The following is a 72,089-nucleotide window of genomic DNA, read 5'->3' as shown; positions in this document are numbered from 1 at the left end:
CTATATTTTGCTTTTGGAACCAAATTGATGTGTCGTGTTTGCGTATTGCAATCATGTGATGACATTTTGGAGTCGAAATTAGATCAGCTCATTAACCAATTGAGAGATTGGTGGTTTAATGGATGATTGGTTTACTTATCATGTAACTAGTCGGTTATCATCTTTATCATCGCCTGATGATCTGTTCAATTTCTTTAATGAGTTGCGAGGTTAGCTTTTTATTTATTTGTTTGTTGTTTTATTCACTTTATCATCTTCCTTTCCGTTGTCATTATTGTTTTTTTTTGGTAGAAACACTTGGAGGGGTTGATTCAGGAGTTATGGACGATGGCCATGTTATTTTGGACCCAAACAGTAACCTGGGGATGTTTCTTCGCCGTTGCATACTTGCTTTCAACCTCTTGACTTTCGAGGTATTTCTTTATTGCCTCGTAAACTATAAATATCATGTATTGAATTGTAATTATATGTTTTTGTTGGAATAATCGTTTGTTTGCTATGCTTAAGATGTACATTAAATTGTGGGCAAGAATCATTATAGAGATAGAGCATTATTGTTGGTATCATCACCATATGGGATTCATGTTGGACATTGAATTGAAGTATAAATCTGCCGTTCTTTACCCTGATATTGATGTTTGGATGCATATGTTTATAGAAGAATTTGGTAATTTAATTAACATTATACTCATTACTGGTCAAATGAAATGAAGTACATACCTGTCATTTCATATCCTGATATTGATAGTTGGATGCATATTCTTAGTAAAGAATTGAACGGTTGGGAATTTAATCAACATTCTATTGCTTCTGTTCAAGTGGAATTTAATCAACATTTTATGGGTTTTTTGGATGGCAGATCCGAGACTTTCATATTGCAAAAAGAGAGGAAGACATTGGCTTCTATGCAGGATTTGTGGGTAATAAATATCTAATCCCAACGTTCAGTAGCTTTTACAAGCTGTAACTTGGACTAATGGCTCAACTTTTGAACTATTTTTTACCACCTTGACTGACTTCTATACTTTACCTTTTTGGTTGTTCCTTTTAGGCCATGCTTATGAAGTGTGTAGAGATGAGTATTGGGATTTGGCGCTTTCAGTTGTAAGATGACCAGTCTTGTAGTTTAAGTACATCATCTGGATTCTGCAGTATCATATTTATATCAGACTTCAAATTTTAGGTTAGTACATCTCGAGGCATAGAACTGATTATTGGGTCTGCCATTGGTGGATTCATTGCACAGGTAGAGACGTTCCATTATCCCACTCTTTACACATATTAAAGAATATTTTCTTGCCTGCTAACCATATTTATTAATTCATGTATGGCCTCATAGCCTATAGAGAAATACCAGAATCTATTATCGAAAAGCTCTATCTTCGGGAGGTAGTCTGGATTACATTTTTATTTGTATTTATTATCTTTTCTCTTTATGTGGTGGTGTTTTGATGTGGACACAATTGCAGATTTCCTACTTCTTACCATGCCTCTTAATATCAGTTTATTCTGTTGGAGTTCTTATTGCCTGCAAATGGCTTCCTGTAAGTTTCAAACTCATTTTGTCATCTTTGCATTTTCTTGTTACTTTCAAGAAATGGTATCAGCCTATCAGGTACTACTTGTCTACTCTGATTCATGATCAATTAAGACTTACAGTTTTGAACTTTGGGTATTTGAATTACTGAAACATGTATTCGCCACTCACCCCTAAAACTGAGCAGCATAGCTGAGCAATAAGATTAAGTTAAATTTATATTTCTTTCAGTCTTCAATATGTTTTTTTTCCTTTCATTTAATGGTTGTTTACTGGTTTATATGCTCCCATTTACCTGCAGTTTTCATATTATGATTGATTCTCTAAAAAAAGATTGCATTTTGCATCGAGACAAGTTTAATCCTTTTGTGGGACATGCTTCTTATATTAGTGGTTTATCATAAAAAATAACATCTCTATATTTTATTTCTCCCTCCTTTTTTGTGATGAAATTTTATGTAGGAAACATTACACAAGCATGTTGGAAAGGGAAATGAGACAGTTGATCCATATGATATTCCATAACTTTCTTCAAATTGATTTGGTCGGAAAGGCAATGTGGTAGAACTTGAAGACGTACAGATTCACAAACCAAATCTCTTTAAAAACTGGCCACTAATGTCTACTATCGTAGTATACTGCATTTTCTCACTTCAAGAGATGGCTTACTCAGAAGTAGGTTATATCCCTTAAACACTATTTACTATCATCCAACAGAAGCCACGTTGTTTAGGATTCATCATGATTCATTTCCACATATTCTCTATATGTATAGTCAAGTTCCTATATTTTATTTGCATAAAGTAAATTAACGCAATGGACTAATGGCATATCAACAATTAGAAAATCTTACTGAATTTGGGTCACTTTGCCCTCTTCTTTACCAAGTTATGTTTGCTCTCAAGATTCTAATTTTTCATTATTTAATATCAGGTGGCATTTCAATCTTTGAAATTTGCTCCACCAATCCTTGAACTTGGTAAGATCTAGTTCCAAGTTAAGCAATGCTATGTGCTCCACTTGATACCCTATCATGTACTTAACATTATTCTCTTGTATACTTCAGGCTGCTTAAAGCTTTAGGGGCTCTAAGGAGTGCAAAGATATTCTTTAAAGTTATGAAAGTTTAGTTTGTTAGCTTTGAACTTAATATTCTTTAAAGATATGGGTTTAACTAAGAGCAACCCAATCAAACTTGCCTATGCCAACCTTTTGCAAATAGCGCCATTTGTCGTAAAAATGTCACTACAAATCATAATATATAGCGGCGTTTTGTACTACAAACGCCACTAAAAAGAAAACAATTAGCGTCGTTTGTGGAAAAAACGCCACTAAAGATAAGAAAATTAGCAGCATTTATGGCTATAAACGCCACTAAAGAGAAGAGAATTAGCGGTGTTTATGGCCAAAACGCCACTAAAAACAAGAGAATTAGCGGCATTGGTGGCAAAAACGCCACTAAAACAAGAGAATTAGCGACGTTTGTGGCTAAAAACTCCACTAAAAACAAGAGAATTAGCGGCTTTTGTTCTTTTAAGCGGCGCTATATAACTCAACCTTTTGCGGCGTTTTAGGTTCAAAAATGCCGCTAACTTTAACGGCGCTTGTTTTAGCGGCGCTTCTTGTGGTGCTCTTACTAGCGTCGGTAGTGTTTTTAGCGGCGCTTAAAAACGCCGCTATAGGATTAAAAAAATGCCACTATAAACCTGTTTTGCTGTAGTGTTCATCTCATAGACCAATTGGTTTATCCCAAGGTTCTTGTTACATGCTCTCTTCTCCTTCACAAATTGCCACTATAATATACGATTTTAACCAACTTTTTCCGGATTTGCCAAAATGACCAACAAAATCGCAATGCGATCGCTAATTCGCAACGCGATCTCCATTATCGCAAATTCGCGTTGCATTTCGCGTTGCGATAGTTGGAAATCGCGTTGCGATGGTCTATAGTGTCGTTGCGATTTTCCCAATTTGCAATGCGAATAAGTAAATCACAACGCGAATTGGAAAAATCGCAATGCGATACTGACTATCGCAATGCGATACTTACTATCGCACTGCGATAATACAAAATCACAACGAGATACTGACTTTCGCAACGCGATTCTGACTTTTGCAACGCGATTTACATAGCGCCATTCGTATTAACGCGTATTTTTTTTTCAAATTCCAAACACGAATTTTTTCTTAATAAATCGGAAACTGAACCGTCCACAGTAATCGCAACTCATAACCTCAAACCCAAAATCACAACACTCAGTCCCATCTCTCACTCTCTACGGCGAAATCCGTCCCCATCTCCGAAGATTTCCGTCCCCATCTCCGGCGAAATCCCTCACAACCATTCACAGTCAAAAATCCCTCACAATCATTCAGAAATGGAAAATCAACCTCCGAGGGTTAGTTTTTTTTATTTTTATTTTGAAAATTTTGCATTATTTTAGGTTTTTCATATTGAGATTGATGATAAGTTTACTGGTAATTTCAATAATAGATTAACCATTTCACTTAGATTTCTTATTAAATTCATTCGATTGCTGCCAATACTGCTAAACTGTTTAGCCTGTGAAGTTAGTATTTGTCTTTGTTTTGTCTTTTGGTTGAAGTAATGCAGAAGAAGAATAGTTTCGAGAATGAAAATCGCAACGCGGAAATAACTATCGCAACGCGAAATAAAAAACGCAACGCGAAACCAAAATCGCATTGCGATTTTCATTTCGCGTTGCGATTCTCTTGTTGCGATAGTCATTTCGCGTTGCGATTCTCATTATCTCGTTGCGATTTTCATTTCAACCAAAAGACAAAACAGTGTTGCAAATTTTAGTTTCAAGAATAAACTACTATTTATGTTTATTGTTTTTGGTATATCTTGATAGTGTAGTTTTTGGTATATCTAACTTGGTATGTTTATTGTTTTTTTAGAAATTTTTTTCGGCTTCATTGACATTAAGGAATAAAGTTAGCCTAGCCACTACAATTGCTTCGAAGCTTTCACCTGCACAAAGAAAATTGTTTGAGGAAACCTGCTTCGGGCCATGGCTGAGAGTACAGCATCCGGGTGGAGATGCTAATTTGACCCATTTGTGGCTTCAGACCATGACTAGAGATCTACCCGACAGTATACAACGTGGTGAGGAAGAGATATGGTTTCATTTTCCACCGGCGTATACTTGTTTTAGGCGGAAGGAGTTCTGCTTAATCATTGGTCTACGATTCGGACACGATGATGTAGGCCGGTACACTCGTCATATCACCCGCCCATCATGGTTATCCAGGGTTTTTCCTGATGAGTCAATAGAGAAGCTGAACTTACACGTCGACGACATGAAGAAATTGTTTAATAAGAAAGATGGTTTTACTCGAATGAATGACGTCGATGTTGTCCGAGTATGCCTTCTACTACTTTTGTATGCCGGCTTTTTAGGCAGAGAGGCCAGACAACTTATTCCTCAGGAGCTAATATTATTGGTAGAGGACCTAAATGCATGGAATCTGTTTCCGTGGGGTTCGTATATATGGAAAGCTACCTGGACTAAGTTGTCGTCTGCCTTTGATGACCGCAAAAGTTTACGGGGCGATGGGTCGAAATACACTTTGTCAGGCTTTGTTTGGGCCTTTAAGGTAAGAATTTCTATATAATGTTTTCAAAATTATAATTAATTATTTAACAATTACTAATGTTTGTTATTATATTGTTTGTAGATTTGGATATTCGAGGCCTTTCCCGCCATGAAGACATATGCAATAAAAACTTCAAATGATATTCCCAGGGCTATTTCCTGGAAGAGGAAACGTCTGTTGGATTGGGAAGACTTAATACCATATGCGACAATAAATAATGTAAGTTAACACAAATACTATCATATATAAACAAGTTATTAATAGTAGACGTTTAACTTTGTTTGAGTTTTTATATTTTTAGGAGGCCAACATTCCATTAATGAGACTGACACCCACGGAGGCTGAGCTTGCCACTGATTGGTGGCAAGCTAGTCAGTGTTTTCTTGATGGCACGAATGATGAGTAGCCTCCACTTCCTCTACTTCGAGAGCTATCACCTCACCCAGAGCCATCACCTGATCGACCCGACTATACACCTCTACAACGAGAGCCATCACCTATCCCGTCACATCATCGAGCCTCTTCTCCACCATCACCTCATGATAGGCGACCGGCAAAGATGCCACGACTTCTATCTCCCTATTCTCCACCTCCACGGGATGAGTCAAGGGAGTTACGTGATGAGGTCAATGCCTTGCGTGAGGAGATCGGTACTCTACGCGATAACGATGGTGCATGGCGTGTGGAGGTCAATGCCTTGCGTGAGGAGATCGGTACTCTACGCGATAACGATGGTGCATGGCGTGTGGAGGTCAATGCCTTGCGTGAGGAGATCAGTACTCTACGCGATAACGATGGTGCATGGCGTGTGGAGGTGTCTACTTTACGTGGTGAGGTTGCCGCTCTAAGTGAGATGGTAGTATCGTTATAGAATGAGGTTCATACTCTACGCAACGAGGTAAGTTTAAGATTTTCCATATTTAACTTGATGATAAATTTACTCGTAATTTCACTTAAATTAACCATTTCACTTAGATTGCTTAGTAAATTTATTCGGTTGCTTCCAATACTGCTAAACTGTTTATTAACACTGTGAAGTTAGTATTTGTCTTTTTATTTTGTCTTTTGGTTGAAGTAAATTTATTCGGTTGCTGCCAATTCTGCTAAATTGTGTATTCTTTAACACTGTGAAGTTAGTATTTATCTTTTTTTTGTCTTTTGGTTGAAGTTTTGAAATATATTTGTCTTTGTTTTCACTGTTTAAATATCATGTCCGTTTATTTACTGATATTTGTATTTAATTATTTAGCGGACCGATAAGGTGGATGCTTTACGTCAGGTTTTTCTTGCACGACAGAGTTCACGCATCAGACGGCGTGCACGTGCTATTAAGTCTCCGTATACCCCAATTGTGCGAAGACACCGCAAGAAGAAGCCCGACTCGCCTGTCATCCCTCAAGAGTCCACTCCTATCGTTGAAGAGGCCCCTATCATTCCTCGAGAGTCCCCTCCCACCGTTCAAGAGGCCACTGTCATCGTTGAAGAGGTCCCTCCCACCATTCAAGAGCCCGATTCACATGGCGTCATATGTAGGATTCTTGAGAAACCCTCTGACGTGCCGGACATGATGGATTCAAGTTGGCTCTCGTATGAGTTACCGGCCAGTACCATACCAGTATCTGAAGAGGAGAGGAAACAACTACCGGACACAATTCTGGATAACACCCTTTGGGCTAAGACTGCAGTTGATTTTTATCTACATGAGCGAAGCCAGGGGTGTTTCACTGACATATGCAAGCTCAATGATGATATCTATTTGTTGCTTGATTGGTCTTGGTGGGGCGTATTATTAGGGGTCGAAGACAATGGCTATTTCGATGGAGGGGTAAGTCTTATATTTTTCTTATATTTTAATTTGATTATTTTTTTGTAAATTTATGTAAGTTACTAATATATGTCTTTTTTTGTAAAACAGCATATCGATGCGTGGGTGTCACGTCTTCTAATAATTAGGAAACCTAAGGAAAATAAAAGAAATACACGATATACAATTATGCCGACGTCTTTTAACGCCGTTCACTTGAAGAATCAACGAGATGAATCATTTGCGTTGGGCAATGGACAAGCTAAACTTTATCCTGCATGGTGGGAGGTCGATAAGGTTAGTGTTTATTTTAGATTGAGTTTAAAGGTATTCATAAATAAGTGCGCAAATGAATGAATTATTACTTATGATTGCAGGTGTTTATCCCTGTTTTGGAACGTAACCATTGGCTTCTCGTCGAGCTTCAGATCCCATCCCTTAAGGCAATAGTATATGACAACATGATAAATTACATATCATTGGCTGATTTAAGAGATATTATTAAGGGATTGGATGCGATAAATTATTGGACTCGTTCTGGAAACAAGAAGCCAAAGAAGCTCAATATTACAGTTAGCAGAGACGAGATCGCACCACAACAAACGAAAGGACCCAGAGGGGATTGTGGTCCTCTCGTATGCTTGGCGTTGGACCGTTTGATCACAGGAAGTATAAAGTATCTACCTCCCACCGATATAGATAGAGCTGCAGTAGGCTTGTGGTTTCGACATTATATGGCTAGATCGATATATACGAGACGTTGCCTACCTGCATCCGCGTTATAAAAATGTCCATAAACAATTGGTATGTTTATAGGCTTGTGGTTTGAAAATGTTTGGTTAAGTACCTAGAATTCAATAATTTGCTGTTTGTAGGTTTTAGATGTGTAGAAAGTGTTGTTTGAGCAAATTTTTGGTTTATGCAGGTTAATCTCAGAAGTGAGCTGCGTGAAAATGATGTATGGCTGCAAAAGTTGATTCAATAGTAGAAGTGTTATTTTCTCTAATAATTATTGCTTATTTTTTGATTGTTTAATTGATTTGTAAAAGGTGATTTGTAAAAGTTGATTTGTTTAATTGATGTTAACATAATTCTTATTTGTGCTTGTTTAATTGATTGAAATGTAATGGTTGATTTTGTTGATTTCAATCTGCATTATGTTGAAGGCAAAAAGTACTATCGCAATACGAAATGAAAATTGCAACGCGAAATGAAAATCGCAACGAGAGAAACGCAACGCGAAATTAAATTCGCATTGCGATTCCCTCGTTGCGATTTTCATTTCGCATTGCGATTCTCTCGTTGCGATTTCATTTCGCATTACGATAGTAATTTCCGCGTTGCGATAGACATTAAGATGATTGCCTATTAAAGTGATAACAACTGAACAGATCATAGCAATTTTCAAACTCAAGTTACTAATACATGCCTAACTGAAAATGTTAAAAGTTCACACATAAAATCTACATAATACAACGTTTGCATTTAAAAATCACCTAAGTTAACAGTCCCAAAAGGTGAAGCCAGTTGTGATTGGGATTTTAAAAATGATTGCGATTTTGATTGCCTTTTTCTTGACACCATATGAGCTTTGGATTTTGATGATGATCCATATTTTGGTAGAGGAAAAGATGATTGTGATGGCACTGGTGATCCACATGTCAACCTTGTATGACCACTTTCCTTGCACCGACTACATGTCGATCTCTTCTTCTCTTCACCCTTAGACGGTATACGATCGTGACTTTTTGGTCGGCCAGGTAGCCTTCTGTCCATGGCTGGTGGCAAAACTGTTTGTAAGTCATCTGGTATGTCCCACTCAGAAGGATGTGAAATAGGGTAGACAATCTCGGCATAAGTCTGTCGATATACTTCTGTAGTGTAGCAATCCATAGCGTATGATTTTAGATTTCTATACAAATGAACACCACAAAGTCCATGAAAAGCATCTGGGAAACACCTTCTAACAGCGTTGTCAATTGAGTTTGCCCTATCGGATATGATTGTCAGATTGCTAATAGGACCTATGCAATCCCTAAGATGCCCCATAAACCATGTCCATGAATCAGAGGTTTCAGATTTGCCAACCCCGTAAGCTATTGGCAATATCCCATTGTTAGCATCCATGGCTACTGCTAATAAGTTTACTCCAAGGTATCGACCTTTCAAATGTGCTCCGTCAACTATAATAACTGGGCGCATGCAAGTAATAAACGAACGAATCTACAAAATAATATACACAAGAAATATAATCATTTAAATGTGAAATGCATGTAACTAACAGAAATGAGTCAACAAAATTATATTGATTCACTAACCGCAGCACCAATGGCGATAAACAGCAACTCAAAGCGTCCATCTCTATCTGTTTTGATATGAGTTACCGACCCAGGATTTTTCAGCTTTAAATTGTGACAATAAGCCGGCAGTTGGGCAAACGATGCTTCTGGCGACCCCCTCAACAATTCTAAGGCATAACATTTGGCTCTCTAAGCTTGAGAATATGATATACTAATCTTGAACCGAGCATTCATGTTAGTCATAATTTCATGTCCCCGATATACCCTGCCATTCAAAAACATTAACTCAGCCAGAAAACCACCCAACCCCTTTTTGTTTGCCTGTCTATGGTGAGGAAAAACTTGGGTCTTGAACATGTATGTTTATCAATAAAAGTCCTAACTTGAAACATTGCGCAATCTTTTATCCTCTTTGCAATCATACGCCACGTACAGTTTTTGTCAATCGTACACCTTGTTTCGAAACGATTTTTGCTTGATTTGTTAACTTTTAGTTGATAGCCATCTTCCACACATTTCGTATACAAAGCTATCTTCAAGTCTTCCTTTGTATCAAAACAATTATCTTTCTTGATACGAATAACTTTTGTGTAACAATCAACTGCTTTCTTTGCCAACTCTTCTTCCGGTAGCTGAAGTAATTCTGGCATATTCCAGTTATACTCCCGTGGCATTTTCTTTTCTTCGGGGACTTTTTCTTCTTCTTTTTCTTCTTCAGGATTATATGAATTACAGAATGGATGTTCAACATGTTCATTCACAGTCGTAACTTCCTCCTCATTATCATCAACAACATCTTCCTCGGCAACGAGTGTTTCATCATCAAAATTCGGGTATTGACCAATATCAAAATCATTACACGCAGGGTCTGTTTCTTCTTCTGAAACATCATCAAAATCCGTGTATTGACCAATATCAAAGTCCGGGTATTGACCAAGATCAAATTTCGAATACTGACTAGTACTCACAATTTTTTTCTCTTGGCTCATCATCGTCTAATTGGTCAATACGAAAACCGGAATTTGGTGCTGAAAGTTGATTTGGATTTGGATTAGAGAAAGGCTATGGGTTTTGAGACCCACTTAGTTGATTACTACCCGCTACTGACCCAACAATACTACTTCTAGGTTCAACAACATACAATGTAACATCATCACTTGAAACATTAATGTAAGCAATGAATCATTCAACATCTTCATTGTAGGTTAACAAATAAACTTTACCATTTCTCTGATAAGATAGCCTAAATCCACTTAGGGGCTCTAAATTCAATTTCTTTGAAACACGTAATATTAGGGTTTCATAAGTTAACTTCTTTAATGACAGTTTTAGTTGAAGATTCATGGGTAAAGGCATATATTGTAAAACACCATGAACATTCTCCCATGACCCTCCAAAACACAAATCTATCCAAACATGATCAATATTAGATGATTTCATGGTTGTAACTAAACAAACGAGATGCGAAACTAAGACATGTTGCCGGATGGGGAAGGATGTCGTTGGATATAGGAACGGATGTCGCCGGAGAGAGTGATAGATGGAGATGGAATGAGTTGCGATTTAGGGATTTAGGTTATGAGTTGTTGCTGCTGCGTATATATATACACAAAAAATTTGGCTTGCGAAACTAAAACCTGTTGCGAACTTTGAAACTCGCATTGCGATTCTGTATTATCTCGTTGCGAAAGTCAGAATCGCGTTGCGAAAGGCAATCATTTGACCATCGCAATGCGAAATACAAATCGCAACGATAGAATCGCAATGCGAAATGAAAAAGGCAACGAGGATTAACATGCATAAACTTTTAACAATTATTGAATTATAGGTACTTAACCAAACATTTTCAAACCAAAAGGAGTATAGATGTTAACAAAACTTGCATTATGTGTATTTTATGTGTGCACTTTTAACATTTTCAGTTAGGCATGTATTAGTAACTTGAGTTTGAACATTGCTATGATCTGTTCAGTTGTTATCACTTATTAGACATTCATTTGACTATCGCAACGCGAAAATGGCTATCGCAACGCGAAAATGGCTATCGCAACGAGAAAATCGCAATGCGAAATGAAAATCGCATTGCGATTTTGTCGTTGCGATTTTCATTTCGCATTGCGATTTTCTCGTTGCGATAGCCATTTCGCGTTGCGATAGTCTGTTTTGCCTTCAACATAAAGCAGATTGAAAATCAACAAATCAACTATTACATTTCAACACAAATTATGTACACATCAATTAAACAAATCAACATTTACAAATCATCTTTTACAAATCAATTAAACAATCAAAAAATAATAATAATTCTTATTTCTTCATCAATTATTGAATCAATGAATCAACAACTTTGTGACCCCGTACATCCATTTCACGCAGCTCACTTAAGGATTAACCTGCAGAAACCAAACATTTGCTCAAACAAGACTTCCTACACATCTAAAACCTACAAACAACAAATTATTGAATTCTAGGTACTTAACCAAACATTTTCAAACCAAAAGGAGTATATATGTTAACAAAACTTGCATTTGACTTACCAATTAACAATGGACACTTTCATAACGCGGATGCAGGTAGGCAGCGTCTCGAATATATTGCTCTAGCCATATAATGCCGAAACCACAAGCTTATTGCAGCTCTATCTCTATCGGTGGGAGGTAAAAACTCTGTGCTTCCCATCGTCAAACGCGCCAAGCAAAGGCATACGAGAGGACCACAATCCCCTCTGGCTCCTGGTAATTGCTGTGGCGCGGTCTCGTCTCTGACAACTGTGACATTGAACTTCTTTGGCTTCTTGTGTCCAGAATGACTCCAATACTTAATCCCATCCAAGAATTTAGCCAAATGAGAGCTCCATCCCTTGAAAATATCTCTCAAATCAGACAGTGATATGTAATTGATCATGCTGTCATACACTATTATCTTCAGGGATGGGAGTTGAAGTTGGACGAGAAGCCAGTGACGACGTTCCAAAACAGGGATAAACACCTGCGATCATAAGTAATAATTCATTTATTTGCGCACTTATTTATGAACACCTTTAAAAAATTTAAAAAATAAACACTAACCTTATCGACTTCCCACCATGCAGGATAAAGTTTAGTTTGTCCATTGCCCAACAAAAATGATTCATCTCGTTGATTCAAGTGAACTGCGTGAAAAGCCGTCGGCATTATTGTATATAGCGAATTTTTTTATTTTTCCTAAGCTTCCTTATTATTAGTAGACGTGACACCCACGCATCTATATGTTGTTTTACAAAAAAATACATATATTAGTGAATTACATTAATTTTTAAACAAATTAATCAAAATCATATATAAGACAAATATAAGACTTACCTCCCCATCCAAATAGCCACTGTCTTCAACCCCTAATAGCACACCCCACCAAGACCGATCAAGCAACAAAAACATTTCATCGTTGAGTTTGCTGATGTCAGTGTAACACCCTTGGCTCCGCTCATGTAGATAAAAATCAACTGCGGTCTTAGCCCAAAGGGTATTATCCACAATTGTTTCCGGTAGTTGTCTCCTCTCCACTTCAGATACCGGAAGGGTACTAGCCGGTAACTCATACGAGAGCCAACTCTCATCCATCATGTCCGGAACCGGTGGGGGTTTCTCAATACTTCGATATATTACCCCATGTGAATCGGGCTCTGGAATGGTGGGAGGGACCTCTTCAACGATGACAGTGGCCTCTTGAACGGTGGGGGGGGGAATCTTGAGGGAGAATAGGGGCCTCTTGAACGATTGGAGGGGACTCTTGAGGGATGACCGGTGAGTCGGGCTTCTTCTTGCGGAGTCTTCGCACCATTGGGGTGAACGGAGACGTAATAGCACGTCCACGTCGTCTGATGCGTGAACTCCGTCGTGCAAGGAAAACCCGACGTAAAGCATCCACCTTATCGGGCCGCTAAAAAAAATTAATACATAAATCAGTAAATAAACAGACATGATATTAAACAAAGACAAATATGTTTCAAACTAGCATTGTATTCACCCAAGTCATTATTCTATCATAGTTCACAAAATGCTCAGATAACATTCCAGAAGTAAGCACTTATATAAACATTTAAAGGGACAACATATATAAACATTCCAGAAGAAGAATAGTTTACTTTCGCAACACGAAACTTAAAATCGCAACGCAAAATGACTATCGCAACGCGGAAATGGCTATCGCAATGCGAAATGAAAATCGCAACGAAAAAATCGCAACGCGAAATGAAATCGCAACGACAAAATCGCAACGCGAAACACAAATCGCATTGCGATTTTCATTTCGCGTTGCGATTTTGTCGTTGCGATTTTCATTTCGCATTGCGATAGCCATTTCCGCGTTGCGATAGTCATTTTCGTGTTGCGAAAGTAAACTATTATTCTTCTGCAAATTGAAACTTGAATGGATTGCATTACTTCAACCAAAAGACAAAAACAAAACCAAAAACAAATACTAACAAAAATAGTTTAGCAGTATTGGCAGCAACCGAATGAATTACGAGTATGAAAAATCTTAAACTTACCTCATTGCGTAGAGTATGAACCTCATTCTGCAACGATGCTACCATCTCACGTAGAGCGGCTACCTCACCGCGTAATGTAGACACCTCAACACGCCATGCACCATCGTCTTTGCGTAAAGTACCGACCTCCTCACGCAAGGCATTGACCTCATCACGTAACTCCCTAACTCATCCCGTTGAGGTGGAGGTGGAGAACAGGGAGATAAACGTCGTGGCATCTTTACCGGTCGCCTATCTTGCGGTGATGGTGGAGAAGAGGCTCGATGATGTGACAGAATAGGTGATGGCTGTCGTTGTGGAGGTGTATAGCCGGGTCGATCAGATGATGGCTCTGGGTGAGGTGATAGCTCTGGGTGAGGTGATGGCTCCCGAAGTGGAGGCTGCTCATCAACCGTTCCATCAAAAAAACGCTTACTAGCTTGCCACCAATCAGTGGCAAGCTCAGCTTCCGTGGGTGTCAGCCTCTGTAGAGGAGTGTTGGCCTCCTAACAATATAAAAGCTCAAACAAAGTTAAACGTGTACTAGTAATAACTTGTTTATAAACATATGGTAGTATTTATGTTAACTTACATTATTTATTGTCGTATACCGTAGTAAATCTTCCCATTACAAGGTTCGTTTCCTCTTTCAAGAAATAGCCCTGGGAATATCATTTGAAGTTTTTATTGCATATGTCTTCATGGCGGGAAAGGCCTCAAATATCCAAATCTACAAACAATATAATAACAAACATTAGTAATTGTTAAATAATTACTTATAATTTTGGAAACATCATATAAAAATTCTTACCTTAAAGGCCCAAATAAAGCCTGTCAAAGTGTATTTAGAACCATCGCCATGCAAACTTTTTCGATCATCCAAGGCATACGATAACTTATTCTATGTAGCTTTCCATAAATACGAGCCCCACGGAAACAGGTTCCACGCATTTAGGTCTTCTACCAATTTGATTAGATCATTTGGAATAGGTTGTCTGGCCTCTCTGCCTAAAAAGCCGGCATGCAAAAGAATTAGAAGGCATACTCGGACAACGTCGACGTCATCCATCCGAGTAAAACCGTCTTTATTATTCAACAATCTTGTCAGGTCTTCTACGTGTAGACTCGGCCTCTCCAGCTCAGGAAAAACCCGGGATAGCCATGATGGGCGGGTAATGTGTCTAGTGTACCGACCTACATCATTGTGTCCGAAGCGTAGACCGGTGATTAAGCAAAACTCCTCCCGCCCAAAACACGTATACGCCGGTGGAAAATCAAACCATATCTCTTCATCACGACGTTGTATAGTCTCTGGTAGATCGCTAGTCATGGTTTGAAGAAACAGGTGTGTCAACATCGCATCTCCACCGGGATGTTGTACTTTCAGCCATGGCCCGAAGCATGTATCCTCAAACATTTTTCTTTGTGCAGGTGAAAGCTTCGACGCAATTGTTTTGGCCAGGCTGACTTTATTTCTCAAGGTCAATTGAGCCGAATAAAAGTTCTACAAAAACAATAAACATACTAAATTAGATATACCAAAAACTACACTGTGAAGATATACCAAAAACAATAATAAACATAAAGAGTAGTAGTTTATTCTTCAAACTTAAATTTGCAACACTGTGAATTTCGTATTTGTCTTTGTTTTTTGGTTGAAGTAATGCAATTCATTCAAGTTTCAATTTGCAGAAGAAGAATAGTTTCTGAAAATGAAAATTGCAACACGAAAATGACTATCGCAACGCGAATTTGACTATCGCATCGAGAGAATCGCAATGCGAAACTAAAATCGCGTTGCGATTTGCATTTCGCGTTGCGATTCTCGGTTGATTTAATAAGCAATCTAAGTGAAATGGTTAATCTATTATTGAAATTACCAGTAAACTTATCATCAATTTCAATATGAAAAACCTAATAATAATGCAAAAATTTCAAAAAGAAAATAATTAAAAAAACTAACCCTCGTTGGTTGATTTGATTGATTTTCCATTTCTGATTGTGAGGGTGGCTCTGAGAGATGGAGATAGACGGATTTCGCTGGAGATGGGGACGGATTTCGTCGGAGATGGGTGAGAGAGTGAGAGATGGAGATGGGACTGAGTTGTGATTTTAGGTTTTAGGTTATGAGTTGCGATTACGGGATATACTGTGGATGGTTCAGTGTTCTAATATATTAATATTCGTGTTTGGAATTTAAAAATAAAATACTTGGCCAGGATACTAATGGCGCTTTGAAAATCGCATTGCGATTATGTATTATCGCGTTGCGAAAGTCAGAATCGCGTTGCGAAAGTCAGTATCGCGTTGCGAAAGTAAGTATCTCGTTGCGATTTTGTATTATCGCATTGCGATAGTCAGTATCGCATTGCGATTTTCCCAATTCGTGTTGCGATTTACTTATTCGCATTGCGATTTTCCCAATTCGCGTTGCGATTTACTTATTCGCATTGCGAATTGGGAAAATCGCAACGACACTGTAGACAATCGCAACGCGATTTTCAACTATCGCATTGCGAAAATGCAACGCGAATTTGCGATAATGGAGATCGCGTTGCGAATTAGCGATCGCATTGCGATTTTGTTGGTCATTTTGGCAAATCCGGAAAAAGTTGGTTAAAAACGTATATTATATGGGATTTTTGGTCACTGAGGTTATTTTCTCTTATATAAAACCTCGAATCAACTTATAATTATAAATAAAGAATTAAATGTCACAATTCCATATTGAAATTGATAAATAAACGACTCTTAAAATAAAAATATATTTTATTTTCTCTATATCTAGTACAAAAAAAATTAGTGTGTCAAATTTAAAGAATATTTATTTTTATGTGTCAAATTTAGAAATTATATTAAGATTTTTTTAAAGTAAATGGAAACGAATAACGGATGTAAAATTTTTGTTTAAGGGTCTTAAAATTATTTAAGAATATATTAGTTTTTATTTTTCTTTAAATTATATTAAATTTATAAAGAATTGTTTTCCAAAATTTTTGGGGTGTTATATTGACACCCTTCATTATATGCTGACTCTTGTGTGAATTCGATTCCTGACATTTATCTTAAAAAATATGATATATTTTTAATAAAAAAATAACTTTATCTAGGGGTGTTTAATGAGTTGAGTTGCTCGTGAGTAGCTCGAACTCGATTCAATCAAAACTCAGTCAAAGTTCGACTCGGATTGACTTGACTCGAGATCTTAATGAGTCGAGTTGAGCAAAATTCAATTGGACTCGGTAAGTTTACGAATAACTCGTTAATTTTTTTAATAATTTTTTTAGTAACTATCTTAAAAAATTATTTCATTTAAAAAATTACTAATTTACTAATATACAATAAAAAGATGATAAATTGTTAATATATTAATTTTCTAATGAACAATAAAAAATATTAAATTATTAATTAATTATTATTATTTTACTACATTCAAAGTCAAATCCTAATTATTATTTTAATGTATTTGTAGATTATTACTTTGAAGTTTAGACTTTAAAATTATTTTTTTCACCTTTTTGATAACTTTTGATTAAATTTATTAATTTATGCTTATATTAATTTCTATATATTATAAGTAGATTTTAGCTATAGTTAAAAAAAATAAAAAAATCGATGAGTTTAACTAGCAACAATTTTTTTAATGAGCACGAGTCGAGCAAAATTTTAATGAGCTTAACGAGAAAATATTCGAGTCAAGCAATAAATTTTTTAACAAGAACTAGTCCAATACTACTCGACTCGTGATCGACTCGCTCGATAATCACTCCTACTCACGACTTATTTCCCTACAATGAAAGTTCTACAATGTGGCACCTCAATATATATAACTAAAAAAAAGCATTACCGGTTTTGTTACTATTTAAATAACAAAACCGGTAAAAATTTACCTAAAAAATTATTATTTATACCTAAAACATCAATTTTTTTTAACATTTCCAGTAAAGTGCCCAACAATAACAAAACCGGTAGAAAAAAATAATAAAGCAGGTAGCGCTTTACTGGTTTTGTTAACAAAACCGATAAAACACTCAGTAATAACAAAACCGGTAGAAATAATAATATTTCCGATAATTTTTTATCGGTTTTGTTATTTAAATAATAACAAAACCGATAGAACCTTTTTTTAGCCGTATATTAAGACTGTCGCACGTGATCATTTCCCCACAAATAACCTTCGAGCATTCAATTAAACAAATTTGTACATATGTAAATATTGATTAACTAATTATATGAATAAATTAAACTATACATATTAAAATATTAGAAATTATTTATTCAAACAATTTCATTTAAAGTTTTAGAAATTTCAAATTGAATAAACTCAAATTCAGTTTTCGAATTAGATTATTTTTTAATTTGATTATAAAATTTTCTTCATTTATACTAATTCTTACCTTTATTTTTATTTTAATATTGTGACATTCTAAAATTATATAATGTGTTATTGTCTCATAATATCACATAAAAAGAAAAGATTAAAAATAAGAGTAAAGTACACGTTTAATACTTGAACTCTTATTTTTGTTCTATTTTAGTTATCCGATTATTTTTTTAATTATATTTAAAATTATGTTTTGGTTTCATTTTAGTCACATCTTGTTAAAAAAAGTAATTGTAGACACCCATTTTCTTAAAAGATAGAACTAGCAAGAGTTATTCTCCTATGAGGACTCTTCCACCACCATATCTTTTAAAGCAACAACCACACCAACAAACGTGTAACAACCGAGCAATGAGTCTAGTCGCATTAGGATTCTATTGTTAATAGGATTCTAAAAATAGTTTTTTTCACTATAAATACATGTAATCCTCCTCATTTGTAACAGACGATTTACATACAAAATACAGAGAAAAGCACAGAAAATACAAAGGCAAAGCTATTATAAACGATTCGAAAAGGAAATAAAAGATAGCATCTTTTTTACTTTTGATTCGGTCTCTTACATTTACGTTTTAATTATTATTATTTTATTATTTAACTTTATTTATACGCATATTTTCCTTGTTACTCATTTTATTTAATTGTTTTGTTATTTTTCTTTTCTTTTTTTTTCATGTAATATTTTTTTACATTTTATGCATTTTCTTTTTTACTTTAGTATATATTTTTATTTTTTTAGACTATATATATATATTATTTTTTTATTATCAGTTTTATTAATTTATATATATATTTACTATTTTTATTTATTTTATTTATTATATATATATATTATTTTTACTTTTTATTATTATTTTATTTATTTGTTTTATTTATATATTTTTTTTCTTTTTTTTTTCTTTTTTTATATTTATTTTACTTTCTATTTTATCTTTGTTTTCTTTATCCTATCTTTTATTTAATTTGTTTTTTCTTCATTTTAATTTAATTTATTTATTTATTTCTTACCTTTTTATCTAACATGATTTTTTGACCTTCTTAAGGTCACACCTTTAAAACTATCTAAGGTAAGTAATTGTGATTGTATTTTTACCTTTTAATTTTAAATTACAATTTTCTTAATTTAAGACAACCGACAAATTAATTGGTACCGAAAGAGCGGTTCAAGGGTGCTAATCCTTCCTTAACCGTAACCGACTCCCGAACCCGACACATTTCTGGTAAAAATGCAGATCAGGTAAGATGGTCGGCAGCGACTCTCATCCCAATTATTTCAAGTCGAAGCCCAATTAGGGGCCCAACCGAAAGACGGTTACGACAGCTTGGCGACTCCGCTGGGGACAGGTAAGTGAGTCAGGCTAAGGTAATTTCCAGTTGTCTTTTTAATGAAAAGGGTAAGTTTAAATTTTAAGGTAACATTTCGATCCTTATTACTTACTTTTGATTATATTTTCGAGTAAATAGTTGTACTAACCGTTTTCTAATGATTTTAGCATTTCAAACTCGTTTTTCACTTAAGGCTCTAAACCCGAGCTCCGAACCCATTTTTAAGTGGGGGTGAAAGCGACGCCTTTGTGTAAATTTATTCACCGTATGGGCCTAGCAAGTAACATTCGGGATTCATATACCTTATGTCTTCGTGTGAATTTATTCTTCGTATGGGCATAAGGGAATGTGTCCTCTCGAGTTTAACTTAGTCCTCACAAGCCTGTGATGGGTTTAGGACTAAGGGTCTGGCAAGCCCAAGGGGGCACAGGCAAGGAGAACTCGGGTACCGTTTTTAGAACCTAAACCAGGAGAACATGGATAATTAGAGCCTACCCGAAACCACATTCCAAAATCTATGATATTTTTACCCTAACCATGTTGTTTGCATTTTTTTCTTTTTACCTTTTTCTTTCATTACTATTTTTCTTTTTTTACTAACTTTTTACTTTCGTGTTTATTTTCATCATTTGCATCATTCGAAAGAGGTGTTGATCCACCAAAAACGTGTTCGTTAAACGTAAATAATTCGTATTAATGGACAAAAGGGTTGTTATGCAAGAGATGAAAATGTAAAGGACAGTCTACAATGTGACTATGTGTCACATTCAATCCAGAAGACTTGGTGCTCACAATTGAAGAGTATATCACTCTGTTACATTATAAAGGACTCAGAATGAACCGGGTCTACATCAAGCACAATGAAAGTCTATCTTTGAAGACTGGCTGCATAGGTTGCAGGGGCAAGATGAAGGTTACTGATCTTGGGAGTCCTTTCAAAAACAACAATGGCAAAACGATAGCTGAAATTGGAGACCATTTTTGACGAATTCAAGAAACAAACAAATGACTTCACATAGCTCCTATCAATTGAGGGCTCCAATGACATATTCGTTGGAAACAAGTTCAACAAAAGATAAATGCCAGAGATGTAGTCATTCGAGACTTCTTGGGCCAGTAAAAAAAGTAACTCAACGTTTGCACAGTTCATCCAGAGAAACCAGAGCGGTTCGACAAGTTATTCAACCGGTGACAGACGAATGCAGAAGACTAGTCAACCTGTCAGAAGCTGTCAGGATATTTTTATCTCTTAAAAGATAAAACACTTTTGTCCCCAATAGGGATTATTTATAATAACATGCATGTTTTCGGATCAATGCCTCGAGTATTTCATGCATTTTTGCATCTACATTTCATTTTTAAGCATTTTCATAAACGTTAAATTTCTTCATGGAGGATTCGATGCAGTGTTCTTAATCACATGACACCACATGGAAGAAAGATTTTAACAATTAAAAAAATGAAATCAGTACAGTGGGAGCCTGATCAGCTGATTTTAGGGTCAAGCCTGCCAGGATGATCTGAGAAAAAAAGTCCACATATCCTAAAGGCTACGATGTTGAAGCTGTGTACAGTTACCACTTAGAAAGCTTCAAACATTCCTCTAAGAACTGTAAGGCACTAAAGCATAAGATTCAAAACCTGAGGGATTCAAGAGCATGGACAATCAAGAAAGGGGGCATTACATCTACCATTTGCACTGAGAGGATTGTTTTGTTTGAACACATTTTTTATCTTTCATGTTTGTTTAATCTTTTAAACGAATGAATTTATGCTACTTTCTAAGGTGGAATAATTGAACAAATTTTAATCTTTAGTTCTTCGAATATTAAATGAATTAAGGATTCTTTTAATTCTTCAAGAATTATAGATTTTTGACATATGGCAAGACCTTTCTTATCCTGTCTCAAACCCCAAAATAAAATACCTTGATTCTTTACCCAAAATAACTCATGGTCATTACCAAAAAGACCAAAATTTGACATTACCTCCCTTTGAAACTTTTGAACATTGCCTTTATCTTTTGATACACCCATACCTTTCTTTGAGTCAAATAAAGTCACACCATTGTCTTTTTAGACTCAAAATTGACATTTTTATGCCATTAAAACCCAAGGCATTGAGTTATTCATTTGAACATGAGTCTTCTTCTAAGACACAACTTGGGGCATCTCGCATGAAGCATGAACATTGAGACATGTTGGGGGCAAGAAGCAGAAAGAAGAATTCACTCGGAATAATTCTACCATGCATTAATTGCACTGTTTTCATGTGAATAAAAATAATCCTGAAAATCTATCCCCCTGGGGATACCTCTTCTGTGAGGACTTCCATGTATGAAATGATGAACGTCTTTCTTTCTTTATCCCTTCACAATAGGAGAAAATATATATCTCTTGTGTCCCCTTTTGAGCCTATAGTATTTTTCTTATAATTTAACCCTAACCAAGGATCACCCTCTACACTGGGGGCAAGGTGGAGAAAATCTGCTCGTATGAGTGAAGACATTGATTCAGATGAGATACCGAAAGGTGAACCAAATGCCAAGTGAAAAGATTCAATCAGAACAAAAAGAGAAAAAAACAAAGAGAAAATAAAAAGAGAAAAAAAAAGGAAAATTGAAGAAAAAGAAGACAATATGCATATGCAAAGATTTTCTCGATTCAAACGACGCATCGAGATTCAAACTATGAGATTGATCAAGCACAATCATTTCCGAATCACTGAATCACTTCACTCGAAGATCATAGAGCATCAAATGAGATTGATCAAGAACAATCATTTCTGAATCACTGAATCACTCCACTAGAAGATCATAGAGCATCAAGAGAGAGACACATACGAGCAGATTCAAATTGAGCAAGATATGGTTGAAGACATCAGAATGAATTGATCCTTGGTTCAATCACCCTTAAACACTTGTTTGGGCCTTTTATCCCTTTCTTTCATAACCATGAACCATGACCTACGTTACGTGCCTTAAAAGTCTCTTCTAATCATACATGGATTTCTAAACAGAAGAGACTATCTTTAGATTTCATCCTGCCCATCAGGATTAATCTTTATTTGCAAAAAAATAGTGTAATTAATGCACGATAGAGAAAAATAACAAAAGGGGGTTTAAGACGTAAATTACAAATGACGTCTTGAAACCAAAGGAGGATTCGAGTTGAAAACCTAAAAAGGCAGTTCGAATACAAAAATTGGGCAGCTGAGGCGATCGCACGAATTCCTTGATAAGGCATCGCACAATCCAAGCTTGACCATGAAAGCTAGGAATCGGAAAACACTTCCAATAGAGGAGCATGCAAGATACCCCATCAAACCTTTAAGCATCAAATAAACAAAAATGCCAAACCTTTGACCAAACACAATAACCTGAGACATTTTTATCCTTTCCTTACTTAACCATTTCCCAAAAATAGATTTGATCTTAGCACGTGTCAAACGGCTATAATTTATTGAAGGATTAACAATGTAATTAATTCTTTGATATCCAATGAACTCTAGTTTTATGATTTGTCTCAATTGTAAAACCGTGACAGGGGCAATATTTTCAAAACTTTTGGTTAAACACTTTTCGAAACTCTTTTTTGATATTTTCAGAACTTTGAAAATAAAAAAGAAAGAAAAATATTTTTTTTCAAAACAAGACAATCTCTCTAGAGTAGATCTTGGTAAAAGACACGTGGCTCTCAAACACAAAACTCATGCTTAGAATTAATACTGAAGCAAGAAATCAGGAACAATGAGGGCAGCTTTGAAGATTCAACATCAAATGTTGGGGCATTTTTTTAGATTTAACATCAAATGTTGGGGCATTTTTTTAGATTCAACATCGAATATTGGGGCATCTTTGGGAATTCAACATCCTGATGCAAATTATCAGACCTTTTGAAGGCATTTCCTCCATATCCAGGAACAAGTACACAAAGCACGAGACTCCATTCAGGGGATAAAACAAAACTAATTCATGTTACATGCATCTTAGATATACTTAAGAGCATCGCATTTATCATTTTTTGTATACATAAGTTTTTGCAGCTTTTAGAGTCAAGTTTCAACTTCAAGATGAAGAATGCTCGATTCAAAAGCATATGGTGGTTGCTCTACCTCACAACGAAGGGGCGACTGTCTGACAACAAAACAACTTTTCAGTTTCAGTCAGAGTCAATTTCAACTTCACGGTGAAGGATATTGAACTCAAAGCGACACAATTAGCTCGAGAGTAGATTTCAACTTCACGGCGAAAGATATCTAGCTCGAAGCCAAACTTCACAGTAAAGGGGTCATCCACGGTTTCGACTTCACGGCGAAGGGAATCGTGTCCACCCGCAACATACAATACTTGGATTTCAACTTCACAACGAAGGATATCCAAATCAAGGCTCAACTTCACGACGAAAGGGCCATCTGCGATGTCAACTCCACGACGGAGGATATCGTACCCACACATCCAAAATTTCAACTCCACGATAGAGGATATCGTGTCATTTGAGGCTCAACTTCACGACAAAGGGGCTTCCCAATTTCAGAGTCAATTTCAACTTCACAGCGAAGAATATTGGACTCGAGACAACACAAGTTCAACTTTACAGCGAAGGGACGGCTGGTTGTCAACAAACAATTTCCCAATTTCAAAACCAATTTCAACTTCACAGCGAATGATATTGGACTCGAGACAACACAAGTTCAACTTCACATCGAAGGGACGGCTGGTTGTCAACAAATAATTTCCCAGTTCCAGAGCCAATTTCAACTTCACGGCGGAGGATATTGGACTCAGAACAATACAACTTACTTGGATTTTAACTTCACAACGAAGGATATCCAATTCCAAGGCTCTACTTCACAACGAAGTGGCCATCCACGGTTTCAACTTCACGACGAAGGGAATCGTGCTCACCATTGTCTCTCTTGAGACAGTTTCCAAGTTTTATCTCTCTTGAGACAGTTTCCCTTGAAACAAAATCTTTGAATATCTTTTCCTTGAAACAAATTTCGTCTCCCTTGAGACATTTTCTTTTGGAGCTAAGTTTTGTCTCTCTTGAGATAGTTTCTCTTGAAACATAAACATTGAAAACATTTCCCTTGAAATGAATTTTGTCTCTCTTGAGATAGTTTCCCTTGAGACATTTTCTCTTGCAGCATATTTTGTCTCCCTTGAGACAGTTTCTCTTGAAGCATAAACTTTGAAAACGTTTCCCTTGAAACACAAAATATTTGAATTAGTTCCCCTTGAAACAAGTTTTGAGACAGTTTCCCTTGAAACTTTAATCTTTGAATACAATTTCTCTTGAAACACAAAAAAAAAACATTTGAAATTGTTTCTCTTGAAATACAAAAAAACCTTTGAAGATGTTTCTCTTGAAACACCAAACCCTCAAGTTCGATTACATTCAGCTTTGAGGGAACATCATTTACAGCATAACTCAAGGCTAGAAGGGTTATCTGCCAACCAAAGACCTTCGAGTTCGACTACGCTCAGCTCCAAGGCACATCATTTACAGCATAGCTTAAGGAAATAATGACTATCTGTCAATAAAATTGTCGAGTTCGATTCCATTCAGCTCGATGACACCTCAATCACACTACTGTCTGACTGCAATCGAGGTTTTCAAGCTGAGAAGAAGATATGGGTTAGTCATGTCTTAGTAGCAAGAAGCCTTTTTCCGTCAGCATAACTTAAGTCGAGAAAAGCTATCTGTCAACGAAGACTTTTCGAGTTCGGTTTCATTCAGCTCGAGGGCATATCAACCACATTGTGGAGTCAAGAGATTACTTTCCAGTCGATTTTTTAGCCAAGGTCTTTAAACCGAGAAGAAGACCAAAATAGACTACAACGAGAAGCCACATTCTGATTCAAATCATTTCAAGATGGACTCGACTTCGCGACGGATGAGCCATCCGCAATTCAATTCGACAGGGAGTTATTCTTTAAATCCACTGAACGAAAATTTGTGTCTTTTTATCTTTGTCCTATTTTTCGTGGAATGAAAAAGGACAAAGAGGGGCAGCTGTAGACACCCATTTTCTTAAAAGATAGAACTAGCAAGAGTTCCTCTCCTATGAGGACTCTTCCACCACCATATCTTTTAAAGCAACAACAACACCAACAAACGTGCAACAACCGAGCAAGGAGTCTAGTCGCATTAGGATTCTATTGTTAATAAGATTCTAAAAATAGTTAGTTTTTTTCACTATAAATACATGTAATCCTCCCCATTTGTAACATACGATTTACATACAAAATACAGAGGAAAGCACGGAAAATACAAAGGCAAAGTTATTGTAAACGATTCGAAAAGAAAATAAAATGTAGCATCTTTTTTACTTTTGATTCGGTCTCTTACATTTACGTTTTAATTATTATTATTTTATTTATTTAACTTTATTTTTACGCATATTTCCCTTGTTATTTATTTTATTTAATTATTTTGTTATTTTTCTTTTCTTTTTTTCATGTAATTTTTTTTTACATTTTATGCATTTTCTTTTTTACTTATTATATATTTTTATTTTTTTAGATTATATATATATATATATATTATTTTTTTATTATCAGTTTTATTTTATATATATATATATATACTATTTTTATTTATTATATATATATATATATATTATTTTTACTTTTTTATTATTATTTTATTTATTTATTTTATTTATATATATTTTTCTTCTTTTTCTTTATTTTTTATATTTGTTTTATTTACTATTTTATCTTTGTTTTCTTTATCTTATCTTTTATTTAATTTATTTTTTCTTTATTTTAATTTAATTAATTTATTTATTTCTTACATTTTTATCTAACATGATTTTTTGACATTCTTAAGGTCACACCTTTAAAACTATCTAAGGTAAGTAATTGTGAATGTATTTTTACCTTTTAATTTTAAATTACAATTTTCTTAATTTAAGACAACCGGTAAATTAATTGGTACCGAAAGGGCGGTTCAAGTGTGCTAATCTTTCATTGACCGTAACCGACTCCCGAACCCGACAAATTTCTGGTAAAAACGCAGATCAGGTAAGATGGTATCCGACCCACCTATATTCGTTTTAAAGTGGTCGGTGGCGACTCTCAACCCAATTATTTCAAGTCGAAGCCCAATTCAGGGCCCAACCGAAAGACAGTTACTACAGTAATATAACAACATATGTGTTATTTTTTTAAAAAAAATTTAATGATGACGTGATATTATTTTATGGTGATACATCAACATCATCACTAATTTTTAAAGGTAAATGATAAAAATAAAACCAAAACGTAACATTAAGTATGATTTTGAAATAAAAAATAGTTGAATGATCAAAATGAAATAAAACTGATAATTAAAATATTAAATATATAGTTTACCCTAAAAATAAAAATGATTAAGTCTCAAATTAAGTATTTATGTATATAAAAAAATCTCTATTATAATACACAGCGAGATTGGTTTTAACTATGCACAAATCAAGTTTGATTTGGGGTGCTCTAAAATCATAGCTCCGGTCCAATTCTAACAAAAATCCGTCTAACAAATCACTTATATTAACCAGCAGCCAAAGATTCAATTTTCTCCTAAAATTTTCAAAACCCTGAATTTTTTTTCTGTTTCTTTTCTCTTCTCGGTCGAAATTTGCATTTTTAAGAAAATCATTTAAATCTGATCTAAAAGTCAGAGTGAAATTTACTTGCTATTTTGCTGCATGAAATGAGGGTGAAGCCATTGTTTATAATCGTCTCCACACTTTCCTTATTCTTGGCCGTCGTTTGCTCTCTCCTTCGCGGCCGGTTGTTCCTTCAAATTCTTCCAACAGGTTCCTAATCCATTCTCTCTCTACAGATCTCATTTTCACTATTTATGATTAATTTATTGTAAAACTTTGTTGATTCGGGGAAATTGCAGTGCCAAATCGGAGATATGGAATATCAAGAGAATTGTGGAATGGAGACCTTGCAATTGGTGGCTTCAGTCCCACTTGACTCGTTAGTATTTTATCTATTTGTTTATTGTTTGGCTTTTATTATTCTTGCATTATTAGCTTTATTGCCCGATTTGATACAGTTAGCTTCCAGGGAGGAAGAAGTGCAGTAAATTTTAGTATCTGGGATCTGGGTTTTTTAAGTTTTTTTTTTAGTTCTTCGATTTATTTGATGTAGATATGGTATGATTATATGAAAAAGGGGTTTAGTTTGGGAAGTGTTGAAGTTTTAAAAGAGTGAGAAGTGGGATTTGGATTAGGTTAAACTTCTGTTTAAATCTCATTATCATGAGTCCATTTTTTCTTAATTGGCAATAATTGCAGACATTTTCATTTTCCCCCCTTTTTGTTTTTATTGAAATCGTGCAGCTTTACCATCCAAGAGTAATGGGTATATCCGTGTTGATTGCTATGGTGGCCTCAATCAGATGAGAAGAGATGTGAGTGCAAAGCTGTTGTAGTTCTTGTATGCTATTTTATAAAATAAAATTAATTTGGTCTAAGCATCAGATATTTTTCTTGGTGAGGGCAGTTCTGCGATGGTGTTGGTATTGCACGTTTACTGAATGCTACTTTGGTTCTGCCGAAGTTTGAAGTGGCTGCATATTGGAATGAGTCAAGGTAATCTATGCCTCTTCGAGTTCTAATGGGTATTTTCTACTTGTGATAAATCGTATGTTCTTTTTGGAGTTGCCGATGTTGATCATACATCATAAAAAGGAAACGAATTTTGACAGAACCTGAGATTCTGAATTTCTAAGCAGTTTAAAAAATGTCAAGGCAGTAGAGACATAGGTAATATTATTCTTTATAGTGCTTGTATTGAATACCCAGTAATACAATTCTACTTTCTAAAATTATAATAATTGTGGATCTTCTTATTGAAGTTGAGATTACACTGAAAAAAATAAATGAGTGCAAAATGAAAACCAACACAACATTTGAGTAACTGTTATGGTAACCATGGGGGTTACTGTTACTGGCCATGACTTCCTATCCTATGAGTGCTAAAGTTGGTCCTATCCCGCGTTGCTATCATCCATGGTTTTCCTTTCTCAAATTTATGTTTTTAAGGTTTATAAATGCTAGAACCATTCTCCTTCGGGAGTATGCAGATAGTTGCCAAGAGATGATGTACTTTTTAGTATCTCACATGTTGCTTGACTTTGAATTCCTGAAGTTCTGAACTATTAAACTGGAGAAGAATCCAGTTTGAGCTTTGTTGTTTCGTCTCAAAGACCCCTACACTTCCCTACCTATGTTAGTTTGAACATTAGGATACATCCATCTGCTTTCTTTTTCCTGTGTAAATATTTGGATTATGAACAATTGTCACCAGAAATTTATTAGTAATGATTTCACAGTTATTCCAATCATGCTTAGTGAATGTTAACAGGTTCTTTTGTTTATTATTACACACAATTTAATTATTATCTGATGAATGTAACTAAAATGTTTCCTATGGTACAATGCCTAACGGTATCCTAGTATGTTTATGTGCCATATATACATAGATAAAATCTTTACAATTCATTCCTTTCATCTCCAGCGGCTTTGCAGATGTATTCGATGTTGATTACTTCATAAAGAAGATGAATGGTTTTGTCAAAGTTGTTAAGGAATTGCCACCTGAGATATCATTAAAAGAACCCTATCGAGTAGATTGTAGTAAACGGAAAGGTCAATTTGATTACATTGAAAGTGTTCTTCCGTCCCTGCTGAAATATCATTACATCTCAATCACACCAGCAATGAGCCAAAGAAGGGACCGGTATTACTTTTCTGTTTCTGAATTTCTCACACAATAGAACTATGACGTTGATGAAGAGTATATTTACGTTCCTGTTATGACATTTTGTAGGTACCCAAAGTATGCAAAAGCTGCGCTTTGTCAAGCCTGTTACAGTGCATTAAGGCTGACTGAATCGTTGGAGAAGAAAGCCAACGAGCTTCTGGAAGCCATACCGAAACCTTTCCTTTCCCTCCACCTTCGATTTGAACCAGACATGGTATCTTATAGCCAATGTCAGTACTCAGGCCTTTCATCTACCTCGATGAAAGCCATTCAAGCTGCACGCGGAGATGATAGAAAGCCATGGACCGGAGAAGCAGCTCAGATTTGGAGGAATAGGGGAAAATGTCCGCTCACACCGAATGAGACTGCCTTTATACTTCAAGCATTATCGATACCCACAAGCACAAACATCTATCTTGCAGCTGGAGATGGACTAATGGAGATTGAAGGCTTAACATCTATTTATACCAATGTAGTTGCCAAATCTGCTATTCTTAGCAGTGAGGATTTCGGAACCATGCATGGGAACACAAAAGCTGCCTTAGATTATCATCTGTCAATAAACAGCGATTCTTACATGGCTACATACTTTGGAAACATGGATAAGATGGTGGCGGCGATGCGAGCTTTCAAAGGACTGTACAAAACACTTTTCTTAAGTAGAAGAGCTTTTGCCAATTTGACTTCTCAAGGGTTGGAAGGGAAGCCATTGATGGAAGCGTTATGGAAGGTTCACAAAGATGATTTCATCATGGGACGAGGGTCTGCTTTATCTGACTGCTTTTGTGAGTTCAAATTATAGTTTCATTTTTTTCTCTTAGATTTTTTTGACAATTCATTGTTATTATTGTATCTTTAGGTATTCTTTTTGTATGAAATCTTATGGGATAGCTTTTAAGAAGAGCAGATACTCTAATACATCTACTTTTAACTTTGATTTTGTGCAATGATACACATGAAATTTTAATGTTGATTTAACTTTGATAGTTAAAAGTTTTCTCTCCTAGTTTTCTCGCACTAGTAAATAGTTCATCCTTTTTTCTTTTTTTTCTTTGTCTTTTGGCATGTTTTTCAGTCGTTTGATCGTTGTTTTCACTTATCTTTTTCTAAGAGTTGATTTAACATTGACATAATTGATCAAGATGACGTTTATATATTATTATGTTGATTTTCTCTTATCTGGACTATCAAATTGGATTTGGATACCCATATGCATTCGTGGATAGCTTTTCACATCGTTCGAGTATGATTTGAAGTTTGTCGGTGGTCTTTTTGTAGTTTGATCTTCTTTTCTAATTCGTTTGTCGTTGCGATCAGATCTGTTTGTATCTATCTTTGTTCGAGTTTTTTTTTGTTAAATTTTAATCTTTCCTTGTAATGTCCTTATGTGATATTAATTTGTTAGTTTTGGTTTAATGATTATAGAAAATTGTTCTAATTATATGTTTAATTTATTATTATAATTGTAAATCTTTATTATAATTTAAATATTTTATATTTTGAATAAAATTAATGATTTTATTTTATAAAAATGGATGATTTAATTACATACATTTTATAAAATAAATACATTCACTTATTTTTATATTTAATAAATATTTGTGTATAGTATAGAAATGTAAAATGATGTTACTATGACTTCATTTTTTTAAAAATAAATTAAAATAAAATCTAGTTTTCCTTTAAAAAAAAAGTAAAGCAAAATATCATGTGCATAATTGTACAAAATGAAAGCATAATTCCACAAAATCAAATAATTGTACAAAATCGAATTATATGTATTACATTTGATGAATGTTTATATATAATTTTGATATTTATTTTTAAAATTTTCATTATTTTTTGAAATGTTTGTTTTGGATTCTTATGTTGGTTGATTAAAACACTACATTTAATAGGTAATAAGAATCGAATTTATTAAGGGACCTTGATGATAAAAGAGAATAATACTACACAATGTGCACATGTTGTCAATAACAAATAAAGATACTAAATAGATATTACCGGCTAAATTGCTCCCATGGTGTTATGAAAAAAATTATTCGCTGAAATAGGGTCTCACATAAATTATTTTATGATTCAATGTGAATGCTACAATACCCGTCGGAAGTCACCGGGAACACAATGCGTCTTCGAAAAGTCGTCGAGAAGACTGTGCGTCGTCAGCTTTGTTTAAGCTTCCCCAATGCGTCTTCAGCTTTGTTCAAGCTTCCCCAATGCGTCTTCAACTTTGTTGAATGACATAAAAACGGGGAAGACACATTGTGTTCCTGGTGTCTTCTCCAGAAGACGTATTGTGTTCCCAACAACTCTCCGGTTACTATAGCATTCACACCATCTCGAAAAATAATTTCAATAATACCCTAATTCAACCAATATTATTTTCAAGAACCCTACGACAGTAAATCAGCAAGTTATTACATTATAATATCACACAATTAAAAAATACACAATAGAAACTAATGGATAAAAAACCAGTTTATCTACATTACTCTTCAACATTATTTTTAATGATTTATAATATTATTTATTAATTTATTAATAGTGTGTCTTAAAAATAAAATCCCATAAAAACATACTTGAAAATAATTTATTTTCAAAATGAAGAATTAAAATTACATATATATTCGAAAGTAGTATAAGAGTATGTGTTTCAAATTTAATTAAGGCTTAAATATACAAAAGGTGTCCAACGTATGCATGGTTTTTTAGTTTAGTGCCTAACATTTTTTTTGTTATAGTTTGGTGTCTAACGTTTCATTCCGTAACTCAAAATGGGTCACGTCGTGACGGACCGTTAATTTTGGCAGTTAACCCATTAAAAATGCCACAAGACATATTTTTTAATATTAAAAAATAATTTTGCAAATAAAAAAATAAACGTTTTAATAGGGTGAAACCAATTACCCAGGCTCCCCCTATTTCTGTGTGTATCCCCTAAAGGGCGAAGCTCTTCGTCCTCCGATCAAGCATCTCCAACCGTCGTGCAGGTGTCCCGTCGCTGCTAATGGCCTCAACAACGACAGGCGACCCTTGCATATTCCTCTCTTAATTTTAATATGTAGCAATCCACACCAGCATCCAAAACATATTAAAAAATCAAAAAGAAAGAAAAAGAAAAAGAAAAAAAAGAGAGAAATCAAGTAAAAATGTCACATTTTTTAGGGTTTTTGAAAGGAGATGAAAGTGTTTTAGCTTTGAAACAAAATTACTGCTCCCCTCTCATTTGCATTTTAAATTCCTTGCACAACTGCAAGTATTTTTTGTGACTAGAATTGTTAGCATATATGCTAAAGAAATCGAAGATGATGGGTCGATGGATTATTCAATATGCATGTTGAATCATAGTGCAAAAAAAATGGAGGAAAAAGGAGAGTGAACAATATTCCGCCTAATCTTATCTTCTTCTTCTTCTTCTTCTTCTCCTCTTGAATAGTTGTTAAGTATGTTTTGTTGTCAAGCCAATTTTCCTCTTGCAAAGTTGAATCCTTCAGTGACTTATAACTCATATGGTCCTCGTCCAAGAGGAAACATAATCTTTACAGACGATATAAGCCTTGAGAAAACTATCAATGAAATCTTCAAGAAATCCCCTAAGAATGCTATCAATTAGAACAAAAGCATATAAAGCAACATAAATTTCAACAAAATGAAGCGAACCAATTCCAAAACTGATAAAATGAAGTGAAACCATTTCAAAAAAAAGAAAGCTCTCCTTGTGATTAAGACGCGACGACGGCCAAATCAGGCGATTGGAGTGTCGGGGTTGGGCCGCCAGTCGTTGTTGAGGTCGTTAGCGGCGACGGGGCACCTCCATGGAGGTATGAGATGCCTTATCGGAGGGCGAAGAGCTTCTCCCTTTTGGGGATACACATACTGGAAATCAGAGGGAGCGGTTTTCCCCCATTAAAGCATTTTTTCATTTTAATTTATTTTTTATTTGAAAAATTATTTTTAAATATTAAAAATATGTCACGTGGCATTTTTAATGGGTTATGGTCCATCACATCGTGATCCATTTTGAGTTACGGAATGAAACGTTAGGCACCAAACTGAAACGAAAAAAACGTTAGACACTGAATTGGAAAAACGGGCATACGTTAGGCACCTTTTGTATATTTAAGCCTTTAATTAAAAATAGATTTAAAATCAAAAGTTCAAGTCTCAAATTTAATTCAAATGTGATTAAAATAACTTAAGAATAGAATTTTACTGTTATTAATTTTAAAAAAATGTTAACAATAACTTTATTATTATTGTTTAATTTTAAAAGAAGTCTAGAGTCTTAGGATAAATCTATGGAGTTTAAGGTTTTTATTTTATTTAATGACGGTGCCTCTCCCTGTAGAGATAGTACCGTTGATGGGTTAGGTGACCATCATACTACGGCCAATGATTGCCCTACAAGTAGGATTGGGATTGAGGAAGTCAAAATAGCTCTTAGAAAGATGGGGAGGGACAAAACTGTCGGTCCAGATCAAATTCCTATCACTGTGTGGTTGGCCCTAGGAGAAGAGGGAGTTAAGTGGTTGACCAACATCTTTAATATTATTTTAGAGACTGCCAAGATGCCAGAGGAGTGGAGACAGTCTACGGTGATACCAATCTATAAGAATAAAGGAGATCCCCAATGTTGTGGTAACTACAGAGGTATTAAACTACGCATTCATACCATGAAGCTATGGGAAAGGGTGATAGAGGCTAGGTTGAGACAGTTACTAGGGTTTCAGAAAACTAATTTGGCTTTATGCCAGGCAGGTCTACTACTGAGGTGATTCATCTACTCCGACGGCTTATGGAGAAATATAGGGGAACAAATAGAGATCTCCACATGGAGTTCATTGACATTGAGAAGACGTATGATAGCGTTCCCCGCGATACAATCTGGAAGACCTTGGAAACGAGACGGATCCCAACTGCTTATATCCGGGCGATTCGTGATATGTACTGTAAATCTACTACATACATTAGGACTACAGTTGGCGACACCGAGGCATTCCCGGTGGAAATCGGACTCCACCAGGGGTCATCTCTTAGCCCTTACATCTTTGCCTTGATTATGGACGACATTTATTGTGCGAAACCAGACGGTGTTCCATGGTGTATGCTTTTCGCGGACGACATTGTCCTAGTTGCTGAAACAAAAACTGAGCTGAATAGTAGACTGGCTACCTAGAAGACTGCTTTGGAAGAAAAAGGTCTACGAATCAATATTGAAAAGACAGAGTATTTATGTTAAAACTTCAGTAGGAACCAAAACTATGAAGATGTAGAAGTATGCATAGAATGACATGTTTTCCCCTCAAAAGATTGTTTCAAGTACCTAGGGTCTATGATACATAAAGATGGGGTGTAGATGATGACGTTACACACCGTATAAAGGCGGGATGGCTAAAGTAGAGGGCTGCTACTGGAGTTTTGTGTGACAAGAAGGTGCCTCTAAAACTTAAGGGAAAATTTTATAGAATGGCAATAAGACCAGCGATGCTATATGGATCAGAATGTTGGGCAATCAAGAATGATCATGTAAGGAGGATGGAGGCCGCATAAATGAGAATGCTTCGATGGGTATGTGGTAGGACTCTGTGGGATATGACACCAAACTCTGCAATTAGGATGTCCTTGGGGTGGTGCCTGTATCCGAAAAATTGAGGGAGGCAATACTACGGTGGTTTGGGCATGTCCTTAGGCGACAACCGCCGGATACGATTAGGAGGGTAGAGTCGATTACAGTCGATGGTGCCAGAAGGAGAGGACGACCAAGGAGGAAGTGGGTAGACTGCTTGAGATCTAATTTGAAGGATTTAGTCCTTACCGAGGACATGACCTCTGATAGGAAAGTATGGAGACTTAAGACCAGGGTAGTCGAATAGTGTGGGTCACAGCCATAGGGTGTAGCATCTCTGTTTTCTTTTTAATGCCTTCGTAGTAATTTCCATGACTTCTACTTTTTATACGTTTATGTCATTGAAATTTATGAAGGCTTAGAACTAGGGTAGCGTAGTAGTGTTGTCTTAGTTTAGGTTTTAACCCATTTGATTATATTACTTCTCGTAGTTTGTTATCGCTGACTTCTGTGTATCCGATAACTCCGTAAAAATGTCATATTTGGGACTTTTTCACTTAAGTTATTGACTGTCTAAAAGCCCATTTAGGATCATATAGATGCATTTAGGAGCATATGGTTGCATGTGGTGAAATTTTGTTTGCCGCGATATTTTATTTTGTAATCAGTGTTGCATTATGGGGAATGTGTTTTTCTGGTGATGTGCAGGATTTGGGAGCAAGGAAAAGAAAAAGGGGAATGTCGTGACAAAATGAGACTGCTGAGCAAAATGCAAATGTCGAACCAGTTGGCATTTCGAGAGCGATTAAAACGAAATAAATATTTTTAGTAAAAGCCAGCTGTCACGGTATAAAAAAGTGCTTTATGCAATCAGCATTAAAAGAGGGGTCAATTACCATCTTTGTACCAACTTTCACATAAAAGGAATGAACTTTAGTAAGAGCCAGCTGTCACGGCATAAAAAGTTCTTTCTGCAATCAGCATTAAAGGAGGGGCCAATTACCATCTTTAACACAAAAACCCTAGGTTCATTCTCCCCTATAAATAGAAGATGAAGCCTGACTTTTGGAGACAGAGAGAGAGATTTTTAGACAGCCGCCAAGAGCCTAAAAATTCGGATAAAATGTTCTTCGTCAATCCCATTTGCAGTGGCATTCCTCCGTTGACAGGCTAGAGGGAGTGGCGTTCTAGGCGTCCGAGAGGAGCTAGTTCGCTAGGGGCAGTTCGTGGTGGTCGAGGAGAGCATCCAGCAGTGCACGTTAAAGGCTTTTCCTCTTTCCCTTAGTTATTTGCTTTCATATTTTGTTATTTGGGTTGTAAGGAACAAATGATACTTGCTTTGTGCTTGTTTATTTCGAACCCCACCATGAACTAAACCTATTTAGTGGGAGTTCATTTTGGATAATTAAGTTTTGCTTTAATGAATGATTGTTTTTCTATGTTATTAATTGTTTTGTTTATGGATCTTAATGCCTTAAGGTTGTAGGAGCTATGAGAGTAGTCATTCCTTAGGAGATTACTAAGTGTTCGAGAGAATATCTAAGTAGCACATCTTTAGTATTCGAGAGAAACTAGGGAGGAACCACATATGCAAGGGGTTCTAGATAGTAACTAGGCCTAATCCACCTTAGAGATAAGGCTAGGATTTCATTCGACTAAAAGAAGTTGTGCATGAGCGATAGGTTAGATGTTAATGCTGCCGCAAAAAGGTATTACCCAGACATATCCTGTTATCTGGACCAATAGGATCCCTGCAGTAGCTAACGCCAATCGATTTTGCCAAGGCATCTTCAATCTGTCGAGTCCCTTAACTAGAGATAGCATAGGGCACCCTTAGTAAACTCTGTCGGGTAGTTAAGACAGAGAAGTAAGACCATTATGAGAAGTAAACTTAAATTTTCCTAAGTGACTCCTACCACTCATTCCCATAGTAGCTTGTCGTGTGAGGAGTCTAAAGTTCTTATAAGCAAATCTAGTATTTACAGTTTATTTTGTCTTTACATTTTCAGTTGTTTATACTCAGCACAATTCAATTTGTCATAGCATATCCATCTGCTACCACCTTATCACCATTCTATTTTCGCAACATCCATCTCATTTTGCCACAACATTATCATTTGTTTATACCATTATTAACTTTACTTAGGTGACAAAGTAAAGTGCCGTGACACGTTTATTTGATTTCCCCCAATCCCTATGGAGAACGATACTCACTCATCACTTTATTACTTGTTCGATTGTGTATACTTGCACACATATCCGCACCATTTATAGTACTCATACCGAGCGGACAAGTTTTTGGCGCTGATGTCGGGGATTGGCAACTGGAAGTTAATTAGTTTTGTTATAGCATTTTTTTATACTTGTTTATATTTTATTTTTATTTTTTTAGATAGCTTTACTTTTTATTTTCTTTATCTATTTCAGGTTTTTCGTGGTGTATGACCAGAAGACATTCGAACGAGCCATTAAAACCGGTTAAACCTGAAATCGAGAGGTTTTTTTGGAGAAGAAGACGTGATCAACGTGCAAACATGTACCAGATTGGAAATCAAGGTATTGGTCAGGAGGATGATCAGAATGCCGAGGCAAATATAAATGTTGGGAATGCAGCCAGACCTCGTGCCATTCGGGATCACTTAAACCCGATCCTGGATGATTTAAATCCTAGAATAGTGGCACCATAAATTCAGGCAGCCCACTTCGAGCTCAAACCTATCATGTTCAATATGCTGAATTCCATAGGGCAATTCGGGGGCATGCCAAATGATGATGCCAGGCAACATATTCGAAACTTCTTGGAGGTGTGCGATTCCTTTCGCCAACAAGGAGTTCACGAAGATGTCTTGAAATTAAAGCTATTTCCGTATTCTCTGCGTGACTGAGCAAGGGCTTGGTTGAGTGGCGTTCCAGCGGGTTCAATGGAGTCTTGGACTGATCTGTGCAAAAAAAATTTGCTGCGGTATAATCCTTTGAACATGAACACCCAACTGAGGAACGATATTGCTTCTTTTCGTCAAGCTGATGACGAATCAATGTATGAGTGCTGGGACCGATATAAAAGCTTGCTTCGTAAGTGTTCGAATCATGGTTTTCAAGATTGGACGCAAGTGGTGATGTTCTACAATGGAGTTAATGCACCCACGAGGATGATGCTAGATGCCTCGGCAAATGGGACGTTACTTGACAAATCACCAGCAGAGGCATTTGACATTCTGGATAGGATTGCCACCAATGATTATCAGTTTCCATCCACAAGGCTTGGACTTGGGCGAAAAACACATGGAGCTTTCGAGCTAGATTCTAAGGATACGGTGTCCGCCCAACTTGCTGCTATCACCAACATATTGAAGAATTTGCAGAGGCCAAGTGAGGTGAGAGAAGCGAAGGCAGGCCATTCAGCATATTTATTATGCCACGGTAATCACAATGAGAGTGACTGCCCGACCAATCAAGAATCCATCAACTTTTTAGGCAACTTCAACCGAGGCAACAACCCCTATTCCAACACATACAACCCTGGATGGCGTCAACATCCAAACTTTTCATGGGGAAATCAAGGAACCAACACTGCTCATCAACCAGCTCGGCATCAGAATTTCAATGACTCCCAGGGTTATCAATCGAATATGCCATGGCATAATTCTAACAAGGGAGGGCCATCTTCATCAAACACCAATTCCTTAGAGACCACAATGCAAGAGATTATTGCAACAACAAAGACAATGCTGCAAGACCATGCGACCTCCATCAAAAATCAAGGAGCCCTGCTTCAGAGCCACAATTCGTCATTAAGGACGTTGGAGAGTCAGGTTGGTCAAATTGCCGCGGCATTAAAAGAACGCAGACCAGGACATCTACCAAGTGACACTGAAGTCACAACACCTCATGGCAAATAACACTGCAGTGTGCTAACTCTCCGGAGTGGTACATAAATCAATGTTGAAGATAAGTTTGGGGGAAGACCGAAGGCCGATTCACCCCCTGTGATCGTGCAAGTTGAGCAAGAATTGCTGGAAGAAGCACCAGTGGAAAGGGGGCAAACAAAAATGCCAAGGCAAATTCAATTCCCACCCCGTCAGTACAGGAAGTCAGACCCCCGCCTCCTTTCCCACAAAGACTGAAGAAGCATAACGAAGATGTTCAATTCAAAAAGTTCGTTGACATTCTGAGTCAACTTCAAATAAATGTTCCTTTTCTGGAGGCTATAGAACAAATGCCCACCTATGCTAAATTTCTCAAGGAGATTGTTACCAAGAAGAGAAAGGTTGAGCAGTACGATACAATGGCCACGGCAAAAGAATTTTGCTCTTCCTTAAGCAAGCTGCCACCAAAGAGACAAGATCCGGGCAGTTTCATCATTCCATGTTCGATAGGAGATAAATTTGTTGGGAAGGCACTATGTGACCTTGGCTCAAGTGTGAACTTGATGCCTAAGTCAATTTTCGTGAAGCTTGGGATAGGAAATGCGAGACCCACATCCGTCATCTTGCAATTAGCTGATCATTCACATGTGCGTCCTGAAGGGCGAATTGAAGATGTCATCGTGCGGGTTGACAAGTTCGTTTTTCCTGTTGATTTTCTGATTCTGGACTGTGAGGTCGATGCCATAGCACCCATCATTCTAGGGAGACCCTTCTTAGCAACCAGTCGTATTCTCATTGACTGTGAGCGGGGAGAGCTGACTATGCGAGTGGCCGATCAACATGTCACTGTGAACGTATTTCGATCTCTCAAGTACATGGATGATTCTGAAGAATGCCAGAGCATTTTTGAAGTGGATACAGTAATTACAAAAGAAGCAGATCAATTTTACCATGACAATTTTATTCAGCTAGGACCTGATGAGGGGCTATTTGAAGACTTAAAGGCCGGAGAGCCTAATGATTTTTCTTCCAAGGAGTAGCAGGCTAGCTTCCTCAAAGCTAGCCCAGGTATGCGCTTTGAACCTTTGAATTTTGAAGAGTTTGTTCTCCCCAAGCCCTCATTACAGCATGCACCTACCCTAGAACTTAAGAATTTGCCACGACATCTTAAATATGCTTATCTGGGTAGTAACGAAACTTTACTTGTGATTATTTCCTCTGCCCTTACTCCTAACCAAGAATCTAGTTTGCTAAGTGTTTTGTCACAGCATAAGCGAGCGTTAGGATGGACAATGGTAGATCTGAAGGGAATAAGTCCAATAATCTGCATGCACAAAATCCTGCTGGAAGAATGCCATGGCAAATCCATAGAGCCACAGCGAAGATTAAACCCAATCATGAAACAAGTTGTGATGAAAGAGATTCTTAAATGGCTTGACGCTGGAGTGATTTACCCCATTTCGGATAGTTCTTGGGTGAGTCCCATTCAATGTGTACCAAAGAAGGGAGGCATGACCGTGGTGACAAGCGAGGACAACGAATCGATACCTACTCGCACAGTCACCGGGTGACGAATTTGCATGGACTACCGCAAGCTTAGCAAGGCCACCAAGAATGATCACTTCCCTTTGCCGTTCATCGATCAAATACTGGATCGACTTGCTGGCAAGGCATTTTATTGTTTTTTGGACGGTTACTCGGGGTACAATCAGATTGCCATCGCACCGGAGGACCAAGAGAAGACAACATTTACATGTCCCTTTGGCACTTATGCTTTTCGGAGAATACCTTTTGGACTCTGTAATGCCCCAACAACTTTTCAGCGCTGCATGCAAGCCATATTTTCAGACATGGTTGAGGACTTTTTGGAAATTTTTATGGATGATTTTTCTATTTCTGGAGATGACTTTCAAAAATGCCTCGACAATTTGGCAAAGGTACTAAAGCGATGCGAGGAGGTCGATCTCGTGCTAAACTGGGAAAATGCCACTTCATGGTGACCGAGGGCATTGTTCTTGGCCATAAAATTTCCGCAAAGGGAATTGAGTTAGACAAAGCAAAGATCGAGATGATCGAGAAGCTACCCCCACCAACTTATGTCAAGGGCATTCGGAGTTTCCTTGGACATGCTGGATTTTATCGAAGATTTATCAAGGACTTCTCCGCAATATCCAAGCCCTTGTGTACCTTACTGTAACAGAACCAGCCATTCATGTTCGATCAGAAATGTCATGGCGCATTCAAAGAGCTGAAGCAAAGACTTATCTCTGCACCGATCGTTGTTCCCTCAGATTGGACGGCACCGTTCAAATTGATGTGCGACGCAAGTGATTTTACCGTAGGAGCTATGCTTGGGCAACATAGAGGGTCCATCTAGATTTCAACCGTACCAGCACCCCCTCAGCTCGTAGAGCCACTAGAGGATGCACAATTAGAAATGCCGCAGCAAATTCATCTGCATCTGAACATTCCAGCCCCACACAATTTTGAAAGCACACAAGTTGCATGACCGCCGCACCACCACAAGCGTAAAGTCAAGGTACCTTGCATTTCATTGCATTTCATAGCATGTAGTCTAGTTTTACCTTAGTTTTTAGTAAGCATTAAGGATAATGCTTCTCTCAAGTTTGGGGGAGGTCGGGTTCTCGAATCATTACATTATAGTATTAGTATAATGAATATACCATGACATTAGTAAGTGTTAGAATTAGTTTTCTGGAATAAATTAATGATGCCCGATGATGATAAACTCTTGATGGCTAGGATAGAATGTACATGACTGTTGAGGATGATAGAACCAACTCTAGGATTTGCTTCTTTGAACCCTTTGAATACACGATTGTATGTTTTCCATGCTTGAGAAACTTAGAAATTTTTTTTATAAGAGAATTCTTGAATGTCGTGGCATACAACTTTGAATGATGAAAACCCACTATGTTAAAAAAAAGAATGAAGTTGTGAATAAATGCTTCGGCATATCTGTAGAAGGACACTCCGCTATGCCATGACATTGCCTGGAAACTACAAATAAATGAATGACAGTAATGGCGTAAGAGTGAATGAAAGTAGTCACAGGATGACTCTACCTGACTAGCTTGGGGGTGGAAGGTATGCTCCCTTTCACCTAGAGTATGAGATGGTAGGTATGATGGGATGACTCCCTTCGTAGCAGAATAAAAAAAATCTACCTGACTAGTTTGGGGATGGAAGGTATGCTCCTTTTCATCTAGAGTGTGGGATGGTAGGTGTGATAGTCTGACTCCATTTGTAAAAAAAACAATGTGGGAGTAAAAATTCTAAATGTCGTGGCAAAACAAGAAAGCTTGCTTAGAAAATTTTTAGGTTTGTTAAGCATGGACTTGATACAAACACGCACACACCCACACAAAGAATCTTGCCCTAGGGGACAGTACTTGATTTCTCAAACTAGTCTAGCATGTTGAAGCCAAATTTTCTGAGGGCTGAAATTTTATCCCATATAACTATTCTGCTTCTGAACTTGCCATGGTATTTTTATTTTGTATAATATTATCCATTGCTTGAGGACAAGCAATAACTTAAGTTTGGGGGTGTGATAACTCCGTAAAAAGGTCATATTTGGGACCTTTTCACTTAAGTTATTGACTGTCTAAAAGCCCATTTAGGATCATATAGATGCATTTAGGAGCATATGGTTGCATGTGGTGAAATTTTGTTTACCGAGATATTTTATTTTATAATCAGTGCTGCATTATGGGGAAGGTGTTTTTCTGGTTATGTGCAGGATTTGGGAGCAAGGAAAAGCAAAAGGGGAATGTCGTGACAAAAGGAGACTGATGAGCAAAATGCAAATGCCGAACCAGTTGGCATTTCAAGAGCGATTAAAATGAAAGAAATATATTTTTAGTAAAAGCCAGCTGTCACGTCATAAAAAAGTGCTTTATACAATCAGCATTAAAGGAGGGGTCAATTACCATCTTTGTACCAACTTTCATATAAAAGGAATGAACTTTAGTAAGAGCCAGCTGTCATGGCATAAAAAAGTGCTTTCTGCAATCAGCATTAAAAGAGGGGCCAATTACCATCTTTAACACAAAAACCTTAGGTTCATTCTCCCCTATAAATAGAAGATGAAGACTGACTTTTGGAGACAGAGAGAGAGAGATTTTTAGACAGCCGCCAAGAGCTTAAAAATTCGGAGAAAAAGTTCTTCGTCAATCCCATTTGCCGTGGCATTCCTCCGTTGACAGGCTAGAGAGAGTGGCGTTCTAGGCGTCCGAGAGGAGCTAGTTCGCTAGGGGCAATTCGTGGTGGTCGAGGAGAGCATCCAGCGGTGCACGTTGAAGGCTTTTCCTCCTTCCCTTAGTTATTTGCTTTTATATTTTGTTATTTGGGTTGTAAGGAGCGAATGATACTTGCTTTGTGCTTGTTTATTTCGAACCCCACCATGAACTAAACCTATTTGGTGGGAGTTCATTTTGGATATTTAAGTTTTGCTTTAATGAATGATTGTTTTTCTATGTTATTAATTGTTTTATTTATGGATCTTAATGCCTTAAGGTTGTAGGAGCTATGAGAGTAGTCATTCCTTAGGAGATTACTAAGTGTTCGAGAGAATATCTAAGTAGCACATCCTTAGTATTCGAGAGAAACTAGGGAGGAACCACATAAGCAAGGGGTTCTAGATAGTAACTAGGCCTAATCCACCTTAGAGATAAGGCTAGGATTTCATTCGACTAAAAGGAGTTGTGCATGAGTGATAGGTTAGATGTTAATGCTATCGCAAAAAGGTATTGCCCAGACATATCCTGTTATCTTGACCAATAGGATCCCTGCAGTAGCTAACGCCAATCGGTTTTGCCAAGGCATCTTCAATCTATCGAGTCCCTTAACTAGAGATAACATAGGGCACCCTCAGTAAACTCTGTCGGGCAGTTAAGACAGAGAAGTAAGACCATTATGAGAAGTAAACTTAAATTTTCCTAAGTGACTCCTATCACTCATTCCCATAGTAGCTTGTCGTGTGAGGAGTCTAAAGTTCTTATAAGCAAATCCAGTATTTACAGTTTATTTTGTCTTTACATTTTCAGTTGTTTATACTCAGCACAATTCAATTTTCCATAACATATCCATCTGCTACCACCTTATCACCATTCTATTTTCGCAACATCCATCTCATTTTGCCACAACATTATCATTTGTTTATACCATTATTAACTTTACTTAGGTGACAAAGTAAAGTGCCGTGACAAGTTTATTTGATTTCCCCAAATCCCTGTGGAGAACAATACTTACTCATTACTTTATTACTTGTTCGATTGTGTATACTTGCACACATATCCGCACCATTTATAGTACTCATATCGAGCGGACAATATCCTTCTCTTCATGTTTCCTCCTTTTAAATTTAGTCGGGTCTTACGTTTCTGTCTATATGCAGAGTTTTTTACGCAGGGATTTATTTGCAGGGATTACTTCTCATTCAGAAGCGCATATGAAGACTGTTCAACTATGTATTTATTTATTTATACATGCATTCTATTTTATCTTTATTTTTAATTTTCTGACTGCCGAAGGTCTTCCACGGAAGCTGCTCTCAACCTGGCGTTAGGGGCAACCTACTACCCTACCTCCCCCTTACCCCATTGCATATGGGAATAGGGTTTTGTTGTTGTTGTATAGCTGACTCGTATTGAGGAGATAAAAAAGAGATAACTAAAAATTTTGAGATCCAACTATTGTTAGTGATGGTGGCTGGTAGAGATTATTGATGATGTGGACATTAGTCGATAACTTGAGGCTTTGATTGTATTCGGATATTAAATTAATATTTTATCTAAAATTTAATGATCAAATTGATATTGTATATACATTTTATAACTTAAATTATTATTTTACCAAAGTTTAAGAATAAATTTTAAAATTATTTTTTAATACATCACGTCATCAAACTATATATTTAATATCTAGTAATTAAAATATTATAAATCAAATAAAATTATGAAATAAATTATTTTATTATCACCTCAAACTATTAAAAAAAGAATATAAATAACTAAAACTTTTTTAAAATCAATAATAAAAAAATAACTCATTAAACGACCTCATTAGTAAAAGAATATTAATATATCTTAGATTCGAGTAATTACATATATAAGATACATGTACATTGTTAATATATTAAGAAAAATTTAAATAAATATTATCTTATATTTACTACATACTATTAAAAAAAATAAGGTTTAATACAAATATAAGTGCCTAAATTATACCTCAAAATTACTTTCGGTGCCTAAAGATTTTTTCGTTAAAAATAAGTACCTAACATTTTCTCCGTTATACTTTTAAGTATTTACCGTTATGTTTTTTGTTAAAATAAAAATATTATTTAAAAAAAAGATTTTTTTTTTAAAAATCAACCCCTTTAGATCATCCCTTCTCCCTGCCATCTCATACCTTTGACAATGAAGGGTTATCACCAGTTGGGTTTTATTTAGGGCAAGATGAGGAACTCAATAGTGGTGGTCGTGTAACGCATCGACAGCTGGAGTTGTCAAAATCGTCAAAAAGCAACAATGAAAAACCTAAAAATCCGATGATCCTTTGCGACAGTTTTCAAGACGATCGATGCATATTCACAGTAGGTGGTGGATTAGATTTTGGTCGCGACGACGAGATGATTTTGATAGTGTTAACGGTGAAAACCACAAACCGACGGTGGCCGATTGGCGGTGGAAGAAATACATTTCAATTTTTTTTATAAAAATTATAATATTGAGTGTTTTTTTAAATGAAAATTTTAAAATTTTATATGCGTGACTTGTGTAAGATAACGACCAAATTTAATGACAGTTACGATCCAGACACCTAAAAATATAACGTTGAAAAAGTTAGACACTTACTTTTAACGAAAAATTCTTTAGGTACCATAAGTCAATTCAAGATATAATTTAGATAATTATTTTTATATTAAACCAAAAAGTAAAATAAATAAAATAAAAGTCACCTGATAGTTTATCTTAGGAAAAAAAATAATGGCTGGTGGTCGTAAATGGACTTTTTAATGCGCAATAAGAAATCAAAGGTCTAGATTTTCTGGTTACAAACAAATAAATTAGAACTGATTGTAGTGTATTTCTCTTTGTTGTTTCTCCTCCAACATCGCACCTCCACCCCAAACAAAAAACCTTATACGGAGAAAAATGGTGAAAATCTTCTAAAGATCTTGAGTCTTTTTGAAGAAAAGAAAACCGTAACCCCCCAGACCGATGCAGGTAGCCCGATCCGATCTAGGGTGTCACATTTGGGCCACCGGAGCGACCCACTGTAAAAATAGTGGAAAATTTAAAACTTTTAATGAAACGTGTAACTTATAAAATCATTTGTCACTATTTAAAAATAAAACAGATTTTCACGACTCATATATAAAACAAAATACAATTACATGCCCCCTAATCACATGTACCGTTCTCTGCAACAACGCCGGACGAACTCCCTTACTGAAGTCGATAGATGCACTGGTACAATTCTTTTAACCTGAAAAGGTGAGTCATAGAGTGAGCTTTGGAAAGCTCAGTAATACAGAACTACCAGATGATGCTGAAGAACGTGCAGATACAAATAAACATATTTTTCCTTATCGATTCAGACATTTACATATCTTTATACTGAGCAGAGATTCTACGGATATTTCAGGTAGTAACAAATAGTATTCATTCCAGATGGAAATATTTCGGATATCTAGGTTCAGGAGATCAGAATAGGTTTTCTAGTGTGTTCCCATAAAACCAGTAAAAAGATACAGATCTTTTAAAACATATATATATACCCCCATCCAACAAGTCCAAATTGTGTAGGTTCCCCAGAACCATACACCCACCATCAAGTCTAGTTGACCCTGAGCACACAGCCGAGGAACCGGTAAATAAGGCCCTGAGCACACAGCCGAGGAGCCTCCAGGTATACTTCCTCCAACAATACCCCCAAGTAAAATATGTTCGTCCGTAAACGGATATATCAAAAATCAAAACATAAATCAGGTCAAGTATCATATCAAAATCCAGGTCAAGTATCAGATCAGAATCCAAGTCAATTATCAGATCAGAATCTATGTCAGATATCAGATCAGAATCCATGTCAAGTATCAGATCAGAATTCAAAATCGAAAATCAGATAAAATATTCATGTGAGTAGGGAACACACCAGAATTTACAGATAGTATTCAAAGATATTGGATAATTTTAACAAGTAGAGGAATACGGATCTTCAGTATACCGATAGAATATCGGAATTCAGAATCACTATTGGAAGAGTTCAATGACTGACAGAATCATCAGTTATTCAGAATGTGACTTGAGCTGATAAGGAAGAAATGAAGGTTCAGGACATTTATATTCTATGTCGATTGATCGGATTATCAGACAACTCTTACATGAATAGTTCCCAGAACTAATGCCTGTCGATTGGTCAATTCATTGTTCTTCTAGGGTATTTACTCTTTAATACCACAATTCTTGTCCATAGACCATTTTCGGATCGTTGAATAGATCTTCCAATGTCTTTATTTCATTTCCACACTTCCACAATATCATGAAATGCTGACGTACTTGATTAATTTGTTCATAACCCATTGTAATTGTACACTATGTAAACTCATCAGAGTTTCCAGACTTATCCAAATCACTTACTAAATCCTCAGTCATTGAGGTTACCTATTTCATTTAGCAGTCATCTCCATTCCAGTTACTTCAGGATTTTCCAGAGTAATTCAAACGTTCCTGAATTTCAGATACATGTTGTACTTCCATTCCATTCAATTTGGTCTTCGTGGTTGATTGTCGAACAAACGTCCAATTCTTAGTACTGAATACAATCTAGAGCTGGGCTGAGCTGAATACTTCCAAAATTTATCATCGAGCCAAACTTGAGAAGACGAACACATGTTCCAGTAATATCTATGCCATTCAGGTATTGACATAGTTTTAGGGTTGATCTACTCACTTAAATTGTTTTCCATTAGCTTTAAAGGTAGTCCAATACCTATGCTTACTTGGATTCCTTAATTAATCCAAGACATTTACTTAGTTTAGACCATAAGGTTATTTTGTAATTTTTGGTATTCAGTTTTATTCCATTCATTTCAGAGCTCGAGGATATCCAATCATTTCTGAGCTTGGTGATATTCTTGGGTCATTTCCATTATAGGGGTATTTTGGTCATTTTACAGATCTACGGTATTTCAATCTTTTCCTTCCATCCGATCTTATTATTTAATTCAATCTTATCATTTACTTCAATCATTTCGAACAATTCTGACAGCAGAATACCCCCGATAAATTACTTTTCAAGTATTTACTCATTATTCGAATATTTTCAAGTCAAGTGTCTTCTCAGACTTTACAAACGGAATATCAGAAATTTTCCTGCACTAAGTCGGGATCTTAACAATTAAATCCGTACTTAATCGAGTTAAGTACGAATCCTCTAAGTATTTTCTCATTCAGAGTCATCTCAGACTATTCTACCTCTTAAGGGCATTTCCGTAATTTCTTAACCAGATAAGTTCGATATTAGCTCTTAACGAAATAATATACTTCAGAGATCCTATGATTAATTGCTTTCTTGAACACTCTCTGATCTTGAAATAATTCCCTTAACACACTTCTAGTATCTTGCATAAACCCTCTTGGGGTTAAAAACCTGTTATCCATAATTTCTAAGTACAACTATCATTTCTTATGCACATCAATATATTTATCGTATCAATATGTCTTTTCAGATTTATTAATCCACTTCTAGGGACAATTCTTATCATTTTCCAATATAAGGGTAATTTTGTATTTTTTTACCATACCGAGTATTCCATAATTTCCCATCTTTGATGATAAAATATAATTTATAAATCCATGTCTGATTTCTTTATCACTATTCACAAACTTGTAATTTAATCCTAACAATCTTTCAATCTCTTATATTAGTCATTCGATCCGTATTCAGTTACTCAGATACATATCAACATAAATTATATCAGAAACAGAGCTTAATTACGATAAACTGATCGAATCGGGTGATAAATCAGTGAAAGACGGCTTACCGGGTTCGAATTTGGCGAAACGGGCTTCGGATTCGGATTCAGGACGTAGAAAGCATAAAATATGACTTTTCAGAAATTTGGAATTTTCGGTCAAAATCAAGGTCAACGGGTTTGACCGACAATTTTGAGGCCTTCGGGTTCGAATTTCGAAAAACGGACAGCGGAATCGGATTTGGATGTCAGGATAGGTATACTCGGTCGAAGTTAAAGGTCGTTTAATGCCCAGTCAAAGCCAGTCAAAGATTTGGTCAACAGTGGTCAACGCCGGTCAACTGTCAACGGGTCGGGTCAACGGGTTGGGTCAACAGGTTAGGTCGGGTCAACGGGTCGGGTTATGACCGGTCAAAACAGTTCCAAAACTGGTCAAACCGGTCACTTTTTCCTTCCCCACGCGCAGTGGCGGCGCGTGGGGGCGCGTGAACAGTGCTAAAATCCTGGAAAAATTTCTAAAAATTATTTTGAGCGATTTCGAGATACTTACAAAGCTCGGTTTACAATTTTGAACGGCGGAGAGCTCGATTTCAACAAATCGGAAACTTTGACCGCTTCACCTCCTCACGCGCCGCCGTCGACGGAGACCAAGGATGACACCGGCAAACTCGGAACGATGCAACGAACATGATGGTGCGGGAGGTGTCGTAAACGGATGACCCGATCGTCGTGAATCGATGAAAACCAACTAAAATCGAGTTATTACCGACGATACTTCCGACTGAAATTCATGACGAACGGCGACGATTCACGACGAAAGGTTTTTAGGGGTTTTGTTCCTCGCTCGACAACGAACACGATGGTGGTTTCGGCTCGTCGATCGGATGTCGGACGGTGAGTAAATCGGAGTTGAAAGAAGGGTTGATGAAGGGGAAAATCTGGAAAATTTTCCAGAAAACATACGAGAATGGGGGATTTATAATTCAACTCATAATAAAAATGGCTAAACCATGAGTTTAGTCACTGAACTTCTTGCACTTCTTAAAACGGTCTGTCAACTTTAAAATCTTACAATTTAACCTACTGTTTCTTTCAAAATACCAAATTAAATCCATCACTTTATAATTTCTTAATTTTAGCCCCTAATTTGAGGTGTTACAAAAACTATTGATAAAGAGAATGTCTTTAACATGTGTGAAAATGTCTGAGGATGTTTGTCTTTCCAGTTTTTCTTTATATCTTATACCCATGTCTCAAAATCCAATCCTTTTCTTTTCCAACTTTGAATTATGCTTTTTTTCTTCTTTGCAATGTAATTTATATACAGTGTCAAATTTTATCAAATTCTTTCGAATTTTATTTATATGCTTTGGTCATTGTTGAATTGAAGTGTTAGTCTCTGATTTTTCCGTTTGAATTTTTGTGATTGCAGCAAGTATTAGTTTACATCTTAAATTTTCTGTTTGTTTAAGGGACTGTGAGTTTTTCAAGTTCTTCTTCAGTTTGGCTACTGCAGATAAATGCACCTTGTTCTTTCTATTTTAGTTTATTCAAAAAGTTTGCTCTCTTTCCCCCATTTTGATGTGGAAAATCCACTTATTGCATTAATTTTATACAATAGAAGATGTAGGTTTTACTATGTATTACTCAAAAGTAATTGGTTCAGTTTGTCTTTGTGGATTGTTGCGATAGAGAACATATTCGATTAAAAATATGGTATTTTTAAACCTCGGTTCATGCTAAAATGAGTATGGTGTAATTTCATCTTGCAGTTTTGTCATTCTGTTTTTTGGTTTATATGACATGACTTGGTTTATGTTGTTTTGTCCACCTCTTGCAAATTATAGCACTCAAAAGATGGAAATGTCACTGCATTGATATGGGGAGCATCACCACAATCACGTTCTGATCGACGGAAGGACCGAGTCGAGACAAATCCTGAACAGTTGGCAGCTGCCTCAGCTCAAGCCGGTATATCCTTAAATCTTTGTTCATTTTTTTCTTTGTTAATAAATTGTTGTTTGATTTTCTGTTCATTGCAGTATAAAAATAATATTTTTCTAGTCAATAGCCTTGGCCTTTCCTATGATTACTTGGTGATAATTTAGATCTCCTAAATTATAATAGGCGCCTAAAAGAAAATAACTTATTGTGTTCATGTCTTGGTTATTCAATTTCCGGGCACACTTTCTATTAACTCTTGGATGAGTTTTATATTTAATCAAACAAATGCAAATTATGATTTTCTAGTTCAAAAAATTGTCAACCTCGCAAGTACTGTACCACATCCTTAGAATTTAAACCTGTTGCATTGTGTAGCCGATATGAGAGCGCTTGCTTATTGGTGAAACTTGATTGTTAAGAAGAGTATTCTTAATTGTGTAGGCATAGGCAGATTTTTTATCGGTCATGATAGCTTTTGCATTTATGATTGGTTGCTGGAATTCTGCAGATGTGCAGACTCAGGCCATGTATCAACTTTTAATTCTGGATTTATTGGGCATATATTTTCATGTTTTAGTGAAGATACAAACAAGGTTAGTGCTTCATGCAAACTAAATTCAAACCAATCTTATAGAAGTTCTTTTTATTAAATCTTGAAAGGTCAATAAATAGAATTGCGATAATTTCAGGTTGGAAGAATTCAAGTCATTGCTTTTCAGTCATCGGATGGGAAACAGAACCATGTTTCAGGACCAATTTCTTTTTCACCAGTGAATAGAAGCTCAGTTATTGATCTCGAGTTATCTTTAAGTTGTGGAACTCCATTGATGACATCTGGATCTGCAGAAGTAGACAGTCACATGCAAGACTCTAGTGATTCCAGGTCCATTCAAGGATTTAACAAGGTGCAATTTATGATTGTTGAAGTTAAAATGTCATTATGATGTGGTTTAGAGGGGGAAAAGAGCAGTAATCAAGAGAAATAAGGCTGAAAAACAAGTTCTACAGAAGTTGGAATTCTAGATTACCCTAATGATAACTTAGGATCCTAAACCTAGATTTAAACCTGAATAGAAAACTAATAATCCTATCCGTCTATCTATATGCCTAATAATTATTAATTAAGACTAAAATAATAACATAACTGTCAAGCTCCTGTGCCATTCTCCCTGGCTTGGAAAATTTGACTCCAACAATAAAACTTTGGCACTTCAGCCATAATCTATAACATACACAATATCATCTATGTTGGTGCTACATTCTGCAATATTTGTCGCCAAAACAATTTTTCTCTTGTTAAGTGGAGGATGGTAAGATATTTCTCATTGATTAATTGTTAGCATAGAACCATGTAGAGAAAGAATCAGAAACTTGCTAAGATTCCCAAGAAAGCTAATCGCTTTAATCTTGACAAGGAACTTAGAAGTATCATCCCAATCTGTGAGGAAAACAAGACCAGCTCCATCAGCTTCATAGCAGCATGTATGTTTAATTTCGGCCTCCAGCATATTAAAATCAATTTGTTAGCCTAACCATGCTTCAAGAAAATATCTTGTAGATGCATCGTGCTTCTTAAGTTCAGAATCAATGTCAATTTACACAAAAAGTGGAGCCAAATTATCTTCTTTGAATCCGGCTTCGTCCACCTTTGTGGATTGCCTTTAAAATTTTCAAACTCTGATTTAATACTCTAATGAATTGTCTGCAACTCATCCCCCAAAGATAACTTTGCCACGTTCATGAATTTCAACCACTAGTCATTCCTCTAGAACTTGATTTTTAGCACTAGCTTTTGGAAACTCGGCTTTCATGTTGACAATTTCTCTTAAAGATTGCATCACCGTCACATTGTAGCTTGCCTTCCAAGTTTTCCTGCTTTTTCTCGAGTTCAACACTTAATTTTCTCTTGTGATAATTTGTTTCGCTTGTAGGAATTAAATCAGCTTTTTTTGTCCAAGATCATCACCTGACGTTGTGCCCCTTGGGATATCGAAGGGATTTAGGCTCTCCTTCGATTGTCCTCTTCTTTTGAGGATGTGGCTTTCATTCTAAGAAATACAAAAGACTTTTACCAATTGGATACACGTCAACTTCTTCACTTTCTTCGGGACGCTCATCATAAATAGGATCTAATAGATCATACTCTTGCTCTTCTTTATGCATCTTGCCAAGAAAATCATTGTGTCTGTTATGTGGGTTGGTTTAAGAAATGGTTTCCCACCTTTTCTTCTCTTGCAATGTGGCATGGGGGTTATGTGCTAGCTTTTTGCATCGTTGGGAGGTTTCCTTTGCAATTTCGGAGTGTCCAATAGTTTTTTTTCCTGTTTGGGCAGATCTTGTACCCAAATCAAGTGTTTGGGGGTACATCCCAGGAGCAGTTTTGTGGTCGATTTGGAAAATGAGAAATGATATTGTTTTTATCAACGGAAAATTGGATTGTGTTATACTATCTTTTCTATCGAGGTACAGAGTGACAGCTTGGATTTCTTCGAAGTTTCCAAATCTGACGGTCTCCTTTGATAGCCTTGTGGGGGACCTTGCATTAGCTGATCGTGCGATGTGCTCTGTTAAGAGGAATTTAAAGGTATCTACTTGGTCTCCTCCTCCGTCAGGATTTGTTAAAGTGAATGTTGATGGCGCTATGGATAAGTGGTGGTCGAAGGGTGGCATTGGAGGGATGATTAGAGATGAGAAAGGAGTGATGTTGGGTTCGTTCTCTGAAGGTATTGGATCCGGACCACCCGTTATGGCAGAGTTGATGGCGGTAAAAAGAGGCTTAAATCTGTTTTTGGATTTGGGGATGTCGGCAAACCGAAGGCTTATTTTGGAATGTGATAGTGCCGTGGCAGTCGATTGGATAAAAATTCCATTAAGTTCCACCCCAATTTTCCTATCCTTAGTCAAAGATATTGCAGAGATTGTGGTAGATAAAAGTGTCATTGTGCGTCATGTGGTGAGAGCAGTTAATTGGGAAGCGGATAAATTCGCTAAACTAGGGATTGGTTAAGTGGAGGGGATTTATTTTTGTTGCTGTCATGCTTCTAGGGAATTTTTGAAAGCTTTGATTTATGTTTAAGTTTGTTCCTGGCTGAGTCTTTTTAGGAGGTTGTTTTCTGTAGGGTAATTCATATGCTTAATTGTAGTGCATCTTAGCGCAGTGTTGCACCCAGCCAAGGATCTTGGCGGTATTGTAATCTTATTGTACTTGGTTCTTATGCAATAAAATTTCTAAGGCACTCTTTTCCTCCTTCCAATGCTCGTTAACTCCTTGTTGCTTGACGGATATGAAGGGGTTTTTAATGAGGCATTCCTTATTATCAAAAAAAAATTATTAACTTCAGTAATAGTTCCACCATTGTTTAATTCAAGGGCATGCACCAATTGCTCCTCCAATCCACTTTGTACGTGCGTCCAAAATCATGGAATGAGTTTTCTTCCTTGCCAAAGTAAGATTCTTCAATAAGACTACCTTTCAGTACGTCAAACTGGTAGTGTGCACCTTTTAGAATCTTCATCAGGGGTCCCACTTTTTTCTGTCGCATCCAAGCATAAACTTCACACAACAATTCTTCAGTCTGACATTGTACATCAGCCATATATGTTTCTTGACACTGATTTCCTCTTTCTCTTCCTCGACCACTAATACGTCCAATCATGTCTTTATGGAAAACCCTGGGATCTAATTAGGCTATGATACCTAATTTGATGTGATTTAAGAAGAAAAATAGCAGCAATCAAAAGAATTATGGTTGAACTAAATGATTAGGAAAGAAAATAACATACTGTAGAAAACATAGTAAGTTTCTGTTATTTTTTTCATGTCTATATTCAGTAAAACATATTACATATTTATATACAAATTATGTCTCTAAACTAGGAAACTCTAAGTTAGAAAACTAATCCTAGGAGATGTAATATCTTGAAATAAGGGATTGAAAAACAGAAAATAATTACATAATCTCTTAACTTAAGGGATTGACAGCTCATTTTTATAATTCATACACTCCCCGTCAAACTGGTGTATATATGTTGTATATACCCAGTTTGAATGACAGCTCATCAAAAGTTACTCGTGGAAGGGCTTTGGTGAAGATATCTGTCAGCTGTTTCTTCGTCAGAATGTACTGCAGTTTTGTAACTCCATTGTTGACCTTCTCGTAAATAAAATGTATGTCTATCTCAATGTGTTTCGTTCTATCATGCTGCACTGAGTTTTTTGCTATACTCATAGCTGATTGACAGTCACTAAAAACCTCAAAATTCTTCTTGTAATCTAAGTTCAATTCTGTGAGCAGTCTTTTAATCCACATTCCTTCACATATTCCAAGAGACATTGCTCTAAACTCTGACTCAGCACTACTTCAAGAGACAACGACTTGTTTCTTACTTCTCCAAGTCACCAAATTACCCCAAACGTAAGTACAATAGCCACTAATTGACCTTCTATCAGTTAATTCACCTCCCCAGCTTGCATCCATATAAACCTTCACTATTCTGTCTTGATTTTTTCTAAATATAAGTCCAGCTCCTGGGGTAAACTTCAAGAACCTTAGAATTCTGTTAACAGCTTCCAAATGTTCTTCTCGAGGATTACTCATATGTTAGCTGAAAATGCTCACTGAGTATGCAATATCAGGCCTGGTCAGTGAAAGGTAGATAAACTTCCCAACTAACCTTTTGGTAGGTTTCCTTGTTTACTGGATTTCCAATCCTTTCCTTGCAAAATTTCAAGCCTGGCTCCATTGGAATTTCAACTAGTTTGCAGTCGAGCATCCCAGTTTTTGCAAGAAGATCCAAAACATACTTATGCTAGTTTATGACCATCCCTTCCTCAGACCTTGTAACTTCCATACCCAGGAAATACCTCATACTCCCTAAATCCTTGGTTTCGAACTCCTTTGCAAGATTCATCTTTAGCTTTTCTATTTCTTCTGTATCACTGCTAGTTATAATCATATCATCTACATAGACAATTAGGAGGGTTATCTTATCACTTGGTGTAATTTTTCTGAATAATGTGTGATCCGCTTGCCTTTGTTTGAAACCATTTTATGTCATAGCCTTAGCAAATCGATCAAAGCAAGCCCTGAGAGACTGTTTTAAGCCATATAAGGATTTATTGAGCTTGCACACAGTTTTCTTAGTGATCTTTTCTTCTAATCCGAGGGGGACCTCCATGTATACCTCTTCTTCAAGGTTCCCATTCAGAAAAGTATTCTTTATGTCCAGCTGATGCAATTTCCAGTCCATGTTAACAGCTACTGATAATAATATTCTGATGGTATTTAATTAAGAAACCAGTGCAAAAGTCTACTGGTAGTCGATGCCAGAGGACTGAGAAAAACCTTTAGCAACCAGCCTTGCCTTGTATCTTTCCACACTCCCATCCGAATGATATTTGACTGTAAATATCCACCTGCATCCAACAGCTCTCTTCCCTTCTGGCAAATTTATCAAATTCCATGTCTTATCACAGCCTTTTTCCACTCAGGAGATTGAAATGCTTCTGTCACATTTCTTGGGATTTTCACACTGTTAATGCTGGAAGTGAAGGCCCTGAAATTAAACTGTAATTTCCCATATGCAACATACTTATTTATGGGATGAGCAGTGCATTTTCTTACCCCTTCCTAATAGCAATAGGAAAGTCATCAAGATCAACAATAGTAGCCTCTTGGTAACCATCATTACCTTCTGTTTCAGCTGCAACAGGATCTGAATCTGGTTCTTGGCAAATGCTAGGCTGACTGATTTCTTCAGCAACATCTTTCCTTCTTCTTGAGTAAACACTGAGTTGTTTCGGTTGGGGAGTTATGCTTTCAGGGTCATTGTTAGGTGCATTTTTTGTAGTGGTGGAAGGTGTTTTGCATGGACTAGAGTGCTGAGATAAGGAGGAAGGTAATTCATCAGAGTTATTTAGGTTATTCTCATCACCCTCACTAGGAAGTGAGACAATGCTAGTCGGCTTTGGAGAGACAGTAATAAGTAAGGAAAGGATAGGTTGTAAAGAAATATCGGTTTGAACATGTTGAAATTCCTTGTAACTAATAGGCTGTAAAGAAATATTGGTTTGAACAGGCTGAAATTCCTTGTAACTCTCCCCCTTATGTTCTTGAAAAATAAGGTTGGTTTTCAAAAAATGTAACATCAAAGGAGACATAGGCCTTTTTTGTGGAAGGTGAGTAACACTTGTAACCCTTCTGACTCGAAGAATAGCCCAAGAACACACACTTTATGGACCTAGGATCTAATTTCCCTCTGTTATGGATATGAACAAAGGTTGTACACCCAAACACCCGAGGAGAAAGACTTTAGTTTAAATGTTTAAAATGGGGATAAAGCTGAAACAAAACCTTAGTAGGAATTTTGAAATCTAAGGTCTTACTTGGCATTCTATTGATGAGGTAAGTGGTTGTAAGAAGAGCTTCCCCCAAAGATACTTAGGAGCATTAGCAGCAAACATAAGAGACCTAGTAACCTCTAGAAGATGTATATTTTTCCTTTCTGCTACCCGTTTAAGAGACCTAGTAACCTCTAGAAGATGTATATTTTTTCTTTCTGCTACCCGTTTTGTTGAGGTGTGTTGACATAAGAAGTAAGGTGAACAATGCCTTTTTCCTTAAAGAAATACCCAAGGGTTTTATTCAAATACTCACTCTCATTGTCACTCCTTAGAATTTTGATTTTTGTGTCAAATTAGGTTTCAACTTTTTGATAAAACCTTTTAAAGAGAGACTCAACCTCAGACTTTTCTCTCATTAAGAATACCCATGTTCCTAGAGTAATCATCTATAAAATACACAAACCACTTATACCCAGAAATACTTTTGACAGGAGAAGGGCCCCAAATGTCACTATGGATGATGGAAAAAGGTGTTGTTGGTTCAAATTTGGCTGCAATATATGGTTTTCTGGTGTGCTTGGCCATTTGACAAATTTCACAGGAAAACAAAGATGAATCTTTATTTATAAATAAGTTTGGTAACATTTTGGAAAGATAGAAAAAATTAGGATGACCTAATCTAGAGTGCCATAACATATTTTTATTGGTATTGAGATCAGAAGATAAAATTGGTTTCCTAAGAGCACTGGATAATGCATGATTATGAGATGTTTTACCTCCAAGGGTGTACAATCCTTTGCCCAACCTAGCACTGCCAATCACCCTCTTTGAGCCCTGTGCCTGAAAATTGGTTGCTAAAGGTTTTCTCAGTCCAATGGCATTGACTACAAGGAGACTTTTGCACTGGTTTCTTACAATGTTCACACCAGAGGCGATTTTTCCTATGTTGTTCTGAAAATCTGAAAATCAGATTGAGTGGGGTTGGTCTGGGAAGAGATTTCGGATGCTGAGGGATCCGGATTAACCATGAAAAAAAATAGAGTTGAACATGAATTGATTTAAAGAGAAGCGGAAATTGGATTGATCGCTCTAACCTGATACCATGTAGAAAACAGAGTAAGTTTCTGTTATTTTTCATGTCTATATTCAGTAAAACATATTACATATTTATATACAAATTATGCCTCTAAACTAGGAAACTCTAAGTTAGGAAACTAATCCTAGGAGATGTAATCCCTTGAAATAAGGGATTGAAAAACATAAAATAATTACAGAATCTCTTAACTTAAGGGATTGACAACTCATTTTTATAATTCCTACACATACTGAGTTTTTTTTCTGTATGTGGCATCAGTTGTATAGATGATGTCACATTGTTAAGCACTTTTCCAGAAAAATACAGAAAGATGTGTTTTTCCAATAGTTAGCAGTGACCACTATTAAAGCTTACTCTTATATGTATTATGTTTTTGTGCTTTTATGTTCCACATGATATTTTAGGCTTGTATTTCCTTATGGTTCTCTTTTAAAATGTTTGTGCATATGTGGTTTGACTAGGGTGGTGGACGATCTGTAGACTTGGGAGGTTTCTTCGCTAATGCAGATGCGAACTATCTAGGGAAAGACCAAGGCAGAGGTTACTATAATACCAGTAACGTACAGAATGCTGTTGTTGATATTGATCCCATGGATATTTCGGAAAGCATTCAAGAAGCCATGCACCGCTCGAATTTGGACATGAGGTATACATGAGTATGTACTTGATCGCTCAATACTTTTTTGGATTTGAAACTTGCATATCCTGGATTTGTGTAATGAAGATCTTTTGGTTTGCACATGCAGTAACACCAAAACAGCTTGCTTGTATGGCATAGAGTTTAAATCTATGTACAATTTAACAAACTGTCAATTTGAGATACTTGTATTTGTTTTTTGTGTGTTGACAGTGGTGCAGAGTATATCCGGAAAGAAATTCCTCTGCATGTTTTGCCAACATCTTCTCTTGTTAATCTTGACTCGCCGTTAAAGTCATTCACGGATTTGCAACGTGTACTATATGAAGAGGAGCGAGCAGCATATAACCAAGCCATCTTGCAAAAAATGAGGTTTTATTTTATGGGAAATTACTTCTATTTTTCCTACCGTAACTTATTATTTTATGGCTGATTCTACCTTTCACGTCATTTGACTCAGAGATGGCAAAGTGCATCCCCTTTCTTTCATCCATCAGACATCAACATATCAAGCTTCCATGTGCAAGTTAATCAAATATTGGTTAGAAACAGATGCAATCCTCTTTCAATTACTTGTGATGCTTTTATGTTTGTACTCATGTTCCTCCTTATTAATTTGCAGTTTAAGTCCTGCCATCAGTGCCTTCAGGATCGATTAAAGGAGAACGAAATTCGGGTACAGAATGAAATTAAATTGTTTGATAGTTAAGATAGCAGTTACATTTACTCTTAGGGCAGCTTATCGGACCTATCCTTGGAAATTCCAATAGCTGGAGTTGGCAACTCCGTTTATCAAATTTGGAAGACTTGTCGAGATTACTTCAATGATTTATACACACTAGTTACCAGTATCGCTTTCTATTTTAACAGAAAAGGCATGCTTGATGGCATTTGATGTATCATTTTATTTATAACTTGCAATGAGATTAGCAATTGATATTAGAAGAAAAGTTAGAAAACGGAGAAAACAAAGAGATTGTTTTTTCTTCTTTAAAACAAAGAAGAGTTGCAGATATAAAAGGTTAGTTTAAAAAGAAAATTATAAGACTTGATGTATTGTTTTATTTAGTTGATATTTGGATACAGAAATGATTTATGCTCTCGTTTTTTGGCTTATGATATCATCTAAACCTTTTCAATCTAAATTATACATTCTAGACTTGACATCTTCTGTTAAAACAGTTAGCAATGCTGACAGATGAAGCTAAGACGTTTGAGACTGAAGCCTCCAAGGGGAGTGGACCAAGTTCTCCGCATACTCATGGATTCCGAGGAAGCACTTTGGTGGTTGGCCAGAGAGATTTTCTTAATTCAGCTGAACCCATCAGCATGAGGACATTTGCCGGTACTGGGAGCTGAAGCAGAAAGTGATCTTAATAAAATTTCCATACCAAACCCTCTTCTCCATGCATTTTGTGAGTAATAATCTGATTCCATTAATAATCTCTGTAACGTATTTCTTCATTGCCTTTTTTATATTACATAAATATACCAATGCTTGGCGATATGAATCTCCAAGACCCTCTAGTTCTTGGAGAAACTTAAAAAAGTCGAATCTTCCGATTTTAAACTCACTCTCACGTCGGAGTTTGAAAAACACGATGTTTAAACTCACATGTTTGGTTTAGGATTGATACCCTTACCAATGTTATTTTCGTCTTTGTGAAAGAATGCGTCTTGTTTTCAAAAGAAATGAAGAAATTTGGTTACTTTATATACTAAGCCCGGCGTCGGAATGTTACATTTGTTTCATGTAATGATCATTCCTTCACATTTGAACCCATAGCCTCTAGGTTGAACATGTTCTCGGGTTTATCGGAGGAACTTGTGCAACTTGGTTGAAGGCGTCGGACTTGAAGAAGGTTTGTAACATGTTAGTGATGGTTACCTCCGTGGGAGTCTTTGAAGAAACAAGCAATGGTGATGTAGTATAAATAATCTTGTTTGCTCTTGATCTTGCAGTTTGAATGTCATGCTATTGATGAGGGAGAAGGGGATTTTTTGCCCTTTTCTTATGTTCCCCCCTCCCCCAAATGTATCTTTACTTTTCAATTTAAAATCCCAATGAAATGTTGTGCATTATTTATTTATGATATGTGAAATTTATTAGGTTCTTATGATTTCATTTTTCATTAATATTACTGTTAAAATTAACAATATAATCATATGTAAAAGCTTAACGAATATAAAGTTAAAATCATGCTGCTTCATCTTTTTTATAGTGTTTTGATTCCATAAACATCAAATTCACTTTAATTATTATTTTTTTCTTCTTCTGATTGACCAGTATTAATTCATTAAAAAATACACATGGACCGTCTGCTAAGATTAAATTCAGAATAATTTTGAATCATTAAGATTTAATTTTGAAAATTTAAGATTAAGGCTAAAATGTAAGATTGTGAACTTGAAACATAGAGTGTAAGTAAAAACTTAGCAGCTCTTTCATGCGCATGTAAAAGTCTAAGGACTAAGATTCTAATTTTGCCAAAATTCTTTGGTTGATGGTAACTGTCAAGTATTTTCCTTGGTAAGAGAGAGAAAGTATTGTCATCTTCAAGCTTAGTTTTCCTCCATGGATGAATATCCTTTAAGCATTCAAACTTTCAAATATCATTTCTTTGTAATTTAACAACAAGTGCATCTTTGGTAAACCCTTGCTCTTAACTTTCATTTGGTACTATTTTTGTCGTGTTTAGAGTTAGGGGTGCACAAAAAATCCGAATATCCGATTTTACGAAAAAAATATCCGAAACCGGATTTGAGAAAAACCGGTTTTTTTTTAACCGGATCGGATTTTTTTAAACCGGTTATTTTAACCGGTTTGGAGAAAAAAACCTAGACCAGTTTTTTTACCGGATAAAAAACCGGTTTGAAAAAAACCGGTTAAAAAACCGGTTTTTATCTGGAAAAAAAACCCGGTCTGGGTTTAAAAAACTAGCCGTTAATATAGCCGTTGGGGGGGTTTTGTGACAGTTTTTGACCCTTTTTTCTTTAAAAAATTACCATTTTACCACCCCTAAACATGTATAAATAGGTTGGGGATGTATTTGGTTGATTACAACTTTCTCAAATCTTATTACACAACACTTAAACATCTCTCAAATCTTATTTTTGTAATTTTTTGATCATCATGAGTAACACGGCTGAATCTTCCGTCGGGGGAAACCTTGAAGTCATGAGAGTGATCGAACACACTCGAAACAAAGATATTTGGGATCACTACGATTTATGTGAGATGTCAAAATGGCTCGAGGAGGGCGCGTTGTAAACTTTGTCTAAAGTTTCTTGCATCGGAAGGAAACACAACGTTGAAGAACCATTTGACAAAATCATGCAAGGCACTTCGCTCAAGATCGGATCCTAGTCAATCGAATCTTACACCGCAAGGTGGTGTTTTTGTTTACGACAACGAAAAATTACGAGAAGCGTTTACAAAGTTTGTGATTACAAAAGCATTGCCGTTCGACCACTTTGATAATGAAGGTTTCACGACAACAATTCAACAACTAATGCAACCACGTTATACTCAAGTAAGTCGTACTACCCTTAGAAGAGATGCTATAAAAATGTGGCATACGACGAGGGAAAAATTGATTTTAGGATTTCAAGAACACCGTTATGGTGTGTCGCTTACATGTGACGTTTGGAGTTCTCCTCATAATACCGGAAATTCTTTTTTAGCCGTTACGTCACATTGGTTAGATCAAGATAATTGGCAAATGATGAAAAGAACAATCGCGTTTGAATTATTCGGTGAGCCGCATACCGATGCTAATTTATTTACACTTTTAAAAAGGGTAATTTGTCTTTATAAATTAAAAAAATAAAGTTTTTTCTATATCCTTTGATAATGCATCGAATAATACAAACGCGGTTCCAAGATTGAAAATATTACTTTCACCGATTTTAGACGGTGCGTTTTTTCATACCCGTTGCGTTGCACACATAATTAATTTATCCGTGCAAGCCGGTTTGGAGGTAATTGAGCCGATTAGATTAGAATTTAAAACAATGATAAAATCGATTCTTTGTAACAACAACAAAAGACTAAATGATTATAAACGATTTTGTAAGTCCGTTAATAAAAAGCTTTGGTCCTAATTTGGATTGTCCAACTCGTTGGAACTCAACTTGGATGATGATGCATACTGCCTTAAGGCAAAGGGAAACATTGCAAACATTTCACGATCGGCTTTTCGAGAGGGGTCATGTCCCAAACATTTATCCGAATTCGAGTTGGGAAACTATAGCCAAAATAACCGATTTGCTTGAGGTTTTTAAAAATGCAACAACTTTTTTATCCGGTGTTTATTACCCTACTAGCCCGTTGGTTCTTAATCAAATATTTTTGTTGGCTACCCGACTAAATGACTTTGAATTTGAAACCGAAATTTTTCAAGAAATTGGCTTTGCAATGAAGGAAAACTTTTAAAATATTTTAAGGAGATTCCCCCCATTTTACTTGTGCCGCCGCTTTAAACCCAACGTTAAATGTTGGTGGGGTTGAAACACTAATTGAACAAATTGCATTTGCTTTTAATCTAACCGATGATGAACCCAACTTTGTCCAAAACCAAATAAATTATTTTAACAAATTTTTTCGAGACATGTTTGCAATTTATTTAACTAAATACGGATCAAGTAGTGTAATACACGATCAAATGAGAATGAATGCGGAATCATCTAGTAGACGTCCAAGTAACATAAATTTGAATCTTTTTAACACTCTTGTAAATTCCCAATCCAAACGATCACGTACTACCACCCCAAGTAGCGAGTTGGGAAATTACATGTCATGCGCGATTTTCTATCAAAAATGACATTTGAAGAGTTTGAAAGTTTGGATATTTTGGCTTGGTGGAAAGAAAAGGAAGCACAATTTCCGATTCTAGCCGCCATGGCCCGTGATTTACTAACCGTCCAAGCTTCTACGGTAGCTTCGAAATCCGCTTTTTCTGTTAGTGGCAGGGTTATATCGCAACGGAGATCAAGACTAAGTCCCGAGTCGGTGGAAGTATGCATTTGTTTAAAGGATTATTTGGATGGAGCGGCTCGTAAGCAACATATCACCACCCTAGAAGATGCAATTGATGCCGATTTGGAAGCAAACTTACACATTGAAGAAGTCGAACTTGGAATATCCCCTCCAAACGAAGAAGGCGAAGATGATGAAGAAGAGATGGCAATATAGTTTATTTTTAAACTTTATTTCAATTATCGTAAACTTTGTTTCAATTATCGAACTTGAAGTTTTTAAGTATTTGAATTTATCGAACTTGGAAGTTTTTAAGTATTTGAATTTATCAAACTTGGAAGTATTTAAGTATTTCAATTATGTTGAGTTAATTAAGTATTTCAATTAAGTATTTGAATTTATCGAACTTGAGGTTTGATGCTTTCTCTTTGATTCTCTCTTGATTCTAGTTGCTTGATGTTTCTTGTCTTTGATCAATGGCTTCTAAGCTTGCTTAAATACACCTTGAATCACTTCTGAACGTTAGTGATAATTAATGAAGATAATATAGTCGTTTAAGTGTGAAAACATTTAATAAAAATGCTTGGAGCGTGGGGGAATCAGTACCCTCTCATAGGGAATCGGTTCCCTCTCATAGGGAATCGGTTCCCTAAGTGTAAAATTCAAATATTTCGACCGTTGAATAGGGGGGAATCGGTACCCCTATGGGGAATCGGTTCCCTCCAACATTCTGGAAATCTCGGAGCCAAACCATTCAGGGAGGAATCGGTACCCCCTTGGGGGGAATCGGTTCCCTATGAGCAATCTGGAATTTTTGGCTTTGAAATGGTTCGAAATACTTTGAAAGATTATTTTGAAATTGTTTTAAGATTAAAACTTAATTTTACACTTAAGTAAGGATTAAAAATGATTTTTGAAATATTTGGAGTAATGTTTTGATATTTGAATAATTATATCGAATATACTTAGAAAATCATTTGGAAAATCTTAAAATTCATTTAACTTAATTTGTTATATCGAAATATCAAAATGTTTTCAACAAATTATCGTAAACTTTGTTGCAATTGATGACGATGTAATTTTAATAATATTAAAATCAGTTTTTTTATAACCGGTTTTTTAAAAAAATCGGTTTTTTTAAAATCGAAACCGGTTACACCAGTTAGGATATCCGGCCCTCCAAACCGGTTAGAAACCGAACCGGTTATTTTATAAACCGGTTTTTTTTCTATGGGAAAAAACCGAATCGGATAAAAACCGATCCGGATCGGATTGAAATCCGACAAATGTGCAACCCTATTTAGAGTACAAGTGTTCTTGCTTAATAAATCCTAAAAGATGAGGGTTTGTGTAATTACGGATCCTCCTTTGAAATATAGGCTATTCTAAGTTTCATGATTTTTAAGGTGTTAGAACCTTAGAGTCCAATTATTTGTAATTTAGGGTTTCTGTGCTAATTAATAAAATTAAGATTGTGTGTTTGTTAATCAAATAGGAAATTCAAGGTTATTGAAAGCTAAGATGTGATACGGGACACTTTTAGATTCTGGGGTACACTATGAGTGTAGTTTGTATGTTCGAGGGACTTAGTGTCATTTTGATTCAATACCTTTAACTTTTGTTATAAATTAATTCAATTATTGTGCTTTGGCTCACATAGAGTAATGAGTGGCAAAGTGAATATCAAGATAAGCATAGTAAGCATAAAGTAAAATGTATTTCATGAACATGTTAAGTTTTACGTGATAATCATATATGTTTTATGCAAGCATGAAACAAGTTTCTTTTGATGTGTAAGCATGAAACAAGCTATGTTTTGATATGACAAGGAGCTATAAGCTCATTCATGCTACTTGATAAGCCAAGGCATGACATTATGTGGAAAAAATATGATAAGTATTATCCTTGGATGATAGGTTTCCTTAAGGTATAATTGGCATGTTATAAAGTCTATTGAGCTTATGTCAAGATTTCGATTACAATCCTTTTTGATAAAAAGATTGTATTTAGGACGTTGTAAGTCTCCTCTAGAAAATTCAGTGTAATTTTATTTTGTCTAGACTCCTAGATGATGACATATATCTTTGTTGTGTAATTATTATGTAGTTAAGGTTATATGTTATTGAGTCTTAAATTTGAAAACTTTATATGGTGTAATGATTGTAAAAGTATATTTTGATGATGATGAAGTCCCTCAAGTGCTACAATGATGAAAGGTAAGAACAATCGAGGATGCATGGGCCTATGAAATCATAAGGTAAGTGCATTGGATTTTCATGATGCATGAATTGATGGTTTTGGTATGAATATGCTATATGATATCTTATTTAAGTTAATTTATGTATGAATGAATGATTTTATGGTTCCTTGTGTTATAAGGTTAAACATGCTAGATATAATGTGATTCCATAATGCTTATATGCTAGTTATGATAAATGTTAAGAAAAAAAAATCATAAGTACATTTGTTAATAAGCGGATTGAATTTAGAACCATGCCTTTTGTGAGTATGTTAGCTTACAAGTGCATTTTGATGTTAAATATTGTTAATTTGAATTGCTAAGTGAAATAGTAATTAATTTGAGATGTCCTAGAACTTAAGAAATTTGATTTTAAAGGCTTTAGGGGTTCAATATCAAAATTTAGTCTTCAATATCAAAACTGATGATTCCAGAATAGTTTCTGGTATCCAAACTAACATTTAGTATCGATACTGGATGCTCAATATGAAAACCAAACCTGTAGTATTGATATTGAACTTTGAATTTTGAAAGTTTGTAAACTTCCTTACTTTATAATTGTGTCAATTAATGTCAGAATTGATACTCATTAATAATATTCATCATTTTTAAAGATATTACGTTGAAAAACTTATATATTCAATAAAACAATTAATATCTCAAATGATCCTCAAAATTTTTAAAGTTCATGAATTAGTCCCTAAAGATTCTAATAAGCAATAAGATAATCTTTAAAGACTTTTAAATTTATATCAGCTTGGTTGAAGACATATTTTCATCTAAAGAGTAATAGAATTAGACTTTATAATAATTTACAAGCTATTCTTTTAAACTTTTGAATAATTACATATATATCCCTAAATTTTCAAAAAAAAAATTGATATGATCCTTAAGCATAATTTCAGCTTAAGTTATTTTAATAATTGATAAATGTGATGATTTAGATCTTTATTTTGATTGTAATGTGATAATATGTGTGGTCTCTGTATGTTTGATTTTGGTTTAAATGTTGATAATATATATGATCCTATTTTTGTTTAGACCAAGTCAATGGTGTTATAAAGGCATTTGTTGCTATCTTTCCTCTAGAAATAATTGAGACCGTTTATGCATTTTTTCTTCAAAAACAATTTAACATATAAATTACATTATTTTTCTTAATTATTTCATAATTTTATTTTTTTAGTGAAATCGTTTCTTCTCATTCTAGGAGGTATTAATTACTCTAGGGTCACTTATCATGATAAATTATGAGAGAATGTCATTTTTAAAATGTATATAATAATATTTTTTAGAGTAAACTTTTATTGAATAATATTAATATAATGATAATTTTTTATAGCAAACTTTTGTTGAATAATATTAACAGTCATTTGAATAAAAATTTATTTTGATGGTTGAATTTCAATATTTTGTTTGTAACTTGTTATTTTTTATAAAAGAAATATCAATTTTCCAAATTTCTCAATTATTTGTCCCTATAAAATCATCAAGATCCAAAGCATTATTGTGTACAGAAAGGCTCAAATTGTGAAGTTTTCCAATAATTCCATCGGTGTTTAGCTCATCACATTTAAATATGGACCGACCAATAAACTTTTTTCAAAGGTTTTTTTGTCTTTAAATCTTGATAATATTTTTGTGAGGCAACCAATCTCTTATACTCATAATCGAAGATTGTTTTTACATGTTGATAGAGATGACATTGGTTAGTAAAGTTCAAGTTCTCTTGACCCTTTAGATATTGCTGAAGAATACCAAGGTGATACTAAGGAGAAGATGATCACTTGAAATGAAGCTAATGATAGGAAAGCACACTTGATAAGAATGGTTGGGATTAATGAAAGGTTGGATAAGATGTTGGAAATTTCATAGGGAAACATGTGGCATCATGTTGGGTTTGATGAATATTTGGAACATCATGTCATGTTAACTCAAGTTCTTTTCTCTACCGCTAAGTTCTCATTCTTATATAGTTCACTCTTATACACTTTTTTCTCACTTACAACAATAAAAATTTTCATCCTTATTTATAGATTTTAGTAGTCATTTGATTGTTAACACATGTCAACATCTTAGTCATATAAATCTTACAAATATCTAGATTCTTCTGTAAATAATTCTAGATATAATATAAAGTATTATAAATATCTAAGTTATTTTATAGATATTTTTAGCAATGCATTATTATTATTATTATTATTATTTTAATAAATATTCTAGATATTTATTAGGAATTATCTAGAAATAGGAAAGTTGATGAATATTTAACACTCCCCCTAAATGACTTCTCCCTCTATATGTTTTGCATATCATTACGAGTGCTTCTCCGAACTTATCAAACTTTGATTTACTCAAACTCTTCGTGAATATATCTTCAACTTGTTCATTTGTCTTCGTTGGCACCATCTTGATTTCTCCTTCAAAGACTTTCTCGTGAATATATTGATAGTGTACTTCTATAGGTTTTGTCCTTGCATAAAATGTCAGATTCTTTTCTAGATGTATGGATGATAAATTATTACATATAAGCCTTACTTGGTATTCTGTTGGCTAATGAAGTTATTCCATTACTTTTTTTAACCAAGTGTTTTCTTGTGTCATTGATAATGTAGGTCAGTATTATACTTCGATGCTTGATAATGATATTGTTGGTTGTCTCTTACTGCACCATAATGTTGCTCCTAATCCATGACTAAATATGTATTCACTTATCGATTATCATGTATCATAGTCTCCAGCATAGTCAACATCACAATATACAACCATCTAACATTATTTTGTTTTCTTATATATAATACCAAAATTAATGGTGCCTTTAACATACTTCAAGATATGTCAATTTACATCAAGATGAAACTTTTTTGTATTGCTTATGTATCGGCTAACCATTCCAACTACAAATCTCAGTATGGTCAGCTTAATGTGAGATAGATAAGACTTTTGACCAATTATCGTTATATGATAACATCTAATTTTTTTCCTTATTCTGCTCATAATTTTATATTAGGATCTATAAGAGTAGATATGAGCTTGTAGTTAAGCATTCGTTACTTTTGTAAAAGATCCTTTATATATATTTTTTGTCCCAAAAATAATCCTTCCTTTGTTGTATTTATTCGTAATAATCTTTTCTGATTACGGGTGTAAATGAATAAAGCATTTTGTGAACTGTTCGTATAATGCTCGTTTATGTTCATTTATTAAGTTAAATAAACGAGTATGAACCAAAATTTTATGTTCATTTAATAAACAATGAACATTAACATTTGAGTGTTAGATTCGTTTATGTTTACGAACAACCTCGTTTAATTGCTCATATAGAAACTCGTTTACTTTTTATTTTTTTATATTTTAAATATTGATGAATGTAGGTATTAAATTGAACACTCGGTGAAATTTAATGTTTAAACTATGAAGCTTAAGGAGTTTAAGCACTAGTAGTATAATGTAACGTTACAAACATTACTACTTTAGGTGCTCGGTCGTAACAACCATTAAAAAAACTAGTTAAGTGACACGTGTCGACTTCAAGTAATTTTAAAAAATTTATTTAAAAAAACTCTAATTTCTCTTAACTTACAAAAAAGCCTCAAATCCCTAAAAATCCAAAATCCCTAACCCTAACCTTACTTCCCTTACTGTCACGGCCGTTGTCGCCAATATCGTCCTTGCCATTTCCCTAGTCAGATGGTTGTCCTTGCCGTCGTTTGGCTGTCGGGATCGCGGGGATCGTGATTTGCAATTTTGTTCTTTGTGGGGGGGGGGGGGTCACGTGATTTGTCGTTCGTTGACTTCTCTTCTAGTGGTTGTTAGTGGGATTATTGGTCATCGAGTGGAGGTGAGGTTGGGTTAAGTTCTGAAGACGATAAAGGGCAACGATCGGCGTGGGTTTAGAAACTGAAATAAAGGTTTTTAAAGTTTTGAGTTTTTTTAAGATTTCTAAAAATTTTGGGTTTTTAAAAAAAATATTTTTATATTTTTCTATTTTAAATAAAAAAATTAAAATTAACAGAACATGACATGTATCACTTAACGGATGTTTTTAACGGTCGTTACGGTCGAGACACCTAAAGTGATAATATTTATAATATTATACATCTAGATAGAGTCAAAAAAAAGTTATACGTTACTTTGGAAAAAACGATATAATTTAACACTCACTTTTATATAAACCTTATTTCTAAAGGGTGCTAACTTTACTTGGTGCTCCTCTTCCTTGAGCTCGAAGCAACCATGTCCAAGTAAGATGTCTGGAGAATTGCATTCCTTTGATGATACGTGGGAGATGGTTTATCGGACTTGCTCATGGCATCGCACGGAACTGTTTAAATTCCTAGCAGCTAATAAAAGCTACGAGTTTTAATGGTGACAGAGATGATGGCTGTAGTTGAAGTCGAATATATTTCTTTAATTTTTTATTTAAATTTAAATATAATTATTTATTTATTTAAAAAAATATAATTATTTATAACGATATGATTTTATATAACTCATACAATATATACTTATATTCTTTTGTATTTTTTCCGCCTTTGTAAGTTTTGTATTGTAATTAATAAATTAAGTATTATATAAAATTATATACTATATTTATAATGTTATTTTTTTTAAAAAAAAAGATTTTTTTAGACAAAATATTAATTAGAGTATAAAGAAGTCAATAAATTGATTGCAATAAAGAATTTACAATGTAAAATTGACAGATTAAATTTATTGTCAAAAAGAATTGAAAAACTACATCCAATCAATGGTGGATGCGTGTATACTTCAAAGTAGTATCCATCCTGAAATTCGAATTTCCGAATGTTTGTGTTGTTCATTTTACTGATGGTGTCCACTTGAAATTTTATTGATGTCTACTCCATACAAAAAAAAAATTCTATTATTAATACATACCTGCTCCCCTAAAAAAATTTCTAGATCCGGTACTGCATCGGATACTCACATTCGAGTCTAACCAAATAACAGATAATCACCTGTTTTCGTTAATATTACTCACATTCCCAACTAACAAAACTTGGTTAACTGGGATGAAAAAGAAATCGGAACGTCTAGTACCGACAATATCATATTAATGGTTCCGATACAATAAGAAGATTCCTTCAAACCTCAACAACAGGAATTTTAATGAAAGAATGGTAAGGCAGCCATGGCTTATTTGTTAACCTAAAACGATCCATGGTTGAAAAACATGACCACCCTGTGTCTATATTTACCAGGGGGGGGGGGGAATGGCGATACCATCTCAAATGTCCATGAGAGCCAAGGGCCAATGAAAGCAAAACAAGACAGAACTTGGTTTTAAAAGTTGAAGGTGCATCCAATGCTGGACATCATTCCATCATCTTCTCCAATATTTTATTTCTCTACGAAAAATTGAAAGTTGAAATTAATGATGATCGTCGTCACCATGTCCGTCTGGAGGACCTCCAGGGCCCACAATTTCCAGCTGCCAAACATCAAACGAAATAATTAGGAAAATCCTACAATGCTGGAGACTGCCTAAGCACTTCAAGCAAAGCAATGTCATTGTAGTTTCATTTACGTCTTTCAAGGATGATGATCTAAAGGACTAAAATATCTTATGGCTCAGACATTGCAGCTCAATCTAATAGATGATTCTTACTTGCATCCTCTTATCAATTTACGGAGTAATAGATAAAGTAACGAAAACCAAGTTAACAACAATACATCGATATACATAAGTTACTTATTGCACGAACTGGTTGATCAAACACGCTCTTCAAAGGCTTCCCTAAGAATAAATAAACCGATACTATTTATTTGTCTGACGAGGCCACAGATCATTGACAAATTAATTCAAATCTTTAGAGTTTTTGTTGAACCATTGTATAGGCCAAGAGAAATATTTGAAGGCTTAATGCAAAAATAAGTACCCAAACTATATCCAAAGTTAACTTTAGGTGTCTAAAGAATTTTTCGTCAAAAATAGGTGTCTAACGTTTTCGATATTAAACTTTTAGGTGCCTACCATTAAATTCAGCCGTTAAGTGACTCGTGTCAAGCTTATAAAAATTTTATTTAATTTTTTTTGAAATTTTATATGCTTGACACGTGTCACTTAACGACCAAATTTAACGACATTAACGGTCCAGACACCTAAAAGTGTAACGTTGGAAACGTTAGGAACCTAAAGTTAACTTTAGGT

At 35.5% G+C, this 72,089-nt stretch overlaps 2 protein-coding genes and 1 pseudogene across 2 annotated transcripts in view; 2 read left to right on the top strand and 1 right to left on the bottom strand.

Annotated features, from left to right (window-relative positions):
• The first annotated feature begins 27,098 nt into the window (after positions 1 to 27,098).
• LOC120204175 (O-fucosyltransferase 13-like) lies at positions 27,099 to 30,223 on the top strand. The gene is made up of 6 exons (XM_039204287.1): positions 27,099 to 27,285; positions 27,375 to 27,454; positions 27,820 to 27,890; positions 27,983 to 28,071; positions 29,000 to 29,221; positions 29,312 to 30,223. The coding sequence occupies exons 3-6, from the start codon at positions 27,879 to 27,881 to the stop codon at positions 30,045 to 30,047; spliced, it is 1,059 nt and encodes a 352-aa protein (XP_039060218.1). The 5' UTR covers positions 27,099 to 27,285; positions 27,375 to 27,454; positions 27,820 to 27,878; the 3' UTR covers positions 30,048 to 30,223.
• Positions 30,224 to 49,880: 19,657 nt separating this feature from the next.
• Positions 49,881 to 59,359, top strand: LOC120199773 (annotated as a pseudogene).
• An 11,792-nt stretch (positions 59,360 to 71,151) lies between these two features.
• LOC120204165 (cytochrome c oxidase subunit 5b-2, mitochondrial-like) overlaps positions 71,152 to 72,089 on the bottom strand; it is a 2,527-nt gene continuing 1,589 nt past the window's right edge. Inside the window, exon 6 of the mRNA XM_039204277.1 lies at positions 71,152 to 71,369. Coding sequence (XP_039060208.1) covers positions 71,310 to 71,369 — 60 coding nt within the window. The 3' untranslated portion in view covers positions 71,152 to 71,309. The remainder of the gene's footprint in view (positions 71,370 to 72,089) is intronic.

The sequence above is a fragment of the Hibiscus syriacus genome, unplaced genomic scaffold (genome assembly GCF_006381635.1).
Source record: "Hibiscus syriacus cultivar Baekdansim isolate YM2019G1 unplaced genomic scaffold, ASM638163v2 tig00000340_pilon, whole genome shotgun sequence".
Classification (NCBI taxonomy): Eukaryota; Viridiplantae; Streptophyta; class Magnoliopsida; order Malvales; family Malvaceae; genus Hibiscus; species Hibiscus syriacus.
The sequence above is the reverse complement of the archived record's forward strand: the minus strand, read 5'-3'. Positions and strand labels throughout refer to the sequence as shown.

Coding starts and splice junctions, on each gene's coding strand:
- LOC120204175 (XM_039204287.1), top strand. Junction 28,072..28,999: donor GCATATTGGAATGAGTCAAG/GTAATCTATGCC, acceptor TTTCATCTCCAG/CGGCTTTGCAGATGTATTCG. Junction 29,222..29,311: donor ATGAGCCAAAGAAGGGACCG/GTATTACTTTTC, acceptor GACATTTTGTAG/GTACCCAAAGTATGCAAAAG.